The 72,089-nt window shown below is 35.6% G+C and overlaps 1 protein-coding gene across 2 annotated transcripts; it reads right to left on the bottom strand.

The window, feature by feature from the left end:
- Window positions 1-30,332: 30,332 nt before the first annotated feature.
- LOC128636177 (peptidoglycan-recognition protein SC2) lies at window positions 30,333-69,204 on the bottom strand. Of its 2 annotated transcripts, none has more exons than XM_053689227.1 (5): window positions 69,101-69,204; window positions 63,265-63,332; window positions 62,926-63,127; window positions 30,923-31,041; window positions 30,333-30,597 (listed from the first exon to the last, which is right to left on the bottom strand). In XM_053689227.1, the coding sequence occupies exons 2-5, from the start codon at window positions 63,311-63,313 to the stop codon at window positions 30,419-30,421; spliced, it is 549 nt and encodes a 182-aa protein (XP_053545202.1). In that variant the 5' UTR covers window positions 63,314-63,332; window positions 69,101-69,204; the 3' UTR covers window positions 30,333-30,418. The 2 variants fall into 2 exon arrangements, with proteins under 2 accessions (XP_053545202.1, XP_053545203.1); XM_053689228.1 differs by lacking the exon at window positions 69,101-69,204 and adding an exon at window positions 67,942-67,949.
- Between the last annotated feature and the right edge of the window lie 2,885 nt (window positions 69,205-72,089).

Genomic DNA, 72,089 nt, shown 5'->3' with positions numbered 1-72,089 from the left:
CGCTATACACACTCTTTACCTCTCTAGACCAAGGTAATGTTTTTTCCCAACCTCTATTAGAAGTAATACAGTTATTCCGAAACCAGATAGACCAAGTAACCAAGTAGGGAACTACAGACCTATTTCGCTCATAAACATTGACATAAAGATTTACGCCAAAATACTTGCAAACCGTATGAATACAATATTACCAAAAATTATACATCCGGATCAGGTGGGATTTGTCAGAGGAAGAGAAGCGAAGGACAATACAATTAGAGTTTTACATTCCTTGCAAACCGAACATGAAAATAAGACTCCTCTCACCCTCCTATACACTGACGCAGAGAAGGCCTTCAACAGGGTCGACTGGCACTTTATGTGGGGGGCCCTGTCAAAGTTTGGCTTTTCAAACACATTCCTCTCTAGAATTCAAGCACTATACCAAGGCCCTAGAGATAGAATTAAAATAAATGGCAATATTTCACAATCCTTTCCCATATCGAATGGCACTCGTCAGGGTTGCCCGCTGTCACCGCTATTATTTGCCATTACGGTTGAAATACTGGCTATACAGATTAGATACAACCCGGATATTCTTGGCATACAGTACAAAAATATTACTCAAAAGTGCCTCTTGTTTGCGGATGATGTGATCCTCACCCTTCAATCTCCTTCTACTACCCTGCCTGTTTTGATACAAACATTAGAAGCTTACAAAAAAGTGTCCAACTTTTCCATTAATATGGGGAAATTGGGGATACTGTTACTAAATACACCTCTGCAGGATGTAGAATTTATAACGCATAACACTGAATTCACTATCACAGATAAGATTAAATACCTAGGGCTAATAAACCCCCAAAAATCCCCAAGACTTATTTCAGGATAATTTTATCTCTCTCCAACATAAGGTAATGAGTCCCCTAAAGGCCTGGCATAAACAGGTCCATCTGTCATGGTTGGGAAGAATAAATACTACTAAAATGATGATAGTACCAAAATACTTGTATCTCTTCCAGACACTACCGATGGCCTTGTCTAATGCATAACTCATTTATATGGTCCTATAAAAAACCTAGGGTGACTCAAAGCACTCTTTATCTAAGTAAAAAGGATGGGGGACTTAATGTCCCCAACCTCATGAACTACTATAGGGCAGTACACTTAGCAAGAGTAATTTCTTGGAATCATGCACACCCCTTTACTCTATGGGTCCAAATTGAGAGCTCCCTGCTAGAAGTTAAGCATATGAGAGACATTGCCTGGTTACCTAAAGCCAACAGGCCACCATTATCGTATCAGAACAGTTATGTTAAAGCCACTCTTGATGTTTGGGACTATGTAATTACACATATAAAAGGAATGTCCACTCAAGTTTCCCCCCTAACCCCGTTGTTAAACAGTCAGCTTTTTCTAAAACATACCTCATTCACTCATACTAGTACAATGGAAAATCTCCAGAATCTTCCCATTTATCTAATATTGGACACTAAAGTGGTTAAAGACAGAGTACTATTAAATGATGAACTGGGCTCTCCATTTCACAACCTGTACCCATATCTGCAGATTAGACAGGCACTAAACAACAGTATACATAAGCAAGACATCCTGAGGCCATTAACGGCATTTGAGCAATTATGCATTAGTCCTAACATTAAGAGGGCTCATCTCTCTATAATATATAAAATGCTCAGAGGATCTTTTCCTGTACAGTGCCCTGCATACCTGTGAAATGGAACAGGGAACTAATGTTTCAAATCAACTCATTCCGCCCCTGTTTCATTAACTCATTAATTCCAAACTGAATTATAAAATACTTGCCCGTTGGCATCTAACGCCTCACCGTCTCCGACATATCTATCCGGCTGCCTCCTCGAGTTCCTGGAGAAGGTGTGGAGGCATAGGTACTATGACCCATATTTGGTGGGCCTGTCCACACATTACTGTTTTTTAGTCACAATTAGAACAGAGTATAAATCAAATTTTAGGTACGATTATTTCTCTCAACCCTCATATTATCCTCCTTAACCATATCCCGCCCCTTCACTGTGCATATCGTAAAAAAATATTTCAGATAATGTTGGCCTGTGCAAACAAACTATTCCCAAGATTATGGAAGACTCAACAAATCCCCACTTTCGCACAATGGGTCTCAGAAGTAGATCACAATCTTACCCTTGAAAAAATGCACTATTGCTACATAGGCAAACGCAACTTTATCACTGGCATTCTCTTTTTGTGGGAACAAAGGGTATATAGCGATATATAATACAACTGTGGACTTTTGCTAGACAGTGAACTAGTGGTTTCATTCTCCATTTTTTTTATTGTACCTTCTACTTTTACATGTTAAGATGTATATGGATGTTTCTAGGAGCAATATAACTGTAACACGATGCGAATAATATGGGATGTTCCTTTTCCTTTTCCCTTTCCATGTCCCTCCTCCTCACCTCCTCCACTCCTTTTTCCCTTTCCTCGTATTCCTTTCCCAGTATCTACTCCCTACTTATTCCCCAAGTAGGATCTCTCTCTATTTTCTTTCTTTTATTGTCGAAGCCTATTTGTTTATATAAATAAACAAAACCATGGGTTTCTTTACCAGTACATTTGTGAATTTCTATTGCATATTTTTATGTTTACAAGTATTTTATGTTGCATTATTGTGAAATCTGTCAACCCAATAAAAAATACATATTTAAAAAAAAAAATACTGAAGTACAAAAAATAACAAACAAAATTATTCAAAATAAAAACAATTACACCTAATCTAATAGCCTTATCAAAATAAAAAAAGCCCCCCAAAATAAAAAAACCTAGCCTACAATAAACTACCAATAGCCCTTAAAAGGTCTTTTTGTAGGGCATTGCCCTAAAGAAATCAGCTCTTTTCTCTGTAAAAAAATAAAAAGACCCCCCCCAACAGTAAAACCCACCACCCAACTAACCCCCCAAAATAAAAAACCTAACTCTAAAAAAACCTTAGCTCTTGTCAAAGTCAATAGATGGGACTTCAACACAATTAGAACATTTTTGTAGACTAAGCAAGAGGCCAAAAAAAGCAATATCACAACTCTATTTAATTATTTGAAGGGCAAATAGAATTGATCCATCATTGTATAATAAATGGGAATTGGACTTAGAAATGGAAATAAATGGAGAGGAGTGGAACCAATTATTATATAACTCATGTAGGGGACTCTTAAGTGCTGACATGATCGAAAATTGCTACAAAACTATATCAAGATGGTACCTAACACCGGTTATTACATCACATACAGTAATCAATGGCTCCAGCCTTTGCTATAGAGGTTGTGGAGCAGTAGGTACATATAAACATATGTGGTGGGACTGTCCTCACTCTAGGGAGGTTTGGGAAGATCTCTCTAGCCTTCTTAGCTCCATCTTAGAGGAACCAATACGACTGACACTACCTCAGGCACTACTCCATGAATATAACAAGAAATGTAATAAACACATAAATCCATTTATAAGAATAGTTTGTACAGCAGCGAGAATATGAAAAGTAGGATCACCCACAAAAGAAGAGATTGTTAATAAGATCAGATACTTTTATAACATGTATGAACAAGCAGCTCACATACAGGACACACAGGCAACTTTTCAAAAAACATGGTTTTATTTGATAATGTACAAGAGAAACGAGTGACGGTGGAACATTGGGATCTAGAGTTGAGGGGGGGAAAGGGGAAGCTTGTTTGACAGCGACAGAGATAAGGAAGAGGGTCCGGTGGTCTGGCAGAAGAACCCTAAAGACAAAAGAAACAATAAGATAAGCATCTATCTTAATCTTATCTATTTCTTACCCACCTTTTATTTAAAATTTCTTTTTTTTCCCCTCTTACTCTATTTCTTTCTCACTATTTTATTTTTTCTTATTAAATTTGGAGAGGAATCTGAACACAGTGAAACTATTCTTCAGATTTTTGGTCAGGTAATGTTGTGTTACAATGTTTGTATAGGAGATTACGAATAATTAGTATAGAATTTGTACATGACATACCTGTGTAATTATTGATTCAGTGTGATCGTATTCTTCCGTAATAAAAATTATTTCAACATAAAAAAAACCTTAGCTACCCATTGCCCTGAAAAGGGCATTTGTATGGTCATTGCCCTTAAAAGGGCATTTAGCTTTTTTCATCGCCCTTAAAAGGGCATTTAGCTCTTTTAAGAATGCCCAAAACCCTAATCTAAAAAAAAAAACACCCAAAAAAGAAAAGTTAAACAAAAACCTAACACTAACCCCCAACTATCCACTTTTTTGAAGTCCGGACATCCATCCTCATCCAGGCGGCGAAGTCTTCATCCAGGCGGAGAGGTCTTCATCCACCCAGGCGGCGTATTCTATCTTCATCCAGGTAGCATCTTCTAGCTTCATCCCGGCAGTGCGGAGCGGATTCATCCTGAAGACATCCGGCGCCTCTTCATACAGTCGCCACCATATACTGAATCTTCAATGCAAGGGAGCCTTTTTAAAATGATTTAAATAGCCAATAGAATTTCAGTAGCTCTCATCCTATTGGCTGATTTGAACTGCCAATAGCATTTCAGTAGCTCTTATTCTATTGGCTGATTTGAATTTCCAAAATCAAATCAGCCAATAGGAATGCAAGGGACGCCATTTTGAAAAGGTTTCCTTGCATTGAAGATTCAGTATACGGCGGCAACCGTATGAAGAGGATGCTCCGCACCAGATGTCTTCAGGATGGATCCGCTCCACACAGCTGGGATGAAGATAGAAGATGCCATCTGGATGAAGATAGAAGATGCCGCCTGGATGAAGATGGATGTCTGGACTTCAAAAACTGTAAGTGGATCGTCGGGGGTTAGTGCTAGGTTTTTTAAAACTTTTTTGGGTGGGGTTTCTTTTTAGATTAGGGTTTTGGGCATTCTTAAAAGAGCTAAATGCCCTGTTAAGGGCAATGCCCATACAAATGCCCTTTTCAGGGCAATGGGTAGCTTAGGTTTTCTTTGGAGTTAGGTTTTTTTATTTTGGGGGGTTTGTTGGGTGGTGGGTTTTACTGTTGGAGGGGGTCTTTCTATTTTTTTTTACAGGGAAAAGAGCTGATTTCTTTAGGGCAATGCCCTGCAAAAGGCCCTTTTAAAGGCTGTTGGTAGTTTATTGTATGCTAGGGTTTTTTATTTTAATTTTGGGGGGGCTTTATTATTTTAATAGGGCTATTAGATTAGGCGTAATTGTTTTTATTTTGGATCATTTTGTTTGTTATTTTTCGTAATTTAGTGTTTGTTATTTTTTATTTAGTATTTTTTATTTTTTGTAATTGTAGATTTAATTTTTTAGTAGGGTTAGGTTTTTTTAATATGTAATTTAATAATTTTAATTTGTAGTTATTTTAATTTTAGTATAATAGTAATGTTAGTTTAATTTATAGTTTAAATATATATTTTTTTAATTTCCCAGGTAAATTTTTATTTATTTTAAGGTAGGGATCTTTTAATTTTAAAGGGACAGTCAAGTCCAAAAAAACTTTCATGATTTAAATAGGGCATGTAATTTTAAACAACTTTCCAATTTACTTTTATCACCAATTTTGCTTTGTTCTCTTGGTATTCAATAGTATAGTTGGAATAGTTGAAAGCTAAACCTAGGAGGTTCATATGCTAATTTCTTAGACCTTGAAGACTGCCTCTATCTGAAAGTGATGTCGCGAACATAAAATTTTCAGTTTGCGAACGGCGAAAGCGAACTTCCGCAAATGTTTGCGAACGGGCGAACCGGGCGAACCGCCATAGACTTCAATAGGCAGGCGAATTTTAAAACCCACAGGGACTCTTTCTGGCCACAATAGTGATGGAAAAGTTGTTTCAAGGGGACTAACACCTGGACTGTGGCATGCCGGAGGGGGATCCATGGCAAAACTCCCACGGAAAATTACATAGTTGATGCAGAGTCTGCTTTTAACCCATAAAGGGCATAAATCACCTAACATTCCTAAATTGTTTGGAATAACATGCTTTAAAACATCAGGTATGATGTTGTATCGATCAGGTAGTGTAAGGGTTACGCCCGCTTCACAGTGACAGACCAAACTCCCCGTTTAACGCACTGCACTGCATTATTCTAGGGCCAAAGGGAATCACAGCACCACGACCATGACGGCCCCTGTGGGGTGGCCTGCCTCTGCCTGTCATTTTTTTTTCAATTAGTGGTACTATGCGTGCAAGCTACTGTGACAACAGATATGAGTGGCACTGTGCACTGGCAGAAGTTGGCAGAGTAGACGCTGTAGGCCTGACACACACGCTTGCAGACAACTAACTGCTATTCAATCTATTACAGTCAAAATTGTATTTTTTTTTTTTTTAAATCTACACTACTGTTACACCAGATATGAGTTGCACTGGTGTGACACTGCCCTGGCAGGCCCTGAAACGCACACGTGTGAAGGAAAATGACTGCTATTATTTCACAGTCAAATTTCTAGTTTTTTTTTTAATGTACACTAGATATGTGCATGGCGAAAAAATTCGGTTCGGTTCGGATTGATTCGGATTTTTCTAATTTCGTTTCGGATCGATTCAAATTCGGCAAAATTTGAATGAATTCGTTTCGGATTTATTCGGATTCAAATAAATTCGGCTGAATTCGGTTCGATTCGGTTCGGTTCCGAAATTCGGAATTTCGGTATGTGTTAGGTGGGATATGCTGTGTATTAGACTAGTATTATGTACTGTATATTAGGTGTAACCCATAGCAGAGTGATATCAACTAAAACCTAATATACTGTACAATACTAGTGTAATACACGGCCATCCGAATCTACCGAATAAAGTCAGTAGCTAAGAGCTTTATAGGCTAACACCGGAATATAAAGCTCTTAACTACAGTGCTACAAAGTACACTAACACCCATAAACTACCTATGAACCACTAAACTGAGGCCCCCCCACATCGCAAACACTATCATAAAATTATTTAACCCCTAATCTGCCGACCTGACACCGCCGTCACCTACATTATAGCTATGAAACCCTAATCTGCTGTCCCTAACATCGCTGACACCTACATTATAGTTATTAACCCCTAATCTGCCCCCCCCAACGTCGCCGCAACCTAACTACAAGTATTAACCCCTAATCTGTGTACTTGTGTAAGAAGACTATAATAAATGTATTAACCCCTAAACCGCTGCACTCCCGCCTCGCAAACACTATAATAAATTTCATTAACCCCTAATCTGCCCCCCCAACGTCGCCGCAACCTAACTAAAAGTATTAACCCCTAATCTGCCAACCGGACATCGCCGCCACGATTAATAAATGTATTAACCCCTAAACCGCCGCACTCCCGCCTCGCAAACACTATAATAAATTTTATTAACCCCTAATCTGCCCTCCCTAACATCGCCGCCACCTACCTACAATTATTAACCCCTAATCTCCCGCCCCCAACGTCGCCACTATTATAATAAAGTTATTAACCCCTAAACCTAAGTCTAACCCTAACCCTAACACCCCCCTAACTTAAATATAATTTAAATAAAACGAAATAAATGTACTATAAATAAATAAATTAATCCTATTTAAAACTAAATACTTACCTGTAAAATAAACCCTAATATAGCTGCAATATAACTAATAGTTACATTGTAGCTATTTTAGGATTTATATTTATTTTACAGGCAACTTTGTATTTATTTTAACTAGGTACAATAGTTATTAAATAGTTAATAACTATTTAATAACTACCTAGCTAAAATAAATACAAATTTACCTGTAAAATAAATCCTAACCTAAGTTACAATTACACCTAACACTACACTATCATTAAATTAATTAAATAAATTAATCCTATTTAAAACTAAATACTTACCTGTAAAATAAACCCTAATATAGCTACAATATAACTAATAGTTACATTGTAGCTATTTTAGGATTTATATTTATTTTACAGGCAACTTTGTATTTATTTTAACTAGGTACACTACAATAGTTATTAAATAGTTATTTACTATTTAATAGCTACCTAGTTAAAATAATTACAAAATTACCTGTAAAATAAATCCTAACCTAAGTTACAATTAAACCTAACACTACACTATCATTAAATTAATTAAATAAATTAACTACAAGTACCTACAATTAAATACAATTAAATAAACTAAACTAAGTACAAAAAAAACCAAACACTAAATTACAAAAAATAAAAAAATATTACAAGAATTTTAAACTAATTACACCTAATCTAAGCCCCCTAATAAAATAACAAAGCCCCCCAAAATAAAAAATGCCCTACTCTATACTAAATTACAAAAGTTAACAGCTCTATTACCTTACCAGCCCTCAGTGGCGACTCTAGGAACAAAATATAGGGGGGGCACATAAGATACTATAGTCAAAACTGGGGGGGGGGGGGGGGCACTAATTTTCACTACTAAATCATACCACTGAAAAAAAAAAAATAATAATAATAATAATAAAATAAATATATATATATATATATATATATATATATATATATATAAGATTCCAAAATACCAGAGTAATGTGGTATGCAATTATACCTTTTTATTGCACTAACCTAATCCTTAAAACCTTTCAAGAGTTTTCCTTTTTCCCTCAGGTATTGCTTCAGACCTGAAAAAGAGAGGAAAACTCAAAAGCTTTTCTTTAGTTTAAAGCAATTTCAGCAAACACCAGGGCTCTGTAAATAATAATCCCCATGTTAAATATGTCCCTAATGAAGACCAATGAACAGAAAGATAATGCCTTTACTACCCATTCCCCAGCTTTACACAACCAACATTGTTACATTAAAATACTTTATAACATTTAAACCTCTAAACTTCTGTCTGTTTCTAAGCTACTACAGACATCCTCTTATCACATGCTTTTTTATTAGCGTTTCACAACAGGGGACTGCTAGTTCATGTGAGCCGTATAGATAACATGGTGCTAATGCCATGGGTTGTGCCCCTTCCCCCCCAATAAAATGTTATATCCTCACACATACGTATTACATACTCTTTCATTCTCTCACACACACAGTCACAGATACACTGTCTGTCTCTCACACACACCCATATATTGTCTCACACAAACACATAGAAACACTCTCTCTCACACACACAGTCACAGATACACTGTCTCTCTCTCTCTTTATCTCTGTCTCTCACACACACCCATATATTGTCTCACACAAACACATAGAAACACACACTCTCTCTCTCTCACACACACACTCTTCTTACACAAGTACACAGAGCTAAACTCTCACACATACATACTCTCACACACATCCATATATTGTCTCACACAAACACATAGAAACACACACACTCTCTCTCTCTCACACACACACACTCTTCTTACACAAGTACACAGAGATAAACTCTCACACATACATACTCTCACTCACACACACACATATATACACACATACGTATTACATACTCTCACACACACACACACAGTCACAGATACACTGTCTCTCTCTCTCTCTCTTTATCTCTGTCTCTCACACACATCCATATATTGTCTCACACAAACACATAGAAACACACACACTCTCTCTCTCTCACACACACACACTCTTCTTACACAAGTACACAGAGATAAACTCTCACACATACATACTCTCACACACATCCATATATTGTCTCACACAAACACATAGAAACACACACTCTCTCTCTCTCACACACACTCTTCTTACACAAGTACACAGAGCTAAACTCTCACACATACATACTCTCACACACATCCATATATTGTCTCACACAAACACATAGAAACACACACACTCTCTCTCACACACACACACACACTCTTCTTACACAAGTACACAGAGATAAACTCTCACACATACATACTCTCACACACACACTCTTCTTACACAAGTACACAGAGCTAAACTCTCACACATACATACTCTCACACACATCCATATATTGTCTCACACAAACACATAGAAACACACACACTCTCTCTCTCTCACACACACACACACACTCTTCTTACACAAGTACACAGAGATAAACTCTCACACATACATACTCTCACACACATCCATATATTGGGGGGTAGTTATCAAGCCGTCTACTTTTCTGGCTTCGCCGGCCCAATACGTCCGCCTAAGCTCGCCTACCTTCGCCGCCGCGGACCTTGAATACGTTCGCCTAAGTTATCAAATAAAGCTGTCAAAAAGCCGCGGGGCGATGAGCAGCGGACTGTGACAGTTATCACTCATCCGATCTCGCTGCCCTTCGGCTTTTTCCCAGCTTTATTGCTAGCCTGTCACTAAGCACTCACACTAAACTGCACTGTTCTACCCCCTATACCGGCGCCCCCGGAGCCCCCCGCAACTAAATAAAGTTACTAACCCCTAAACCGCCGCTCCTAGACCCCGCCGCAACTATTAAAAATGTAGTAACCCCTAAACCGCCGCTCCCGGACACAGCCGCCACCTACATTATACCTAGTAACCCCTATCCTGCCCCCCCTATACCGCCGCCCTCTATAATAAAGTTATTAACCCCTATCCTGCTGATCCCGCACCTCTCCGCAACTAAATAAATAGTTTAACCCCTAAACCGCCGCTCCATGAACCCGCCGCAACCTATAATAAATTTATTAACCCCTATCCTGCCCCCCACTACGCCGCCGCCACTGTAATAAAATGATTAACCTCTAAACCTAAGTCTAACCCTAACCATAACGCCCCCCTAACTTAAATATTAATTAAATACATCTAAATAAATTAACTCTTATTAACTAAATGAATCCTATTTAAAACTAAATACTTACTTATAAAATAAACCCTAATATAGCTACAATATAAATAATAATTATATTGTAGCTATCTTAGGATTTATATTTATTTTACAGGTACCTTTCAATTTATTTTAACCATGTACAATAACTATTAAATAGTTATTAACTATTTAATAGCTTACCTAGCTAAAATAAAGAGAAATTTACCTGTAAAATAAAAACTAACCTAAGTTACAATTACACCTAACACTACACTATACTTTAATAAATTATTCCTATTTAAAACTAAATACTTACCTGTAAAATAAACCCTAAGATAGCTACAATGTAATTAATAATTACATTGTAGCTATTTTAGGATTTATATTTATTTTACAGGTAACTTTGTATTTATTTTAGCTAGTTAGAATAGTTATTAAATAGTTATTAACTATTTAATAACTACCTAGCTAAAAGAAATACAAAATTACCTGTAAAATAAATCCTAACTTAAGTTACAATTAAACCTAATACTACACTATCATTAAATTAACTAAATAAACTACCTACAAAGAACTACAATGAAATACAATTACATAAACTAACTAAAGTACAAAAAATAAAAAAAGCTAAGTTACAAAAAATAAAAAATTAAGTTACAAACATGTTAAAAATATTACAACAATTTTAAGCTACTTACACCTAATCTAAGCCCCCTAATAAAATAACAAACCCCCCCAAAATAAAAAAAATCCCTACCCTATTCTAAATTACATAAATTTCAAAGCTCTTTTACCTTACCAGCCCTTAAAAGGGCCATTTGTGGGGGCATGCCCCAAAAAGTTCAGCTCTTTTGCCTGTAAAAGAAAAATACAACCCCCCCCCCAACATTAAAACCCACCACCCACATACCCCTAATCTAACCCAAACCCCCCTTACAAAAACCTAACACTAATCCCCTGAAGATCATCCTACCTTGAGTCGTCTTCACTCAACCGAGCCACCGATGGAACTGAAGAGGACATCCGGAGCGGAAGAAGTTAATCCTCCAAGCGGCGCTGAAGAAATCTTCCATCCGATGAAGTCATCATCCAGGCGGCGCTGAAGAAGTCTTCGATCCGGCCGATGTCATCTTCAAAGAGGCGCTGAAGAGGTCTTCTATCCGGGCGAAGTCATCTTCCAAGCCGGGTCTTGAATCTTCCTTCCGCCGACGCGGAACCACCTTCTTCACCGACGGACTACGACGAATGACGGCTCCTTTAAGGGACGTCATCCAAGATGGCGTCCCCTCAATTCCGATTGGCTGATAGGATTCTATCAGCCAATCGGAATTAAGGTAGGAAAATCTGATTGGCTGATGGAATCAGCCAATCAGATTGAGCTCGCATTCTATTGGCTGTTCCGATCAGCCAATAGAATGCGAGCTCAATCTGATTGGCTGATTGGATCAGCCAATCGGATTGAACTTGAATCTGATTGGCTGATTCCATCAGCCAATCAGATTTTCCTACCTTAATTCCGATTGGCTGATAGAATCCTATCAGCCAATCGGAATTGAGGGGACGCCATCTTGGATGACGTCCCTTAAAGGAGCCGTCATTCGTCGTAGTCCGTCGGTGAAGAAGGTGGTTCCGCGTCGGCGGAAGGAAGATTCAAGACCCGGCTTGGAAGATGACTTCGCCCGGATAGAAGACCTCTTCAGCGCCTCTTTGAAGATGACATCGGCCGGATCGAAGACTTCTTCAGCGCCGCCTGGATGATGACTTCATCGGATGGAAGATTTCTTCAGCGCCGCTTGGAGGATTAACTTCTTCCGCTCCGGATGTCCTCTTCAGTTCCATCGGTGGCTCGGTTGAGTGAAGACGACTCAAGGTAGGATGATCTTCAGGGGATTAGTGTTAGGTTTTTGTAAGGGGGGTTTGGGTTAGATTAGGGGTATGTGGGTGGTGGGTTTTAATGTTGGGGGGGGGTTGTATTTTTCTTTTACAGGCAAAAGAGCTGAACTTTTTGGGGCATGCCCCCACAAATGGCCCTTTTAAGGGCTGGTAAGGTAAAAGAGCTTTGAAATTTATGTAATTTAGAATAGGGTAGGGATTTTTTTTATTTTGGGGGGGTTTGTTATTTTATTAGGGGGCTTAGATTAGGTGTAAGTAGCTTAAAATTGTTGTAATATTTTTAACATGTTTGTAACTTAATTTTTTATTTTTTGTAACTTAGCTTTTTTTATTTTTTGTACTTTAGTTAGTTTATGTAATTGTATTTCATTGTAGTTCTTTGTAGGTAGTTTATTTAGTTAATTTAATGATAGTGTAGTATTAGGTTTAATTGTAACTTAAGTTAGGATTTATTTTACAGGTAATTTTGTATTTCTTTTAGCTAGGTAGTTATTAAATAGTTAATAACTATTTAATAACTATTCTAACTAGCTAAAATAAATACAAAGTTACCTGTAAAATAAATATAAATCCTAAAATAGCTACAATGTAATTATTAATTACATTGTAGCTATCTTAGGGTTTATTTTACAGGTAAGTATTTAGTTTTAAATAGGAATAATTTATTAAAGTATAGTGTAGTGTTAGGTGTAATTGTAACTTAGGTTAGTTTTTATTTTACAGGTAAATTTCTCTTTATTTTAGCTAGGTAAGCTATTAAATAGTTAATAACTATTTAATAGTTATTGTACATGGTTAAAATAAATTGAAAGGTACCTGTAAAATAAATATAAATCCTAAGATAGCTACAATATAATTATTATTTATATTGTAGCTATATTAGGGTTTATTTTATAAGTAAGTATTTAGTTTTAAATAGGATTCATTTAGTTAATAAGAGTTAATTTATTTAGATGTATTTAATTAATATTTAAGTTAGGGGGGCGTTATGGTTAGGGTTAGACTTAGGTTTAGGGGTTAATCATTTTATTACAGTGGCGGCGGCGTAGTGGGGGGCAGGATAGGGGTTAATAAATTTATTATAGGTGGCGACGGTGTAGGGGGGGCAGGATAGGGGTTAATACATTTAATATAGGTTGCGGCGGGTTCAGGGAGCGGCGGTTTAGGGGTTAATACATTTATTATAGTTGCGGTGGGCTCCGGGAGCGGCGGTTTAGGGGTTAATAGGTATAGAGTAGCTTGCGGTGGGCTCCGGGAGCGGCGGTTTAGGGGGTAATAACTTTATTTAGTTGCGGCGGTGTAGGGGGGGTCAGATTAGTGGTGTTTAGACTCGGGGTACATGTTAGGGTGTTAGGTGTAGACAGCTCCCATAGAAATCAATGGGATGTCTGTCAGCAGCGAACTTGTACTTTCGCTATGGTCAGACTCCCATTGATTCCTATGGGATCCGCCGCCTCCAGGCTGGCGGATTGAAAACCAGGTACGCTGGGCCGTAAAAGTGCCGAGCGTACCTGCTAGTTTTTTGATAGCTAGCAAAAGTAGTGAGAATGTGCCGCACTTGTGTGCGGAACATCTGGAGTGACGTAAGAATCGATCTGTGTCGGACTGAGTCCGGCGGATCGAAGCTTACGTCACAAAATTCTACTTTTGCCGGTCTCGAGCCTTTGATAACTAAGGCGTATCAGCCTCGCCACAAATACGCTGCGGAATTCCAGCGTATTTGAGGTTGACGGCTTGATAACTACCCCCCATTGTCTCACACAAACACATAGAAAAACACACTCTCTCTCACACACACACACTCTTCTTACACAAGTACACAGAGATAAACTCTCACACATACATACTCTCTCACACACACACACAGTCACAGATACACTGTCTCTCTCTCTTTATCTCTGTCTCTTACACACACCCATATATTGTCTCACACAAACACATAGAAACACACACTCTCTCTCTCACACACACACACTCTTCTTACACAAGTACACAGCGATAAACTCTCACACATACATACTCTCACACACATCCATATATTGTCTCACACAAACACATAGAAACACACACTCTCTCTCACACACACACACTCTTCTTACACAAGTACACAGAGATAAACTCTCACACACACACACACAGTCACAGATACACTGTCTCTCTCTCTTTATCTCTGTCTCTTACACACACCCATATATTGTCTCACACAAACACATAGAAACACACACTCTCTCTCTCACACACACACACTCTTCTTACACAAGTACACAGAGATAAACTCTCACACATACATACTCTCTCACACACACACACAGTCACAGATACACTGTTTCTCTCTCTCTTTATCTCTGTCTCTTACACACACCCATATATTGTCTCACACAAACACATAGAAACACACACTCTCTCTCTCACACACACACACTCTTCTTACACAAGTACACAGAGATAAACTCTCACACATACATACTCTCACACACACACACACAGTCACAGATACACTGTCTCTCTCTCTCTTTATCTCTGTCTCTTACACACACCCATATATTGTCTCACACAAACACATAGAAACACACACTCTCTCTCACACACACACTCTTCTTACACAAGTACACAGGGATAAACTCTCACACATACATACTCTCTCTCACACACACACAGTCACAGATACACACTGTCACACACAGATACTTTCTCACTCACACACACAGAGACACAGATATACACACATACATACATACACGCACACACACACACACACACAGAGATACATATACACACATCCATACACACACACACATATATACACACATACATACAGACATTAATACATACATATACATAAACATACATACATACAGTTACACATATACATACATATGCACACACATATAGATACATATAAATACAAACACACAGTTACACACACACACACACACACACACACGTGCACACACATACATACATACATACATACATACACACACACACACACACAGAGATACATACACACACATCCATACACACACACACATATATACACACATACATACAGACATTAATACATACATATACATAAACATACATACATACAGTTACACATATACATACATATGCACACACATATACATACATATAAATACAAACACACAGTTACACACACACACACACACACACACGTGCACACACATACATACACATACACACAAACAGAAACATGACAAAACAATTACAACAGTCCATATTTTTTTCATAAGAAGATATATAGAAAATAGAAGTCTGTTAAATTAAATATTAGAGCAGTATGGAAAAAAGCACACTGGCTAGTGGGACATACGTATTATGAGACATTACCAGAAATGTAAAGCCATGCATTACAAATACTATTGGAAGCATTTTTTTTTTTAAATATGGCAGATATTAATATTTAAACTAAATTATTGTCCCCACTGGCTGATCTAACCTCATTGAGGATGACTCTCAGTGTCGGACCTAATGAAAAGTGGGCCCTGGTGCAAGAAATGTTTTAGGGCCCCCCAAGCCCAAGACATCTTGCATTTCCATAAAAGCATATAAACAATTTAGGGATATGCCCTTCATATATATGCAGCAATATATTATATATATATATATATATATATATATATATATATATATATATATATATACTGTATGTGTATATATATATATATATATATTTATATTTATATATAAACAGTGTGTGTATGTATGTATATATATAAAACAGAAAATAGGTCAGCATATACATTCTCTATACTCAGTATGTCCACCCATGCCAGAAATCAGAATCAAAAGACATGGCTTCTGTACACCATTGGATTTTTGGTTATACATATTACTTTTTTATTGAAATATGAGAAAAAAAAGTGTTACACACTGGCACATATAGCAAGGAAATAAAATGGAGACTTAAATAAGCATTCACACTATTTCCTTATAGTTTATAGAGACATTAATGGGCAGCAGTAAAGCCAAATCACTGACATGGAGGATTTGTAAAGTCAAGTGAGAGAAGTTCACAGAGACGTTAGAATGCCACCAGTGCAGCAATATATCCTGTCATGTATTTTGCTGAAGGGTTAATCCTACCTGCCACCTGTTTGCATGGATGGAAAAATGAACTTTCCACTAACTTTCTAAAAAGATACTTACAAAAGGGCACTAGGACCATGTTTTTACTTACATTCCATGGAGCAGACTGATCTCTGGCAGACAGCAGCAGGACCCCGTAAATCTGACTATGAGAGGTGACACCGTCTGTGTCTTCTGCTTCACTGATCAGAGCTGAAGCATTCAGAGCAGCTTTACATTTTCTGTATACATCTACATTGTACAGGCGTTTTATAGGTGCTCTGTCTGTTTCACTCGTGATCAGGAATCTCAGGGAAGTGCCATGCATTGCATACGGCTGAACCTGCAGTGACACCTGTCAGCCCCTGGGAAATCTACCAGTCCCGTAAGTGCCTAAATACAAACTAAACAAGTCTGTTTAAGTCTCTTAATTAAGCTCTGCTTTTTTTTTCCTGGGCGCAGTGTGGACTGCAGGTGGATGAAAAACAGAGCACAATTCAGGGACCTAAGCAGACTTTTTGTGCTGCAGCCGGCCCTAATTCCTCCACTGATGGAGCAATTCTGAGGAAAAGTTAGATTTAAAAAATGGTAGGAATATAAAGCAGGGCCCCCTCCACTCAGACCCCGTGGCACCGGCTGCTAGATGTTCCGCCCCTCGGCCCCTGATTACTCTGATTTACTGCAGGATTTCTGAGCACTATATATATATCACCCAGCAGTGATTCTAACCTACTCCCAGCTGATGAGTGGCAAAAACCACGAAACAGTCTGTCCTGGGATGGTTATGAATCACTACACTAACCCTAGCTAAGTTTATAAGCTGTGTGAACAGTGATACTTTGGCATAAAGGGAACCTGCTGAAAAGCAGACTGAAGTAAAAAGATGTGTCATTGTGTACTTAATTTGCATATTTTACCCAGAATCCGTTGCTGCATTGGAAACAGTGTAATTCAGAGGTTTTCTGTGGGAAAACAAGCCTCTGGGCCTGTCTAGATTTGTTAATGAACTACACAATGAGTTATTTTTTCTATATTTTGTGCGTAGTGCAGGATTTTAAACTCGCCTTTTTCTCACCCTAATTTAAAATGTTGTTGTATTCTGCCTGGAATCAACTTCACCCAGCAGTGATTCTAACCTTCTCCCAGCTGATGAGTGGCAAAAACCACGAAACAGTCTGTCCTGGGATGGTTATGAATCACTGCACTAACCCTAGCTAAGTTTATAAGCTGTGTGAATAGCGATACTTTGGCGTAAAGGGAACCTGCTGAAAAGCAGGCTGAAGTAAAAAGGTGTGTCATTGTGTACTTAAATTGCATATCTTACCCAGAATCCTTTGCTGCATTGGAAACAATGTAATTCAGAGGTTTTCTGTGGGAAAGCAAGCCTCTGGTCCTGTCTAGATTTGTTAATGAACTACACAATGAGTTATTTTTATATATATATATATATATATATATATATATATATATATATATATATATATATATATATATTAAAGTAACCACTGTCTTTTGTACTTGACTGTCAGCCCAGATCTTCGTCTTTGACTTTCTGCCTGCTGATGCCGCTTCTTCTTCCTGCTCTATAGCGCAGTCTTCTGTCCTGTCCTGCACAGCACTTGGCTGTCTCCTCCCTCTTCCCCATGTCATGATTGCCATTACATGTCATGGGGTAAAATTGGAGTCAGTGCTGCCACCAGCCTGTGCTGGTGTTGAGGCGGCATGAGGCGTGTGCTGTGTGTGCGATACCAAATAATTGCAATGTCAACTCAATTAATTGAATAATTTAAAGAGTCGCCGGTCGGTCAGCACTGCAGGCCAGGACTTCACTGGGAGGCGCGCTGCCTTTATCCTTAGGCTGCCGCTTAGCCACATGATCATCATCATCGTATCTCTCAGTGTGTCAGCAAAGGATTTAAAAAATAAAAATCGAACAGACAGTAAATATATACACAAACACAATTTAAAAGTAATAAATGCTCTCACAGATACTCCTGACTCTCACTCATCCCAGACAGTCCCTCCTGGTCCTCCAGAATTATAAAAGTGCCGGGGCTTGCGGGGGGGCAGGCGGGGGCAAGCCATTTTTATGGGGGGGGCAAAAGCCCCCCCTAGCCTCCCTGTAGTGACGCCACTGCTGCTGTATACTATTTATTGTGTTACATTTAGCTGTATACACTCTTTATATATATATATATATATATATATATATGTGTATATTTATATATGTGTCACAATGAAACTGCTGTGTACTATTTATTGTATTACATTTAGCTGTATACACTCCTTATACATATATGTGTATATTTATATATGTGTCACAGTGATACTGCTGTGTACTATTTATTGTGTTACATTTAGCTGTATACGCTCTTTATACATATATGTGTATATTTATATATGTGTCACAGTGATACTGCTGTGTACTATTTATTGTGTTACATTTAGCTGTATACGCTCTTTATACATATATGTGTATATTTATATATGTGTCACAGTGATACTGCTGTGTACTATTTATTGTGTTACATTTAGCTGTATATGCTCTTTATACATATATGTGTATATTTATATATGTGTCACAGTGATACTGCTGTATACTATTTATTGTGTTACATTTAGCTGTATATTCTCTTTATACATATATGTGTATTATTATATATGTGTCACAGTGATACTGCTGTGTACTATTTATTGTGTTACATTTAGCTGTATACACTCTTTATACATATATGTGTTTTATTATATATGTGTCACAGTGATACTGCTGTATACTATTTATTGTGTTACATTTAGCTGTGTACGCTCTTTATACATATATGTGTATATTTATATTTGTCTCACAAAGATACTGCTGTATACTATTTATTGTGTTAGATTTAGCTGTATACACTCCTTATACATATATGTGTATATTTATATATGTGTCACAGTGATACTGCTGTGTACTATTTATTGTGTTACATTTAGCTGTATACGCTCTTTATACATATATGTATATTTATATATGTGTCACAGTGATACTGCTGTATACTATTTATTGTGTTACATTTAGCTGTATACACTCTTTATACATATATGTGTATATTTATATATGTGTCACAGTGATACTGCTGTATACTATTTATTGTGTTACATTTAGCTGTATACACTTTTTATACACATATATGTGTATATTTATATATGTGTCACAGTGATGCTGCTGTGTACTATTTATTGTGTTACATTTAGCTGTATACGCTCTTTATACATATATGTGTATATTTATATATATGTCACAGTGATACTGCTGTATACTATTTATTGTGTTACATTTAGCTGTATACACTCTTTATACATATATGTGTATATTTATATATGTGTCACAGTGATACTGCTGTGTACTATTTATTGTGTTACATTTAGCTGTATACGCTCTTTATACATATATGTGTATATTTATATATTTGTCACAGTGATACTGCTGTATACTATTTATTGTGTTACATTTAGCTGTATACACTCTTTATACATATATGTGTATTATTATATGTGTCACAGTGATACTGCTGTATACTATTTATTGTGTTACATTTAGCTGTATACACTCTTTATACATATATGTGTATATTTATATATGTGTCACAGTGATACTGCTGTGTACTATTTATTGTGTTACATTTAGCTGTATACGCTCTTTATAAATATATGTGTATATTTATATATGTGTCACAGTGATACTGCTGTGTACTATTTATTGTGTTACATTTAGCTGTATACACTCTTTATACATATATGTGTATAATATATATGTGTCACAGTGATACTGCTGTGTACTATTTATTGTTTTAAATTTAGCTGTATACGCTCTTTATACATATATGTGTATATTTATATATGTGTCACAGTGATACTGCTGTGTACTATTTATTGTGTTACATTTAGCTGTATACGCACTTTATACATATATGTGTACATTTATATATTTCTCACAGTGATACTGCTGTATACTATTTATTGTGTTACATTTAGCTGTATATGCTCTTTATACATATATGTGTATTATTATATATGTGTCACAGTGATACTGCTGCGTACTATTATTTATTGTGTTACATTTAGCTGTATACACTCTTTATACATATATGTGTATATTTATATTTGTCTCACAGTGATACTGCTGTGTACTATTTATTGTGTTACATTTAGCTGTATACAGTCTTTATACATATATGTGTATATTTATATGTGTGTCACAGTGATACTGCTGTGTACTATTTATTGTGTTACATTTAGCTGTATACAGTCTTTATACATATATGTGTATATTTATATATGTGTCACAGTGATACTGCTGTGTACTATTTATTGTGTTACATTTAGCTGTATACGCTCTTTATACATATATGTTTATATTTATATATGTGTCACAGTGATACTGCTGTGTACTATTTATTGTGTTACATTTAGCTGTATACGCTCTTTATACATATATGTGTATATTTATATATGTGTCACAGTGATACTACTGTGTACTATTTATTGTGTTACATTTAGCTGTATACGCTCTTTATACATATATGTTTATATTTATATATGTGTCACAGTGATACTGCTGTGTACTATTTATTGTGTTACATTTAGCTGTATACACTCTTTATACATATATGTGTATTATTATATATGTGTCACAGTGATACTGCTGTATACTATTTATTGTGTTACATTTAGCTGTATACACTCTTTATACATATATGTGTATTATTATATATGTGTCACAGTGATACTGCTGTATACTATTTATTGTGTTACATTTAGCTGTATACACTCTTTATACATATATGTGTATATTTATATATGTGTCACAGTGATACTGCTGTATACTATTTATTGTGTTACATTTAGCTGTATACGCTCTTTATACATACATGTGTATTATTATATATGTGTCACAGTGATACTGCTTTATACTATTTATTGTGTTACATTTAGCTGTGTACGCTCTTTATACATATATGTGTATATTTATATTTGTCTCACAAAGATACTGCTGTATACTATTTATTGTGTTAGATTTAGCTGTATACGCTCTTTATACATATATGTGTATATTTATATATGTGTCACAGTGATACTGCTGTGTACTATTTATTGTGTTACATTTAGCTGTATACGCTCTTTATACATATATGTGTATATTTATATATGTGTCACAGTGATACTGCTGTATACTATTTATTGTGTTACATTTAGCTGTATACAGTCTTTATACATATATGTGTATATTTATATATGTGTCACAGTGATACTGCTGTATACTATTTATTGTGTTACATTTAGCTGTATACACTTTTTATACACATATATGTGTATATTTATATATGTGTCACAGTGATACTGCTGTGTACTATTTATTGTGTTACATTTAGCTGTATACGCTCTTTATAAATATATGTGTATATTTATATATGTGTCACAGTGATACTGCTGTGTACTATTTATTGTGTTACATTTAGCTGTATACACTCTTTATACATATATGTGTATAATATATATGTGTCACAGTGATACTGCTGTGTACTATTTATTGTGTTAAATTTAGCTGTATACGCTCTTTATACATATATGTGTATATTTATATATGTGTCACAGTGATACTGCTGTGTACTATTTATTGTGTTACATTTAGCTGTATACGCTCTTTATACATATATGTGTACATTTATATATTTCTCACAGTGATACTGCTGTATACTATTTATTGTGTTACATTTAGCTGTATATGCTCTTTATACATATATGTGTATATTTATATATGTGTCACAGTGATACTGCTGTATACTATTTATTGTGTTACATTTAGCTGTATACACTCTTTATACATATATGTGTATATTTATATATGTGTCACAGTGACACTGCTGTATACTATTTATTGTGTTACATTTAGCTGTATATGCTCTTTATACATATATGTGTATTATTATATATGTGTCACAGTGATACTGCTGCGTACTATTATTTATTGTGTTACATTTAGCTGTATACACTCTTTATACATATATGTGTATATTTATATATGTGTCACAGTGATACTGCTGTGTACTATTTATTGTGTTACATTTAGCTGTATACAGTCTTTATACATATATGTGTATATTTATATGTGTGTCACAGTGATACTGCTGTGTACTATTTATTGTGTTACATTTAGCTGTATACACTCTTTATACATATATGTGTATATTTATATATGTGTCACAGTGATACTGCTGTGTACTATTTATTGTGTTACATTTAGCTGTATACAGTCTTTATACATATATGTGTATATTTATATGTGTGTCACAGTGATACTGCTGTGTACTATTTATTGTGTTACATTTAGCTGTATACAGTCTTTATACATATATGTGTATATTTATATATGTGTCACAGTGATACTGCTGTGTACTATTTATTGTGTTACATTTAGCTGTATACACTTTTTATACATATATGTGTATATTTATATATGTGTCACAGTGACACTGCTGTGTACTATTAATTGTGTTACATTTAGCTGTGTACGCTCTTTATACATATATGTTTATATTTATATATGTGTCACAGTGATACTGCTGTGTACTATTTATTGTGTTACATTTAGCTGTATACGCTCTTTATACATATATGTGTATATTTATATAAGTGTCACAGTGATACTGCTGTATACTATTTATTGTGTTACATTTAGCTGTGTACGCTCTTTATACATATATGTGTATATTTATATTTGTCTCACAAAGATACTGCTGTATACTATTTATTGTGTTAGATTTAGCTGTATACACTCCTTATACATATATGTGTATTATTATATATGTGTCACAGTGATACTGCTGTATACTATTTATTGTGTTACATTTAGCTGTGTATGCTCTTTATACATATATGTGTATATTTATATTTGTCTCACAAAGATACTGCTGTATACTATTTATTGTGTTAGATTTAGCTGTATACACTACTTATACATATATGTGTATATTTATATATGTGTCACAGTGATACTGCTGTGTACTATTTATTGTGTTACATTTAGCTGTATACACTCTTTATACATATATGTGTATATTTATATATGTGTCACAGTGATACTGCTGTGTACTATTTATTGTGTTACATTTAGCTGTATACACTCTTTATACATATATGTGTATATTTATATATGTGTCACAGTGATACTGCTGTATACTATTTATTGTGTTACATTTAGCTGTATACGCTCTTTATACATATATGTGTATATTTATATATGTGTCACAGTGATACTGCTGTGTACTATTTATTGTGTTACATTTAGCTGTGTACGCTCTTTATACATATATTTGTATATTTATATATGTGTCACAGTAATACTGCTGTGTACTATTTATTGTGTTACATTTAGCTGTATACACTCTTTATACATATATGTGTATATTTATATATGTTTCACAGTAATACTGCTGTGTACTATTTATTGTGTTACATTTAGCTGTATACGCTCTTTATACATATATGTGTATATTTATATATGTGTCACAGTGATACTGCTGTGTACTATTTATTGTGTTACATTTAGCTGTATACACTCTTTATACATATATGTGTATATTTATATATGTTTCACAGTAATACTGCTGTGTACTATTTATTGTGTTACATTTAGCTGTATACGCTCTTTATACATATATGTGTATATTTATATATGTGTCACAGTGATACTGCTGTGTACTATTTATTGTGTTACCTTTAGCTGTATACACTCTTTATACATATATGTGTATTATTATATATGTGTCACAGTGATACTGCTGTATACTATTTATTGTGTTACATTTAGCTGTGTACGCTCTTTATACATATATGTGTATATTTATATATGTGTCACAGTGATACTACTGTGTACTATTTATTGTGTTACATTTAGCTGTATACGCTCTTTATACATATATGTGTATATTTATATATGTGTCACAGTGATACTGCTGTATACTATTTATTGTGTTACATTTAGCTGTATACAGTCTTTATACATGTATGTGTATATTTATATATGTGTCACAGTGATACTGCTTTGTACTATTTATTGTGTTACATTTAGCTGTATACGCTCTTTATACATATATGTGTATATTTATATATGTGTCACAGTGATACTGCTGTGTACTATTTATTGTGTTACATTTAGCTGTATACACTCTTTATACATATATGTGTATATTTATATATGTGTCACAGTGATACTGCTGTGTACTATTTATTGTGTTACATTTAGCTGTATACGCTCTTTATACATATATGTGTATATTTATATATGTGTCACAGTGATACTGCTGTGTACTATTTATTGTGTTACATTTAGCTGTATATGCTCTTTATACATATATGTGTATATTTATATATGTGTCACAGTGATACTGCTGTATACTATTTATTGTGTTACATTTAGCTGTATACACTCTTTATATATATATATATATATATATATATATATATACATATATGTGTATATTTATATATGTGTCACAGTGCTACTGCTGTATTCTATTTATTGTGTTACATTTAGCTGTATACGCTCATTATACATATATGTGTATATTTATATATGTGTCACAGTGATACTGCTGTGTACTATTTATTGTGTTAAATTTAGTTGTATACACTCTTTATACATATATGTGTATATTTATATATGTGTCACAGTGATACTGCTGTGTACTATTTATTGTGTTACATTTAGCTGTATACACTTTTTTATACATATATGTGTATATTTATATATGTGTCAGTGATACTGCTGTGTACTATTTATTGTGTTACATTTAGCTGTATATGCTCTTTATACATATATGTGTATATTTATATATGTGTCACAGTGATACTGCTGTGTACTATTTATTGTGTTACATTTAGCTGTATACACTCTTTATACATATATGTGTATTATTATATGTGTCACAGTGATACTGCTGTATACTATTTATTGTGTTACATTTAGCTGTGTACGCTCTTTATACATATATGTGTATATTTATATATGTGTCACAGTGATACTGCTGTGTACTATTTATTGTGTTACATTTAGCTGTATACACTCTTTATACATATATGTGTATATTTATATATGTCTCACAGTGATACTGCTGTGTACTATTTATTGTGTTACATTTAGCTGTATACACTCTTTATACAAATATGTGTATTATTATATGTGTCACAGTGATACTGCTGTATACTATTTATTGTGTTACATTTAGCTGTGTATGCTCTTTATACATATATGTGTATATTTATATATGTGTCACAGTGATACTGCTGTCTACTATTTATTGTGTTACATTTAGCTGTATACACTCTTTATACATATATGTGTATATTTATATATGTGTCACAGTGATACTGCTGTGTACTATTTATTGTGTTACATTTAGCTGTATACACTCTTTATACATATATGTGTATATTTATATATGTGTCACAGTAATACTGCTGTGTACTATTTATTGTGTTACATTTAGCTGTATACACTCTTTATACATATATGTGTATATTTATATATGTGTCACAGTGATACTGCTGTGTACTATTTATTGTGTTACATTTAGCTGTATACGCTCTTTATACATATATGTGTATATTTATATATGTGTCACAGTGATACTGCTGTGTACTATTTATTGTGTTACATTTAGCTGTATACGCTCTTTATACATATATGTGTATATTTATATATGTGTCACAGTGATACTGCTGTGTACTATTTATTGTGTTACATTTAGCTGTATACGCACTTTATACATATATGTGTATATTTATATATGTCTCACAGTGATACTGCTGTGTACTATTTATTGTGTTACATTTAGCTGTATACACTCTTTATACATATATGTGTATTATTATATATGTGTCACAGTGATACTGCTGTGTACTATTTATTGTGTTACATTTAGTTGTATACACTCTTTATACATATATGTGTATATTTATATATGTCTCACACTTATACTGCTGTATACTATTTATTGTGTTACATTTAGCTGTATACACTCTTTATACATATATGTGTATATTTATATATGTGTCACAGTGATACTGCTGTATACTATTTATTGTGTTACATTTAGCTGTATACACTCTTTATACATATATGTGTATATTTATATATGTGTCACAGTGATACTGCTGTGTACCATTTATTGTGTTAAATTTAGTTGTATACACTCTTTATACATATATGTGTATATTTATATATGTTTCACAGTAATACTGCTGTGTACTATTTATTGTGTTACATTTAGCTGTATACACTCCTTATACATATATGTGTATATTTATATATGTGTCACAGTGATACTGCTGTATACTATTTATTGTGTTACATTTAGCTGTATACACTCTTTATACATATATGTGTATTATTATATATGTGTCACAGTGATACTGCTGTATACTATTTATTGTGTTACATTTAGCTGTATACGCTCTTTATACATATATGTGTATATTTATATATGTGTCACAGTGATACTACTGTGTACTATTTATTGTGTTACATTTAGCTGTATACGCTCTTTATACATATATGTGTATATTTATATATTTCTCACAGTGATACTGCTGTATACTATTTATTGTGTTACATTTAGCTGTATACGCTCCTTATACATATATGTGTATATTTATATATGTGTCACAGTGATACTGCTGTGTACTATTTATTGTGTTACATTTAGCTGTATACACTCTTTATACATATATGTGTATATTTATATATGTGTCACAGTGATACTGCTGTATACTATTTATTGTGTTACATTTAGCTGTATACACTCTTTATACATATATGTGTATAATATATATGTGTCACAGTGATACTGCTGTGTACTATTTATTGTGTTACATTTAGCTGTATACGCTCTTTATACATATATGTGTATATTTATATATTTGTCACAGTGATACTGCTGTATACTATTTATTGTGTTACATTTAGCTGTATACACTCTTTATACATGTATGTGTATATTTATATATGTGTCACAGTGATACTGCTGTGTACTATTTATTGTGTTACATTTAGCTGTATACAGTCTTTATACATATATGTGTATATTTATATATCTCACACTTATACTGCTGTATACTATTTATTGTGTTACATTTAGCTGTATACACTCTTTATACATATATGTGTATATTTATATATGTGTCACAGTGACACTGCTGTGTACTATTTATTGTGTTACATTTAGCTGTATACGCTCTTTATACATATATGTGTATATTTATATATGTGTCACAGTGATACTGCTGTGTACTATTTATTGTGTTACATTTAGCTGTATACACTCTTTATACATATATGTGTATATTTATATATGTGTCACAGTGATACTGCTGTGTACTATTTATTGTGTTACATTTAGCTGTATACACTCTTTATACATATATGTGTATATTTATATATGTGTCACAGTGATACTGCTGTGTACTATTTATTGTGTTACATTTAGCTGTATACGCTCTTTATACATATATGTGTATATTTATATATGTGTCACAGTGATACTGCTGTGTACTATTTATTGTGTTACATTTAGCTGTATACGCTCTTTATACATATATGTGTATATTTATATATGTGTCACAGTGATACTGCTGTGTACTATTTATTGTGTTACATTTAGCTGTATACACTCTTTATACATATATGTGTATATTTATATATGTGTCACAGTGATACTGCTGTGTACTATTTATTGTGTTACATTTAGCTGTATACGCTCTTTATACATATATGTGTATATTTATATATGTGTCACAGTGATACTGCTGTGTACTATTTATTGTGTTACATTTAGCTGTATATGCTCTTTATACATATATGTGTATATTTATATATGTGTCACAGTGATACTGCTGTATACTATTTATTGTGTTACATTTAGCTGTATACGCTCTTTATACATATATTTGTATATTTATATATGTGTCACAGTGATACTGCTGTGTACTATTTATTGTGTTACATTTAGCTGTATACACTCTTTATACATATATGTGTATATTTATACATGTGTCACAGTGATACTGCTGTATACTATTTATTGTGTTACATTTAGCTGTATACACTTTTTATACATATATGTGTATATTTATATATGTGTCACAGTGATACTGCTGTGTACTATTTATTGTGTTAGATTTAGCTGTATACGCTCTTTATACATATATGTGTATATTTATATATGTGTCACAGTGATACTGCTGTGTACTATTTATTGTGTTACATTTAGCTGTATACACTCTTTATACATATATGTGTATATTTATATATGTGTCACAGTGATACTGCTGTGTACTATTTATTGTGTTACATTTAGCTGTATACACTTTTTATACACATATATGTGTATATTTATATATGTGTCACAGTGATACTGCTGTATACTATTTATTGTGTTACATTTAGCTGTATACACTCTTTATACATATATGTGTATATTTATATATGTGTCACAGTGATACTGCTGTGTACTATTTATTGTGTTACATTTAGCTGTATACACTCTTTATACATATATGTGTATATTTATATATGTGTCACAGTGATACTGCTGTGTACTATTTATTGTGTTACATTTAGCTGTATACACTTTTTATACACATATATGTGTATATTTATATATGTGTCACAGTGATACTGCTGTATACTATTTATTGTGTTACATTTAGCTGTATACACTCTTTATACATATATGTGTATATTTATATATGTGTCACAGTGATACTGCTGTATACTATTTATTGTGTTACATTTATCTGTATACGCTCTTTATACATATATGTGTATATTTATATATGTGTCACAGTTATACTGCTGTATACTATTTATTGTATTACATTTAGCTGTATACACTCTTTATACATATATGTGTATATTTATATATGTGTCACAGTGATACTGCTGTGTACTATTTATTGTGTTACATTTAGCTGTATACGCTCTTTATACATATATGTGTATATTTATATATGTGTCACAGTGATACTGCTGTGTACTATTTATTGTGTTACATTTAGCTGTATACACTCCTTATACATATATGTGTATATTTATATATGTCTCCCTGTGATACTGCTGTGTACTATTTATTATGTTACATTTAGCTGTATACAATATTTATACATATATGTGTATATTTATATATGTCTCACAGTGATACTGCTGTGTGCTATTTATTGGGGTCACATTGTGTGACTAACGCTCTTTAAGACATAATAAGATTTCCCGTTTGTCATCTTCTTTTTTATTTTTTAAATCTTTGCTGTGATTTATAAATACTGTCAGGCTTCATATCTAGAACTGTATGGAATTATATATACAAATCTGACATTACTTTACAAAGTGCATCACTTAGGATTTTGACCACTATTTTTATAAATATTTTTTTCATTACTATCTTCAGAATTTTCTGCAGAAAATGATTAGGACATTCATAGAGCTCTCATATTAAAGTTAAGGGAACGTCCCAGATCTATTTTGTTGAATGTGCACCTCTATCTCATCTTTAGGTCTGGTGTGTATTATCCTTTTACATATTAAACACAAACACAGAAGTTTTATACACACTTATGTTTACTTGTCTACATGTGACAGCGAGAACACAATATTCTTATTGGCTGCTATAGTATGAGACCTGGGGCTCAGGCCTGGAAACGGGGCCAGGTTTTAATGGTGTTGTAGAAGGTGTTCCCAGGACAGTCAGTGGCGGTGACATTGCGGTGTCCCTTCAGGATGTAGGCAGATTTAATGTAACCTTTGGAGACCCCACAGCTGATCAGGGCTTTAACTGCGTTCTGGGCTGCAGTGTTGGGGTTATGGTCTTGAGAATGCAAAAGAAAATACAAGAATTTAGTGTTCGGTCTCTCTTCCTAGTGTAGTCAGTAATCTTATAAACACAAGGGAATACAGTGCAGGGGAGAGGCCTATCTTATGGGCAAAAGTATAGGAGGAAACATTCTAGGGTTGGTTACAGATGGAAGTGTGGTGTGTATATTCTTTGTACAGATAGTTATGTTCTACAGATGGTAAGAACTCACAAAATCAGTGTAGTGACCATGTTATGTGTTTATGGAGATATAGACAGAATGAGAGACACTTATATATAAATATAAATACTCTGTCATCATCAGATGCCCTCTACTTACTAATGAAAGATCCAAAAACGCTGATTCCAATAGAGTTTGAGTTGTAATTTGGGGCATGAGCTCCAACTGATGTCCAACCGCGACCTTCATATACATTTCCGTCCTCACCAACCAGGAAGCTGTTTATATAAGAGCATAAAAAGACAGATAATCAGCCTTTGGCTAGGAGACAAGGAGTGTATATAAATTATAGATATATAGATAATCAGTATTTGGCTAGGAGACAAGGAGTGTATATAAATGATAGATAAACACATAGAGAACCAGCCTTTGGCTAGGAGACAAGGAGTGTATATAAATGATAGATATATAGATAGAGAATCAGCCTTTGACTAGGAGACAAGGAGTGTATATAAATGATAGATAGATATATAGATACATAATCAGTTTTTGGCTAGGAAACAAGGAGTGTATATAAATGATAGATATATAGATAGAGAATCAGCCTTTGACTAGGAGACAAGGAGTGTATATAAATGATAGATATATAGATAGAGAATCAGCCTTTGACTAGGAGACAAGGAGTGTATATAAATGATAGATAGATATATAGATACATAATCAGTTTTTGGCTAGGAAACAAGGAGTGTATATAAATGATAGATATATAGATAGAGAATCAGCCTTTGGCTAGGAGACAAGGAGTGTATATAAATGATAGATAGATAGATAGAGAATCAGCCTTTGGCTAGGAGACAAGGAGTGTATATAAATGATAGATAGATAGATAGATAGATAGATAGATAGATAGATAGATAGATAGATAGAGAATCAGCCTTTGGCTAGGAGACAAGGAGTGTATATAAATGATAGATAGATAGATAGATAGATAGATAGATAGAGAATCAGCCTTTGGCTAGGAGACAAGGAGTGTATATAAATGATAGATACATAGATAGAGAATCAGCCTTTGGCTAGGAGACAAGGAGTGTATATAAATGATAGATATATAGACCGAGAATCAGCCGTTGGCTAGGAGACAAGGAGTGTATATAAATGATAGATTTATAGATAGAGAATCAGCCTTTGGCTAGGAGAGTAGGAGACAAGGAGTGTATATAAATGATAGATAGATAGATAGATAGATAGATAGAGAATCAGCCTTTGGCTAGGAGACAAGGAGTGTATATAAATGATAAATATATAGATAGAGAATCAGCCTTTGGCTAGGAGACAAAGAGTGTATATAAATGATAGATATATAGATAGAGAATCAGCCTTTGGCTAGGCGACAAGGAGTGTATATAAATGATAGATATATAGATAGAGAATCAGCCTTTGGCTAGGAGACAAAGAGTGTATATAAATGATAGATATATAGATAGAGAATCAGCCTTTGGCTAGGCGACAAGGAGTGTATATAAATGATAGATATATATATAGATAGAGAATCAGCCTTTGGCTAGGAGACAAGGAGTGTATATAAATGATAGATATATAGATAGAGAATTAGCCTTTGGCTATGAGACAAGGAGTGTATATAAATGATAGATATATAGATAGAGAATCAGCCTTTGGCTAGGAGACAAGGAGTGTATATAAATGATAGATATATAGACAGAGAATCAGCCGTTGGCTAAGAGACAAGGAGTGTATATAAATGATAGATATATAGATAGAGAATCAGCCTTTGGCTAGGAGAGTAGGAGACAAGGAGTGTATATAAATGATAGATAGATAGATAGATAGATAGATGATAGAGAATCAGCCTTTGGCTAGGAGACAAGGAGTGTATATAAATGATAAATATATAGATAGAGAATCAGCCTTTGGCTAGGAGAAAAGGAGTGTATATAAATGATAGATATATAGATAGAGAATCAGCCTTTGGCTAGGAGACAAGGAGTGTATATAAATGATAGATATATAGATAGAGAATCAGCCTTTGGCTAGGCGACAAGGAGTGTATATAAATGATAGATAGATAGAGAATCAGCCTTTGGCTAAGAGACAAGGGGGGTAGTTATCAAGCCGTCAACCTCAAATACGCTGGAATTCCGCAGCGTATTTGTGGTGAGGCTGATTCGCCTTAGTTATCAAAGGCTAAAGACCGGCAAAAGTAGAATTTTGTGACGTAAACTTCGATCCGCCGGACTCAGTCCGACACAGATCGATTCTTACGTCACTCCAGATGTTCCGCACACAAGTGCGGCACAATCTCACTACTTTTGCTAGTTATCAAAAAACTAGCAGGTACGCTCGGCACTTTTACGGCCCAGCGTACCTGGTTTTCAAACCGCCACCCTGGAGGTGGCGGATCCCATAGGAATCAATGGGAGTCTGACCATAGCGAAAGTACAAGTTCGCTGCTGACAGACATCCCATTGATTCCTATGGGAGCTGTCTACACCTAACACCCTAACATGTACCCCGAGTCTAAACACCGCTAATCTGACCCCCCCTACACCGCCGCAACTAAAAAAAGTTATTACCCCCTAAACCGCCGCTCCCGGAGCCCACCGCAAGCTACTCTATACATATTAACCCTTAAACCTCCGCTCCCGGAGCCCACCGCAACTATAATAAGTGTATTAACCCCTAAACCGCCGCTCCCGGAGCCCACCGCAAGCTACTCTATACCTACTAACCCCTAAACCGCCGCTCCCGGAGCCCACCGCCACCTACATGATACCTAGTAACCCCTTATCCTGCCCCCCCTATAATAAAGTTATTAACCCCTATCCTGCTGATCCCGCACCTCGCCGCAAATAAATAAATAGTTTAACCCCTAAACCGCCGCTCCCTGAACCCGCCGCAACCTATATTAAATTTATTAACCCCTATCCTGCCCCCCCTACACCGTCGCCACCTATAATAAATTTATTAACCCCTATCCTGCCCCCCACTACACCGCCGCCACTGTAATAAAATTATTAACCCCTAAACCTAAGTCTAACACTAACCCTAACACCCCCCTAACTTAAATATTAATTAAATAAATCTAAATAATATTTCTATTATTAACTAAGTTAATCCTATTTAAAACTAAATACTTACCTATAAAATAAACCCTAATATAGCTACAATATAAATAATAATTATATTGTAGCTATTTTAGGATTTATTTTTATTTTACAGGTAACTTTCAATTTATTTTAACTAGGTACAATAGCTATTAAATAGTTATTAACTATTTAATAGCTTACCTAGCTAAAATAAAGAGAAATTTACCTGTAAAATAAAAACTAACCTAAGTTACAATTACACCTAACACTACACTATACTTTAATAAATTATTCCTATTTAAAACTAAATACTTACCTGTAAAATAAACCCTAAGATAGCTACAATGTAATTCATAATTACATTGTAGCTATTTTAGGATTTATATTTATTTTACAGGTAACTTTGTATTTATTTTAGCTAGTTAGAATAGTTATTAAATAGTTATTAACTATTTAATAACTACCTAGCTAAAAGAAATACAAAATTACCTGTAAAATAAATCCTAACCTAAGTTACAATTAAACCTAACACTACACTATCATTAAATTAATTAAATAAACTACCTACAAATAACTACAATTAAATACAATTACATAAACTAACTAAAGTACAAAAAATAAAAAAAGCTAAGTTACAAAAAATAAAAAAAATAAGTTACAAACATTTAAAAAAATATTACAACAATTTTAAGCTACTTACACCTAATCTAAGCCCCCTAATAAAATAACAAACCCCCCCAAAATAAAAAAATGCCCTACCCTATTCTACATTAAAAAAGTTCAAAGCTCTTTTACCTTACCAGCCCTTAAAAGGGCCTTTTGTGGGGGCATGCCCCAAAGAGTTCAGCTCTTTTGCCTGTAAAAGAAAAATACAACTCCCCCCCAACATTAAAACCCACCACCCACATACCCCTAATCTAACCCAAACCCCCCTTAAAATAACCTAACACTAATCCCCTGAAGATCATCCTACCTTGTCTTCACTCAGCCGAGCCACCGATGGAACTGAAGAGGACATCCGGACCGGCAGAAATGATCATCCAAGGGGCGCTGAAGAAATCTTCCATCCGATGAAGTGATCCTCCAAGCGGCGCTGAAGAAATCTTCCATCCGGGCGAGGTCATCTTCCAAGAGGCGCTGAAGAAGTCTTCTATCTGGGCGAGGTCATCTTCGAAGCCGGGTCTTGAATCTTCATCCCGCCGACGCGGAACATCCTTCTTTCCCGACGGACTACCGACGAATGAAGGCTCCTTTAAGGGACGTCATCCAAGATGGCGTCCCTTCAATTCCGATTGGCTGATAGGATTCTATCAGCCAATCGGAATTAAGGTAGGAAAAATCTGATTGGCTGATGGAATCAGCCAATCAGATTCAAGTTCAATCCGATTGGCTGATCCAATCAGCCAATCAGATTGAGCTCGCATTCTATTGGCTGATCAGAACAGCCAATAGAATGCGAGCTCAATGTAGAATAGGGTAGGGCATTTTTTTATTTTGGGGGGGTTTGTTATTTTATTAGGGGGCTTAGATTAGGTGTAAGTAGCTTAAAATTGTTGTAATATTTTTTTCAATGTTTGTAACTTATTTTTTTTATTTTTTGTAACTTAGCTTTTTTTATTTTTTGTACTTTAGTTAGTTTATGTAATTGTATTTAATTGTAGTTATTTGTAGTTAATTTATTTAATTAATTAAATGATAGTGTAGTGTTAGGTTTAATTGTAACTTAGGTTAGGATTTATTTTACAGGTAATTTTGTATTTCTTTTAGCTAGGTAGTTATTAATAGTTAATTACTATTTAATAACTATTCTAACTAGCTAAAATAAATACAAAGTTACCTGTAAAATAAATATAAATCCTAAAATAGCTACAATGTAATTATGAATTACATTGTAGCTATCTTAGGGTTTATTTTACAGGTAAGTATTTAGTTTTAAATAGGAATAATTTATTTAAGTATAGTGTAGTGTTAGGTGTAATTGTAACTTAGGTTAGTTTTTATTTTACAGGTAAATTTCTCTTTATTTTACTAGGTAGCTATTAAATAGTTAATAACTATTTAATAGCTATTGTACCTAGTTAAAATAAATTGAAAGTTAGCTGTAAAATAAAAATAAATCCTAAGATAGCTACAATATAATTATTATTTATATTGTAGCTATATTAGGGTTTATTTTATAGGTAAGTATTTAGTTTTAAATAGGATTAACTTAGTTAATAATAGAAATATTATTTAGATTTATTTAATTAATATTTAAGTTAGGGGGGTGTTAGGGTTAGTGTTAGACTTAGGTTTAGGGGTTAATAATTTTATTACAGTGGCGGCGGTGTAGTGGGGGGCAGGATAGGGGTTAATAAATTTATTATAGGTGGCGACGGTGTAGGGGGGGCAGGATAGGGGTTAATAAATTTAATATAGGTTGCGGCGGGTTCAGGGAGTGGCGGTTTAGGGGTTAATACATTTAGCAGAGTTGCGGCAGGGTCTAGGAGCGGCGGTTTAGGGGTTAATACATTTAGCAGAGTTGCGGCAGGGTCTAGGAGCGGCGGTTTAGTGGTTAATACATTTTTAATAGTTGCGGCAGGGTCTAGGAGCGGCGGTTTAGGGGTTAAGACTTTTATTATAGTTGCGGTGGGCTCCGGGAGCGGCGGTCTAGGGGTTAGTAACTTTATTTAGTTGCGGGGGGCTCCGGGGGCGCCGGTATAGGGGGTAGAACAGTGTAGTTTAGTGTGAGTGCTTAGTGACAGGCTAGCAATAAAGCTGTGAAAAAGCCGAAGAGCAGCGAGATCGGATGAGTGATAACTCTCACAGTCCGCTGCTCATCGCCCCGCGGCTTTTTGACAGCTTTATTTGATAACTTAGGCGTATTTTTTCAGGTCCGCGGCGGCGAAGGTAGGCGAGCTTAGGCGGGCGTATTGGGCCGGCGAAGGCAGAAAAGTTGACGGCTTGATAACTACCCCCCAAGGAGTGTATATAAATGATAGATATATAGATAGATAATCAGCCTTTGGCTAGGAGACAAGGAGTGTATATAAATGATAGATAGATAGATAGATAGATAGATAGATAGATAGATAGAGAATCAGCCTTTGGCTAGGAGACAAGGAGTGTATATAAATGATAGATAGATAGATAGAGAATCAGCCTTTGGCTAGGCGACAAGGAGTGTATATAAATGATAGATAGATATATAGATAGAGAATCAGCCTTTGTCTAAGAGACAAGGAGTGTATATAAATGATAGATATATAGATAGATAATCAGCCTTTGGCTAGGAGACAAGGAGTGTATATAAATGATAGATAGATAGATAGATAGATAGATAGATAGATAGATAGATAGATAGATAGATAGAGAATCAGCCTTTGGCTAGGAGACAAGGAGTGTAAATAAATAATAGATAGATAGATAGATAGATAGATGATAGATAGATAGATAGATAGATAGTATACCAACATAAGATTGCAATAGCACTACACAAATAGCATGGGGATGCCTTATATGGATTTTATTGTAATTTACCTTCAGGCGAGAGTGCTAGTGCATATACAGAATTTGCAGAATTGAGTAAAAATTAATTGGATTAAAAAGAAGCACTGGGATAGCATTTCTGTCTCCCCTTATGTTAAAGGGACAGTCTAGGCCAAAATAAACTTTTATGATTCAGATAGAGCATGTAATTTTAAACAATTTTCCAATTTACTTTTATCACCTATTTTGCTTTGTTCTCTTGGTATTCTTAGTTGAAAGCTTAACCTAGGAGGTTCATATGCTAATTTCTTAGACCTTGAAGGCCACCTCTTTTCAGAATGCATTTTAACAGTTTTTCACCACTAGAGGGTGTTAGTTCATGTATTTCATATAGATAACACTGTGCTTGTGCATGTGAAGTTATCTGGGAGCAGGCACTGATTGGCTAGACTACAAGTCTGTCAAAAGAACTGAAAAAAGGGGCAGTTTGAAGAGGCTTAGATACAAGATAATCACAGAGGTTAAAAGTATATTAATATAACTGTGTTGGTTATGCAAAACTGGGAAATGGGTAATAAAGGGATTATCTATCTTTTAAAACAATAACAATTCTGGTGTAGACTGTCCCTTTAAGGACATCATGTTATAAGGGGTAATGAACTAGGTATTCATTTAAAACATAACTTTTAATACAAATATAAATGTTAAAACAAAATGTGTAAAATTAAAAACACAAACAAGATTCAGTGATGCATTATCACAATACTCGTTTTGCACTGCAGTAGGTCAGGTGGTAACTATAGAAAGCTATATAGTGTAATTAGCCAAAACCCAATACATTTAGGAATAGTGCTAGTCAGCATAGGACCTTTCAGAGTTTAATATCACTACTCTGTCCTTTAGATAGTGTTGTATAGTAATCTGGTTGCCACAATAGGATGGTCCTAATAGGGCACTGAATTCATTTTCTGTTATTAAGGGATTTCTATATACACTTGTGCAGCATAAACCTGTTGGATCTAAATATTGGAATTGGAATATCTTCTAGACCTTACTATGGAAATGTGGTGCAGACCACAGACAAACCAAGTAAGTATCGTTATAGGTTAATGTGAAGCACTATATACGCCCATGGAGTATTCAGAACTATGTAATAGGTTACTGAGGTATTGCTCTTGCATGTCTTTATCGATATTACCAAGTGTCTTCGGGTTAATTCTAGTTCTATTTCTATGGAAATTGGAGTTGCATTGATATAACCAAAGACTTATAAGGTTAGCTAGCTCTGGGACTCACGGTGTATCCTAATTGTGTTTTTGTTAAATGGTTACACACTAAATGTGGACACAAAGGAATAATAAGTGTTGCACTAGATTAATATGCAACATAGTATACGCTCACAGCATGACAAAAGCAGGTGAAGTAAATAAATACGGCAATCTGAAATTGCTCCACTATTGCTATTGTGCGCTTCTCCAGTTGTTAGCTATAAATGTTTGCATATATGTCAGCAGGCACTAACCCGTTAACAGTTTAGGTTATTTTGTGTTCACACAATAAAAATACAAACTCGGGTATGATTAAATCATTATGTATACTTTGCCCTAAGCATCAGTTATTTTCACCATTACGTGGTTTAATACAGCGTAAATGTCTTAATTGCTTTGGCTATGTAGTGACATATATTGGTATACAGTTCACCATATATTTATAGTTTCACCTTTAAATAGTTGGATGTGGCTAAAAGAAGAGCCAGAACAACTCAAAGATCCGAACTGCTGAAAGTCCAAAATAAAAGCTCTGACAATAAGACCGACTGGTATTAACCTACAACCAACAAACCAAACAAATTGTAAACATAAACAGAATTGGCACATACTGCAAGCTGATCCCCTATTAAGAGATCTAATTGGGGAGAGAGTAGAAATTAGCTATAGGAGAGCGAGGAACTTAAAAGAGATCCTAAGTCCCAGTCACTATGTAAAGAAGACCAAGAAATCAAAACCAGTGGAACAAGGATCGTTCTCTTGTGGCAATTGCTGCTCTTCATTTAGCCATATGATAAAGAAAAAAATGATTACAAATAGGTTTGGTAAACAACATACAATTAAAACTTACATCAGTTGTAATACCACTGAGTCATTTATGCTCATCAATGTAAATGTCCACGAACTTATATTGGTATGACAACAAGGAAACTGCATACCAGAATCATGGAACACCTTCAAAATAGACGTAATGCCCCCAAAGATCTTTCTAAAGACAAAAAAATCACATCCGTAGCTTCTCATTTTTTTTAGACTTCATCAATCCAAAACAGCAGAACTAAAATATTATGGTATACAAAAAATGTCATTGGGGATAAGAGGAGGTGACCTTGAAAAGGCCAGATGGATATACCTAATGGATAGTGTACATCCCAAAGGTCTAAACGAACAGAACAGAAATTATTGGGGAAAGGATTCAAATTTGCCCCACAAAGCCAACCAAACAGCTTTGAAATATTTATTGATTTGCAGAAGAATTTAAGGAAATTAACCTTACAGCGTTATTTTTTGAAAAACAACTTTAGGAATAATAAGGAAAATACATCCCATGTAACCTTAAAAGAGATTGATTATAAATCATTAAGTACTCTTGTTAGCCTGGGAGAAGAAGCAAATCAGAACACACAGTATACTGAGGGATGTGCTGATGATCAGGAACTATTACGCATGAAAACGATATCTCCATCAAACATAGTCATTTTAAACGTCCATCTTCTTTTAACCCTATTTTTGCACAGGGTAAGTACATTCCAGTGTTCAATGAAATAGTGAAGGAGGAGTTCAGGAATTACTTTAAGACCCAATCTAAGAATGGTAAATTCAAAAATAAAGATAATCTCAACCACCAAGAAAGGAAAGCACTTGATTCATTGAAACTTGACACAGAACTAACCATCAGGCAAGCTGACAAGGGGGGTGGGATTGTTATCCAGGATCGTGATATATATTTGATGGAAGCCTACAGGTTACTAAGCTGTAGTGATACATACACAAAACTTGATAAAGAGCCCACTCATCAGTACAGTCAAGAGTTGAATACTTTTATATCTAAGGGAAGAGAGGATGACATTTTGAATACGGAGGAGGCCAACTTCATTTTGATTTCTTGTCCTGTTGCACCTTTATTTTACCATCTACCAAAGGTGCATAAGATTTTACAGAACCCACCGGGGAGACCTATCATCTCTGGGGTGGGTTCTTTGATGAGTAATCTATCCTGCTACCTTGATTGGTTTTTACAACCAACTGTTAAACTCATTAAATCATATCTGAAGGCCACTACAGAGACTATAAAAATATTTGAAGGACTGAACTGGGATGATAATTATTTTTTTCATCTCATGCGATGTTACATTCCTGTACACGAACATTCCGCATGTGCAGGGTGTAAAAGCATTTGAGGAATTTTACCATCTGCCCAAGTCCAGTTTCTAGCCAGGGGGATTGAATTCATACTATTCCACAACTTCTCTTTTGAAGGTAAATATCAACAAATTCAGGGAACTGCCATGGGGACATCCATGGCCCCCTCTTATGCCAACATTTATATGGCAGCCTTTGAGGAGGAGTATGTGTGGAACAATAACCCCTTTGAGAAGAATGTCTTGATGTACCATAGATATATCGACAACATAATTATGATTTGGAAGGGAGAGGAGAAGTAAGCCCTAGATTTTATGATATATAAAAAATATGAATAGAAACAGCTTTAATCTAGAGTTTACAGGTAAAGTAAATTATAAACAGATGGAATTTGCTCTTGTATGTAAATGGAACTACAAATAAAATAGCAGTAAAGAACTATAGAAAAACTACAGACAGTAACGGATTCTTAAATGCAGAAAGTGGACATTTGCCCCAATGGAAAAACAGCATACCATTGGGTCAATTTTTAAGAATCTAGAAATTGCACTGCTTTAGATAACTTTGAAAAAGAAGCTGATATTCTTGAACAGAAGTTCCTGCAGAAAGGGTATGAAAGTGAGTTAATTCAAAGAGCAAGAGAAGACAGTAGGAGTAGGAAAATAGAAGACCTATTAGTAAACAAAGATAAAAATAATTTTAATAGAACTAGAACAGGAGTAAATTGTATCACTACATATAATTCGGGGGCTGGTTTCATTAAATCAACCCTGAAGAAGCACTGGAATATTCTGATAACGGATCCCATTTTGGGGCCCCATCTGGATAAAAACCCTGTTACAATTTTTAAGAAAAACAAGAATATTAAGAATATATTGGCCCCCTCCAAATTAAGGTCTAAGAAATCAACCAATAAAGGGAACCTCTCAGCGTGGGGTACCAACAAAGGTGGAACATTTAAATGCGGCAGATTGAACTGCTGTATGTGTGGGCTAATCAGAAAAGGAGATTCTATCAGTAATTGGGACCAGACGAAGGAATTCAAAATTAAAGACAAGGCCTCCTGTGTGTCCATATACGCGGTGTATTGCCTAACCTGCGAGTGCAATAAGATCTATGTGGGCAGGACCAAGAGAAAGGTAAAGCGCAGCATATATGAACACATAGATAATATAAAAAGAGTCTATGAGAATCACAGTATCTCTGAGCATTTTAAAATCACACATGGGCAGAATCCTAATAACCTTTCAGTTAGAGTCTTAGAGATAATACCAGCTTCTGTGGTCAATGAACAGCAAAGACTTATGAGACTTAGACAATGTGAAACAAAATGGATCCATTTATTAGATTGTATGACACCTAAAGGGCTTAATATAGACCTGGACTTACAGGCCTTTATGACATGAATATACTGTAAATAAATTATACAGGAAACCCTCCTAGGTGCATACTAAAATGTGAAAAATAGTCATATTTATTTATTAACTTTTAAGTCATTTTAATGAACTATGGTATACCATGTTTTATTATGTAATTCACAAGAAGGTATATGTATTTTAATTGTTTTTTTAAAAATATAGGGACGGTATCTTTGTAATCCTTTGTATTATTATCTAAAATTGCTTAAGCAGTATATATGTATTAGATATGATAAGGTATGAATCCTATTGTTTCTTTCTGAAAAAGATGGTTTCATAAAGATGTTACCTTGTAAATGCTCGTTTAATATCTGACTTAGTTGTATAAGTATAGTTTAACATATGATGTTACTTCTTTAAGATGCTCGTTTAACATTTGTCTATGTGTATAAGCTTGCTGATATTAGAATAGGTGTTATACAGTCCGGTCCGAGAGAAAGGATTGGACAACGTCATGATGACGATGGTTATTTGCTTACCCTGGTTTAGAGGCCGGTCCGGATTGTCTAAATGGATTGGCCGGTGGTATAATGCAGTGTTGGTCTAAAGGGGGACCTAATTGGACAACGTCATGATGATGTCAGTATTACCACGCCCTCAACAAGAAGCTGGTCCAGATTGATGTACCAGATTGGCTAAATATTAACGAATAGGGAACTGGCATCAAGGATTTAAGGACATGCTGTATTACACAGATTATTGCAACCAATTCCTCTTGAAAAAGTTTGCATAGGGCGAACGAAACGCGTTGGTGCGGAGCTTGACGAGGCTCCTAAGGACAGATTGGTATCAGAGAAGGATCAAGGCGTCTATACACTGGAGTGTGACAGAGACACTCTTTTTGAATTAGACCTAGACCCTCTCTCTTTCCCTATATCGGAATCCAGGCTTGTTACTATTTTTATCCTGTAAGTGTTTTTAACCGTTGTGTGTAAAATAAACTTAAAACGTCTACCTTGAGGTGGGTTTGCGCTCTGTTCTTCTTGCTATAGAACAGAACAATTAATCTATGTTCATATGAGAATGATAACTCAATAGATACTACCTGAGATAAATCACAAATAATATCCAACTGATGACCATTCTCCTTTGTCAGATATATAATTAAGTTCAACAAGAAGTGTGGATTAAATCCAAGAGAATACTGTACAAACTCAATCCCTTTTCTCAATACCTTACATCAATACTGTGAACCATTAAAAAAGGAAACCCAAGATCCAGTAGATCACTTTGACAATATTATAAATAGAAAGAGAGAAGCGCTCCACCTGGGAACGATCAATCGCATAATAGCTTGATTTTTACATTTGTATCACAACATGTTTTTCAAAATAATCAAACACATATTACTCATTACTACAAATAGTAGTGTAACTTACACAGCGCATGTCTTATTATTCTTAGTGTAATTATCTAATGTACCTTCCTCACACCGTCTTCAACTCAGATGAAATCACTTTATTATCACTTAGATGATTTCTATATATATATATAGATATGTCTTTACCATTCAGCACGTGTCATTCACTTTTATCTTTCACGTTTTACACCTGGCACAACCTTGTTCTTTGGCATAATTTATAATAATAATTTTGTCTTTGAACATATATTTTTTCTCTTTTTTGTGCACACATTTTTCCTTATTTTTGTATGATCACTTTAAGAACCTAGCTCTTTGTTTTAATCAAATCATTTTGAATGAAGGAGAGTTAATATCTCTTAGAGTATACCCATAATTTACCATTCATACATCCCCTGATCTCTACATTAAAATCAGGTTGGCAGAAAATATTTAAGGGTATATTTCTATTATTCCCCATGACATTTGCAATAGTAGTTCATGCATATTGTAATAACATAATCATTATAAGCATATTAAGTTCATTGACCCAATAATGAAAACTCAATATCACAATTTGGCAATAGATCCATTCATACACATTAAACTTTTTATGTTGACAATGATGTATCTTGACAAAGTGTTGAAATTCAGGTAAATAACATTTCAACGATCATAACATCATACACCCGAAGAAATAGGAAATACACAATGTGAATATTCTGCAACTTAAATAAATACCTAACCCATTAAAGCATTTAACTACATGCTATTAGCATTGTTTTTGTTTAATTCACTTTAGGTTACGAATGAAAACATTTTTATTTAAAATACAGACCTTTGATAGGTCCTCCGGTCACCCTATGACATGACCACAAGTCATGTGTCAGTCTAACCACGGATGGTACTGATTGGGTTAGGATTGAAGAAGGGCGGGGCTTAAGTAATATATACCCGCGGACGCCGGCGCGTGTCACCTTTTGAGAAAGCCGTAATTTACACGGTGAAACATGTCAAGGGAGGGTTGTTGAATGTCCAACACCTTATCGTTTTAAATTTAGCAATAACATTTGATGCTAACAATTATTTAAAAACATTTCTTTCAAATCAGCACTCGGTGAACCTGTATGTGAAAATATTTCACTTTATAGACAAATACAATTATGGCAGTTACCCTGCATTAAATTATTTAAAGGTGGAATTACAAAAACAAGGTGGACTATATACGAAAATATATCATTATATAACCATAAGAAGTCTTTGGTTGTATCAATGCAACTCCAATTTCCATAGAAATAGAACTAGAATTAACCCGAAGACACTTGGTAATATCGATAAAGACATACAAGAGCAATACCTCAGTAACCTATAACATAGTTCTGAATACTCCATGGGCGTATATAGTGCTTCACATTAACCTATAACGATACTTACTTGGTTTGTCTGTGGTCTGCACCACATTTCCATAGTAATGTCTAGAAGATATTCCAATTCCAATATTTAGATCCAACAGGTTTATGCTGCACAAGTGTATATAGAAATCCCTTAATAACAGAAAATGAATTCAGTGCCCTATTAGGACCATCCTATTGTGGCAACCAGATTACTATACAACACTATCTAAAGGACAGAGTAGTGATATTAAACTCTGAAAGGTCCTATGCTGACTAGCACTATTCCTAAATGTATTGGGTTTTGGCTAATTACACTATATAGCTTTCTATAGTTACCCCCTGACCTACTGCAGTGCAAAACGAGTATTGTGATAATGCATCACTGAATCTTGTTTGTGTTTTTAATTTTACACATTTTGTTTTAACATTTATATTTGTATTAAAAGTTATGTTTTAAATGAATACCTAGTTCATTACCCCTTATAACATGATGTCCTTAACATAAGGGGAGACAGAAGTGCTTTCCCAGTGCTGCTTTTTAATCAAATTCCTTTTTGACTCAATTCTGCAAATATCGATAGATAGATAGATAGATAGATAGATAGATAGAGAACCAGCCTTTGACTAGGAGACAAGGAGTGTATATAAATTATAGATAGATATATAGATAGATAATCAGCCTTTAGCTATGAGACAAGGAGTGTATATAAATCATAGATAGATAGATAGATATATAGATAGATAGAGAATCAGCCTTTGACTAGGACACAAAGAGTGTATATAAATGATAGATAGATAGATAGAGAATCAGCCTTTGTCTAGGAGACAAGGAGTGTATATAAATTATAGATAGATAGATAGATAGATAGATAGATAGATAGATAGATAGATAGATAGATAGATAGAGAATCAGCCTTTGTCTAGGAGACAAGGAGTGTATATAAATTATAGATAGATAGATAGATAGATAGATAGATAGATAGATAGATAGATAGAGAATCAGCCTTTGTCTAGGAGACAAGGAGTGTATATAAATGATAGATATATAGATAGATAGAGAATCAGCCTTTGTCTAGGAGACAATGAGTGTATATAAATGATAGATAGATAGATAGAGAATCAGCCTTTAGCTATGAGACAAGGTGTGTATATAAATGATAGATATATAGATAGAGAATCAGCCTTTGGCTAGGACACTAAGGGGGGTAGTTATCATCGTGTCAACTTTCCTGCCTTCGCCGGCCCAATACGCCCGCCTAAGCTCGCCTACCTTCGCCGCTGCGGACCTGAAAAAATACGCCTAAGTTATCAAATAAAGCTGTCAAAAAGCCGCGGGGCGATGAGCAGCGGACTGTGATAGTTATCACTCATCCGATCTCGCTGCTCTTCGGCTTTTTCCCAGCTTTATTGCTAGCCTGTCACTAAGCACTCACACTAAACTGCACTGTTCTACCCCCTATACCGGCGCCCCCGGAGCCCCCCGCAACTAAATAAAGTTACTAACCCCTAAACCGCCGCTCCTAGACCCTTCCGAAACTCTTATAAATGTATTAACCCCTAAACCGCCGCTCCTAGACCCTGCCGCAACTCTGATAAATGTATTAACCCCTAAACCGCCGCCCCCGGAGCCCACCTCCACCTACATTATACCTAGTAACCCCTATCCTGCCCCCCCTATACCGTCGCCCTCTATAATAAAGTTATTAACCCCTATCCTGCCGATCCCGCACCTCGCTGCAACTAAATAAATAGTTTAACCCCTAAACCGCCGCTCCCTGACCCCGCCGCAACCTATATTAAATTTATTAACCCCTATCCTGCCCCCCCTACACCGTTGCCACCTATAATAAATTTATTAACCCCTATCCTGCCCCCCACTACACCGCCGCCACTGTAATAAAATTATTAACCCCTAAACCTAAGTCTAACACTAACCCTAACATAATATTTCTATTATTTCTATTATTTCTATTATGAACTAAATTAATCCTATTTAAAACTAAATACTTACCTGTAAAATAAACCCTAAGATAGCTACAATGTAATTAATAATTACATTGTAGCTATTTTAGGAATTATATTTATTTTACAGGTAACTTTGTATTTATTTTAGCTAGTTAGAATAGTTATTAAATAGTTATTAACTATTTAATAACTACCTAGCTAAAAGAAATACAAAATTACCTGTAAAATAAATCCTAACCTAAGTTACAATTAAACCTAACACTACACTATCATTTAATTAATTAAATAAATTAACTACAAATAACTACAATTAAATACAATTACATAAACTAACTAAAGTACAAAAAATAAAAAAAGCTAAGTTACAAAAAATAAAAAACATAAGTTACAAACATTTTAAAAATATTACAATTTTAAACTAATTACACCTAATCTAAGCCCCCTAATAAAATAACAAAGCCCCCCAAAATAAAAAAATGCCCTACCCTATTCTACATTAAAAAAGTTCAAAGCTCTTTTACCTTACCAGCCCTTAAAAGGGCCATTTGTGGGGCATGCCCCAAAGAATTCAGCTCTTTTGCCTGTAAAAGAAAAATACAACCCCCCCCAACATTAAAACCCACCACCCACATACCCCTAATCTAACCCAAACCCCCCTTAAAATAACCTAACACTAATCCCCTGAAGATCATCCCACCTTGAGTCGTATTCACTCAGCCGAGCAGCGATGGAACCGAAGTGGACATCCGGAGCGGAAGAAGTTATCCTCCAAGCGGCGCTGAAGAAATCTTCCATCCGATGAAGTGATCCTCCAAGCGGCGCTGAAGAAGTCTTCGATCCGGGCGATGTCATCTTCCAAGAGGCGCTGAAGAAGTCTTCTATCCGGGCGATGTCATCTTCCAAGCCGGGTCTTTAATCTTCATCCCGCCGACGCGGAACATCCTTCTTTACCGACGGACTACCGATGAATGAAGGCTCCTTTAAGGGACGTCATCTAAGATGGCGTCCCTTCAATTCCGATTGGCTGATAACTTCTTCCGCTCCGGATGTCCACTTCGGTTCCATCGCTGCTCGGCTGAGTGAAGACGACTCAAGGTAGGATGATCTTCAGGGGATTAGTGTTAGGTTATTTTAAGGGGGGTTTGGGTTAGATTAGGGGTATGTGGGTGGTGGGTTTTAATGTTGGGGGGTTGTATTTTTCTTTTACAGGCAAAAGAGCTGAATTCTTTGGGGCATGCCCCCTCAAAAGGCCCTTTTAAGGGCTGGTAAGGTAAAAGAGCTTTGAACTTTTTTTAATTTAGAATAGGGTAGGGCATTTTTTTATTTTGGGGGGCTTTTTTATTTTATTAGGGGGCTTAGATTAGGTGTAATTAGTTTAAAATTGTTGTAATATTTTTAAAATGTTTGTAACTTCTGTTTTTTATTTTTTGTAACTTAGCTTTTTTTATTTTTTGTACTTTAGTTAGTTTATTTAATTGTATTTAATTGTAGTTATTTGTAGCTAATTTATTTAATTAATTTAATGATAGTGTAGTGTTAGGTTTAATTGTAAATTAGGTTAGTTTTTATTTTACAGGTAAATTTCTCTTTATTTTAGCTAGGTAGCTATTAAATAGTTAATAACTATTTAATAGCTATTGTACCTAGTTAAAATAAATTGAAAGTTGCCTGTAAAATAAAAATAAATCCTAAGATAGCTACAATATAATTATTATTTATATTGTAGCTATATTAGGGTTTATTTTAAAGGTAAGTATTTAGTTTTAAATAGGATTAACTTAGGCCTAGATTTAGAGTTTGGCGGTAGCCGTGAAAACCAGCGTTAGAGGCTCCTAACGCTGGTTTTAGGCTACCGCCGGTATTTGGAGTCATTCAAAAAAGGGTCTAACGCTCACTTTTCAGCCGCGAATTTTCCATACCGCAGATCCCCTTACGTCATTTGCGTATCCTATCTTTTCAATGGGATCTTTCTAACTCCGGTATTTAGAGTCGTGTCTGAAGTGAGCGTTAGAAATCTAACGACAAAACTCCAGCCGCAGAAAAAAGTCAGTAGTTAAGAGCTTTCTGGGCTAACGCCGGTTCATAAAGCTCTTAACTACTGTGCCCTAAAGTACACTAACACCCATAAACTACCTATGTACCCCTAAACCGAGGTCCCTCCACATCGCCGCCACTCGATTAATTTTTTTTAACCCCTAATCTGCCGACCGCCACCTACGTTATACTTATGTACCCCTAATCTGCTGCCCCTAACACCGCTGACCCCTATATTATATTTATTAACCCCTAATCTGCCCCCCACAACGTCGCCGCCAACTACCTACAATAATTAACCCCTAATCTGCCGACCGCAAAGCGCCGCTACTTAAGTTATCCTTCTGTACCCCTAATCTGCTGCCCCTAACACCGCCGACCCCTATATTATATTTATTAACCCCTAATCTGCCCCCCTCAACGTCGCCTCCACCTGCCTACACTTATTAACCCCTAATCTGCCGAGCGGACCGCACCGCTACTATAATAAAGTAATTAACCCCTAATCCGCCTCACTAACCCTAAAATAAATAGTATTAACCCCTAATCTGCCCTCCCTAACATCGCCGACACCTAACTTCAATTATTAACCCCTAATCTGCCGACCGGAGCTCACCGCTATTCTAATAAATGTATTAACCCCTAAAGCTAAGTCTAACCCTAACACTAACACCCCCCTAAGTTAAATATAATTTTAATCTAACGAAATTAATTAACTCTTATTAAATAAATTATTCCTATTTAAAGCTAAATACTTACCTGTAAAATAAATCCTAATATAGCTACAATATAAATTATAATTATATTATAGCTATTTTAGGATTAATATTTATTTTACAGGTAACTTTGTATTTATTTTAACCAGGTACAATAGCTATTAAATAGTTAAGAACTATTTAATAGTTACCTAGTTAAAATAATAACAAAATTACCGGTAAAATAAATCCTAACCTAAGTTATAATTAAACCTAACACTACACTATCATTAAATTAATTAAATACAATATCTACAATTATCTACAATTAAACCTAACACTACACTATCAATAAATTAATTAAACACAATTGCTACAAATAACTACAATGAAATAAACTAACTAAAGTACAAAAAATAAAAAAGAACTAAGTTACAAAAAATAAAAAAATATTTACAAACATAAGAAAAATCTTACAACAATTTTAAACTAATTACACCTACTCTAAGCCCCCTAATAAAATAACAAAGCCCCCCAAAATAAAAAAATGCCCTACCCTATTCTAAATTACTAAAGTTCAAAGCTCTTTTACCTTACCAGCCCTGAACAGGGCCCTTTGCGGGGCATGCCCCAAGAAGTTCAGCTCTTTTGCCTGTAAAAAAAAACATGCAATACCCCCCCCCAACATTACAACCCACCACCCACATACCCCTAATCTAACCCAAACCCCCCTTAAATAAACCTAACACTAAGCCCCTGAAGATCTTCCTACCTTATCTTCACCATACCAGGTTCACCGATCGGTCCAGAAGAGCTCCTCCGATGTCCTGATCCAAGCCCAAGCGGGGGGCTGAAGATGTCCATGATCCGGTAGAAGTCTTCATCCAAGCGGGGCAGAAGAGGTCTTCCATACGATTGAAGTCTTCATCCAAGCGGCATCTTCTATCGTCATCCATCCGGAGCGGAGCGGCAGCATCCTGAAGACCTCCGACGCGGAACATCCATCCTGGCCGACGACTGAACGACGAATGACGGTTCCTTTAAATGACGTCATCCAAGATGGCGTCCCTTGAATTCCAATTGGCTGATAGGATTCTATCAGCCAATCGGAATTAAGGTAGGAATATTCTGATTGGCTGATGGAATCAGCCAATCAGAATCAAATTCAATCCGATTGGCTGATCCAATCAGCCAATCAGATTGAGCTTGCATTCTATTGGCTGATCGGAACAGCCAATAGAATGCGAGCTCAATCTGATTGGCTGATTGGATCAGCCAATCGGATTGAACTTGATTCTGATTGGCTGATTCCATCAGCCAATCAGAATATTCCTACCTTAATTCCGATTGGCTGATAGAATCCTATCAGCCAATCGGAATTCGAGGGACGCCATCTTGGATGACGTCATTTAAAGGAACCGTCATTCGTCGTTCAGTCGTCGGCCAGGATGGATGTTCCGCGTCGGAGGTCTTCAGGATGCTGCCGCTCCGCTCCGGATGGATGACGATAGAAGATGCCGCTTGGATGAAGACTTCAATCGGATGGAAGACCTCTTCTGCCCCACTTGGATGAAGACTTCTACCGGATCATGGACATCTTCAGCCCCCCGCTTGGGCTTGGATCAGGACATCGGAGGAGCTCTTCTGGACCGATCGGTGAACCTGGTATGGTGAAGATAAGGTAGGAAGATCTTCAGGGGCTTAGTGTTAGGTTTATTTAAGGGGGTTTTGGGTTAGATTAGGGGTATGTGGGTGGTGGGTTGTAATGTTGGGGGGGGGTATTGTATGGTTTTTTTTACAGGCAAAAGAGCTGAACTTCTTGGGGCATGCCCCGCAAAGGGCCCTGTTCAGGGCTGGTAAGGTAAAAGAGCTTTGAACTTTAGTAATTTAGAATAGGGTAGGGCATTTTTTTATTTTGGGGGGCTTTGTTATTTTATTAGGGGGCTTAGAGTAGGTGTAATTAGTTTAAAATTGTTGTAAGATTTTTCTTATGTTTGTAAATATTTTTTTATTTTTTGTAACTTAGTTCTTTTTTATTTTTTGTACTTTAGTTAGTTTATTTCATTGTAGTTATTTGTACATATTGTATTTAATTAATGTATTGATAGTGTAGTGTTAGGTTTAATTGTAGATAATTGTAGATATTGTATTTAATTAATTTAATGATAGTGTAGTGTTAGGTTTAATTATAACTTAGGTTAGGATTTATTTTACCGGTAATTTTGTTATTATTTTAACTAGGTAACTATTAAATAGTTCTTAACTATTTAATAGCTATTGTACCTGGTTAAAATAAATACCAAGTTGCCTGTAAAATAAATATTAATCCTAAAATAGCTACAATGTAATTATAATTTATATTGTAGCTATATTAGTGTTTATTTTACAGGTAAGTATTTAGCTTTAAATAGGATTAAGTTATTTAATAAGAGTTAATTAATTTCGTTAGATTAAAATTATATTTAATTTAGGGGGGTGTTAGTGTTAGGGTTAGACTTAGCTTTAGGGGTTAATCCATTTATTAGAATAGCGGTGAGCTCCGGTCGGCAGATTAGGGGTTAATGTTTGAAGTTAGGTGTCGGCGATGTTAGGGAGGGCAGATTAGGGGTTAATACTATTTATTATAGGGTTAGTGAGGCGGATTAGGGGTTAATTACTTTATTATAGTAGCGGTGCGGTCCGCTCGGCAGATTAGGGGTTAATAAGTGTAGGCAGGTGGAGGCGACGTTGTGGGGAGCAGATTAGGGGTTAATAAATATAATATAGAGGTCGGCGGTGTTAGGGGCAGCAGATTAGGGGTACATAGGGATAATGTAAGTAGCGGTGGTTTACGGAGCGGCAGATTAGGGGTTAATAATAATATGCAGGGGTCAGCGATAGCGGGGGCGGCAGATTAGGGGTTAATAAGTGTAAGGTTAGGGGTGTTTAGACTCGGGGTACATGTTAGGGTGTTAGGTGCAGACGTAGGAAGTGTTTCCCCATAGCAAACAATGGGGCTGCGTTAGGAGCTGAACGCGGCTTTTTTGCAGGTGTTAGGTTTTTTTTCAGCTCAAACAGCCCCATTGTTTCCTATGGGGGAATCATGCACGAGCACGTTTTTGAGGCTGGCCGCGTCCGTAAGCAACTCTGGTATCGAGAGTTGCAGTTGCGTTAAAAATGCTCTACGCTCCTTTTTTGGAGCCTAACGCAGCCATTCTGTGGACTCTCAATACCAGAGTTATTTTAAAGGTGCGGCCAGAAAAAAGCTAGCGTTAGCTACGCGGGTCGTTACCGACAAAACTCTAAATCTAGCCGTATGTTAATAAGAGAAATATTATTTAGATTTATTTAATTAATATTTAAGTTAGGGGGGTGTTAGGGTTAGTGTTAGACTTAGGTTTAGGGGTTAATAAATTTATTACAGTGGCGGCGGTGTAGTGGGGGGCAGGATAGGGGTTAATAAATTTATTATAGGTGGCGACGGTATAGGGGGGGCAGATTAGGGGTTAATAAATTTAATATAGGTTGCGGCAGGGTCAGGGAGCGGCGGTTTAGGGGTTAATAGGTATAGAGTAGCTTGCGGTGGGCTCCGGGAGCGACGGTTTAGGGGTTAATAGGTATAGAGTAGCTTGCGGTGGGCTCCGGGAGCGGCGGTTTAGGGGTTAATAGGTATAGAGTAGCTTGCGGTGGGCTCCGGGAGCGACGGTTTAGGGGTTAATAGGTATAGAGTAGCTTGCGGTGGGCTCCGGGAGCGGCGGTTTAGGGGTTAATATGTATAGAGTAGCTTGCGGTGGGCTCCGGGAGCGGCGGTTTAGGGGTTAATAGGTATAGAGTAGCTTGCGGTGGGCTCCGGGAGCGGCGGTTTAGGGGCTAACATATTTATTATAGTTGCGGTGGGCTCCGGGAGCGGCGGTTTAGGGGGTAATACATTTATTTAGTTGCGGCGGTGTAGGGGGGACAGATTAGTGGTATTTAGACTCGGGGTACATGTTAGGGTGTTAGGTGTAGACAGCTCCCATAGGAATGAATGGGATGTCTGTCAGCAGCGAACTTGTACTTTCGCTATGGTCAGACTCCCATTGATTCCTATGGGATCCGCCACCTCCAGGGCGGCGGATTGAAAACAAGGTACGCTTGGCCGTAAAAGTGCCGAGCGTACTTGCTAGTTTTTTTATAACTAGCAAAAGTAGTCAGATTGTGCCGCACTTGTGTGCGGAACATCTGGAGTGACGTAAGAATCGATCTGTGTCGGACTGAGTCCGGCGGATCGAAGTTTACGTCACAAAATTCTACTTTTGCCGGTCTCTAGCCTTTGATAACTAAGGCGAATCAGCCTCGCCACAAATACGCTGCGGAATTCCAGCGTATTTGAGGTTGACGGCTTGATAACTACCCCCCAAAGAGTGTATATAAATGATAGATAGATAGATAGATAGATAGATAGAGAATCAGCCTTTGACTAGGACACAAAGAGTGTATATAAATGATAGATAGATGATAGATAGATAGATAGATAGATTGATAGAGAGTCAGCCTTTGTCTAGGAGACAAGGAGTGTATATAAATTATAGATAGATAAATAGATAGATAGATAGATAGATAGATAGATAGAGAATCAGCCTTTGTCTAGGAGACAAGGAGTGTATATAAATGATAGATATATAGATAGATAGATAGATAGATAGATAGATAGATAGATAGATAGATAGAGAATCAGCCTTTAGCTATGAGACAAGGTGTGTATATAAAAGATAGATAGATAGATAGATAGATAGATAGATAGAGAAGCAGCCTTTGGTTAGGAGACAAGGAGTGTATATAAATGATAGATAGATAGATAGATAGATAGATAGATAGATAGAGAATCAGCCTTTGTCTAGGAAACAAGGAGTGTATATAAATGATAGATAGATAGATATATAGATAGAGAATCAGCCTTTAGCTATGAGACAAGGTGTGTATATAAAAGATAGATAGATAGATAGATAGATAGAGAATCAGCCTTTGTCTAGGAGACAAGGAGTGTATATAAATTTAGATAGATAGATAGATAGATAGATAGATAGAGAATCAGCCTTTGTCTAGGAGACAAGGAGTGTATATAAATGATAGATATATAGATAGATAGATGGATAGATAGATAGATAGATAGATAGATAGATAGATAGATAGATAGATAGAGAATCAGCCTTTAGCTATGAGACAAGGTGTGTATATAAAAGATAGATAGATAGATAGATAGATAGATAGATAGATAGATAGATAGATAGAGAAGCAGCATTTGGTTAGGAGACAAGGAGTGTATATAAATGATAGATAGATAGATAGATAGATAGATAGATAGAGAATCAGCCTTTGTCTAGGAAACAAGGAGTGTATATAAATGATAGATAGATAGATAGATAGATAGATAGATAGATAGATAGATATATAGATAGAGAAGCAGCCTTTGGTTAGGAGACAAGGAGTGTATATAAATGATAGATAGATGATAGATAGATAGATAGATAGATAGATAGATAGATATATAGATAGAGAAGCAGCCTTTGGTTAGGAGACAAGGAATGTATATAAATGATAGATAGATAGATAGATAGATAATCAGCCTTTGGCTAGGAGACAAGGAGTGTATATAAGTGATAGATAGATAGATAGATAGATAGATAGATAGATAGATAGATAGATAGAGAATCAGCCTTTGTCTAGGAAACAAGGTGTGTATATAAATGATTGATAGATAGATAGATAGATAGATAGATAGATAGATAGATAGATAGATATATAGATAGATAGATAGATATATAGATAGAGAATCAGCCTTTGGCTAGGAGACAAGGAGTGTATATAAATGATAGATAGATATATAGATAGATAGAGAATCAGCCTTTGGCTAGGAGACAAGGAGTGTGTATAAATGATAGATATATAGATAGATAGATAGATAGATAGATAGATAGAGAAGCAGCCTTTAGCTAGGAGACAAGGTGTGTATATAAATGATAGATAGATAGATAGATAGATAGATAGATAGATAGATAGATAGATAGAGAAGCAGCCTTTAGCTATGAGACAAGGTGTGTATATAAATGATAGATAGATAGATAGATATATAGATAAAGAAGCAGCCTTTGGCTAGGAGACAAGGAATGTATATAAATGATAGATAGATAGATAGATAGATAGATAGATAGATAGATAGATAGATAGATAGATAGAGAATCAGCCTTTGACTAGGAGACAAGGAGTGTATATAAATGATAGATAAACACATAGAGAACCAGCCTTTGGCTAGGAGACAAGGAGTGTATATAAATGATAGATATATAGATAGATAGAGAATCAGCCTTTGACTAGGAGACAAGGAGTGTATATAAATGATAGATATATAGATAGATAATCAGCCTTTGGCTAGGAGACAAGGAGTGTATATAAATGATAGATAAACACATAGAGAACCAGCCTTTGGCTAGGAGACAAGGAGTGTATATAAATGATAGATATATAGATAGATAGAGAATCAGCCTTTGACTAGGAGACAAGGAGTGTATATAAATGATAGATATATAGATAGATAATCAGCCTTTGGCTAGGAGACAAGGTGTGTATATAAATGATAGATATACAGGGAGTGCAGAATTATTAGGCAAATGAGTATTTTGACCACATCATCCTCTTTATGCATGTTGTCTTACTCCAAGCTGTATAGGCTCGAAAGCCTACTACCAATTAAGCATATTAGGTGATGTGCATCTCTGTAATGAGAAGGGGTGTGGTCTAATGACATCAACACCCTATATCAGGTGTGCATAATTATTAGGCAACTTCCTTTCCTTTGGCAAAATGGGTCAAAAGAAGGACTTGACAGGCTCAGAAAAGTGAAAAATAGTGAGATATCTTGCAGAGGGATGCAGCACTCTTAAAATTGCAAAGCTTCTGAAGCGTGATCATCGAACAATCAAGCGTTTCATTCAAAATAGTCAACAGGGTCGCAAGAAGCGTGTGGAAAAACCAAGGCGCAAAATAACTGCCCATGAACTGAGAAAAGTCAAGCGTGCAGCTGCCAAGATGCCACTTGCCACCAGTTTGGCCATATTTCAGAGCTGCAACATCACTGGAGTGCCCAAAAGCACAAGGTGTGCAATACTCAGAGACATGGCCAAGGTAAGAAAGGCTGAAAGACGACCACCACTGAACAAGACACACAAGCTGAAACGTCAAGACTGGGCCAAGAAATATCTCAAGACTGATTTTTCTAAGGTTTTATGGACTGATGAAATGAGAGTGAGTCTTGATGGGCCAGATGGATGGGCCCGTGGCTGGATTGGTAAAGGGCAGAGAGCTCCAGTCCGACTCAGACGCCAGCAAGGTGGAGGTGGAGTACTGGTTTGGGCTGGTATCATCAAAGATGAGCTTGTGGGGCCTTTTCGGGTTGAGGATGGAGTCAAGCTCAACTCCCAGTCCTACTGCCAGTTTCTGGAAGACACCTTCTTCAAGCAGTGGTACAGGAAGAAGTCTGCATCCTTCAAGAAAAACATGATTTTCATGCAGGACAATGCTCCATCACACGCGTCCAAGTACTCCACAGCGTGGCTGGCAAGAAAGGGTATAAAAGAAGAAAATCTAATGACATGGCCTCCTTGTTCACCTGATCTGAACCCCATTGAGAACCTGTGGTCCATCATCAAATGTGAGATTTACAAGGAGGGAAAACAGTACACCTCTCTGAACAGTGTCTGGGAGGCTGTGGTTGCTGCTGCACGCAATGTTGATGGTGAACAGATCAAAACACTAACAGAATCCATGGATGGCAGGCTTTTGAGTGTCCTTGCAAAGAAAGGTGGCTATATTGGTCACTGATTTGTTTTTGTTTTGTTTTTGAATGTCAGAAATGTATATTTGTGAATGTTGAGATGTTATATTGGTTTCACTGGTAAAAATAAATAATTGAAATGGGTATATATTTGTTTTTTGTTAAGTTGCCTAATAATTATGCACAGTAATAGTCACCTGCACACACAGATATCCCCCTAAAATAGCTAAAACTAAAAACAAACTAAAAACTACTTCCAAAAATATTCAGCTTTGATATTAATGAGTTTTTTGGGTTCATTGAGAACATGGTTGTTGTTCAATAATAAAATTAATCCTCAAAAATACAACTTGCCTAATAATTCTGCACTCCCTGTATAGATAGAGAATCAGCCTTTGGCTAGGAGACAAGGAGTGTATATAAATGATAGATATATAGATAGATAGATAGATAGATAGATAGATAGATAGATAGATAGATAGATAGATAGATATATAGATAGATAGAGAATCAGCCTTTGACTAGGAAACAAGGAGTGTATATAAATGATAGATAGATATATAGATAGAGAATCAGCCTTTGGCTAAGAGACAAGGAGAGTATATACATTATAGATAGATAGATAGATAGATAGATAGATAGATAGATAGATAGATAGAGAATCAGCCTTTGGCTAAGAGACAAGGAGAGTATATAAATTATAGATAGATATATAGATAGAGAATCAGCCTTTGGCTAGGAGTCAAGGAGTGTATATAAATTATAGATAGATATATAGATAGAGAATCAGCCTTTGGCTAAGAGACAAGAAGAGTATATAAATGATAGATAGATAGATAGATAGATAGATGGATAGATAGAGAATCAGTCTTTGACTAGGAGACAAGGAGAGTATATAAATTATAGATAGATAGATAGATAGATAGATAGATAGATAGATAGATAGATAGATAGATAGATAGATAGAGAATCAGTCTTTGGCTAGGAGACAAGGAGTGTATATAAATGATAGATAGATAGATAGATAGATAGATAGATAGATAGATAGATAGATAGAGAATCAGCCTTTGGCTAGGAGACAAGGAGTGTATATAAATGATAGATAGATAGATAGATAGATAGATAGATAGATAGATAGATAGAGAGATAGAGAATCAGCCTTTGACTAGGAGACAAGGAGTGTATATAAATGATAGATAGATATATAGATAGAGAATCAGTCTTTGGCTAGGAGACAAAGAGTGTATATAAATGATAGATATATAGATAGAAAATCAGCCTTTGGCTAGGAGACAAGGAGTGTATATAAATGATAGATATATAGATAGATAGAGAATCAGCCTTTGACTAGGAGACAAGGAGTGTATATAAATGATAGATATATAGATAGATAGAGAATCAGCCTTTGGCTAGGAGACAAGGAGTGTATATAAATGATAGATATATAGATAGAGAATTAGCCTTTGGCTATGAGACAAGGAGTGTATATAAATGATAGATATATATATAGAGAATCAGCCTTTGGCTAGGAGACAAGGAGTGTATATAAATGATAGATATATAGATAGAGAATCAGCCTTTGGCTAGGAGACAAGGAGTGTATATAAATGATAGATATATAGATAGAGAATCAGCCTTTGGCTAGGAGACAAGGAGTGTATATAAATGATAGATATATAGATAGATAGAGAATCAGCCTTTGACTAGGAGACAAGGAGTGTATATAAATGATAGATATATAGATAGATAGAGAATCAGCCTTTGGCTAGGAGACAAGGAGTGTATATAAATGATAGATATATAGATAGAGAATTAGCCTTTGGCTATGAGACAAGGAGTGTATATAAATGATAGATATATATATAGAGAATCAGCCTTTGGCTAGGAGACAAGGAGTGTATATAAATGATAGATATATAGATAGAGAATCAGCCTTTGGCTAGGAGACAAGGAGTGTATATAAATTATAGATAGATATATAGATAGAGAATTAGCCTTTGGCTAGGAGACAAGGTGTGTATATAAATGATAGATAGATATATAGATAGAGAACCAGCCTTTGGCTAGGAGACAAGGTGTGTATATAAATGATAGATAGATAGATAGATAGATAGATAGATAGATGATAGAGAATCAGCCTTTGACTAGGAGACAAGGAGTGTATATAAATGATAGATATATAGATAGAGAATTAGCCTTTGGCTAGGAGACAAGGAGTGTATATAAATGATAGATATATAGATAGATAATCAGCCTTTGGCTAGGAGACAAGGAGTGTATATAAATGGTAGATAGATATATAGATAGAGAATCAGCCTTTGACTAGGACACAAAGAGTGTATATAAATTATAGATAGATAGATAGATAGATATAGAAGCAGCCTTTGGCTAGGAGACAAGGAGTGTATATAAATGATAGATAGATAGAGAATCAGCCTTTGGCTAGGAGACAAGGAGTGTATATAAATGATAGATAGATAGATAGATAGATAGATAGATAGATAGATAGATAGAGAATCAGCCTTTGGCTAGGAGACAAGGAGTGTATATAAATCATAGATATATAGATAGAGAATCAGCCTTTCACTAGGACACAAAGAGTGTATATAAATTATATATAGATATATAGATAGATAATCAGCCTTTGGGTAAGAGACAAGGAGTGTATATAAATGATATATAGATAGAGAATCAGCCTTTGACTAGGACACAAAGAGTGTATATAAATTATAGATAGATAGATAGATAGATAGATAGATAGATAGATAGATAGATAGAGAATCAGCCTTTGGCTAGGGGACAAGGAGTGTATATAAATGATAGATATATAGATAGATAATCAGCCTTTGACTAGGACACAAAGAGTGTATATAAATAGATAGATAGATAGATAGATAGATAGATATATAGATAGAGAATCAGCCTTTGGCTAGGAGACAAGGAGTGTATATAAATGATAGATAGATAGAGAATCAGCCTTTGGCTAGGAGACAAGGAGTGTATATAAATGATAGATATATAGATAGAGAATCAGCCTTTGACTAGGACACAAAGAGTGTATATAAATTATAGATAGATATATAGATAGAGAACCAGCCTTTGGCTAGGAGACAAGGAGTGTATATAAATGATAGATATATAGATAAATAATCAGCCTTTGGCTAGGAGACAAGGAGTGTATATAAATTATATATAGATAGAGAATCAGCCATTGGCTAGGAGACAAGGAGTGTATATAAATGATAGATATATAGATAGATAATCAGCCTTTGGCTAGGAGACAAGGAGTGTATATAAATGATAGATAGATATATAGATAGAGAATCAGCCTTTGACTAGGACACAAAGAGTGTATATAAATTATAGATAGATATATAGATAGGGAATCAGCCTTTGGCTAGGAGACAAGGAGTGTATATAAATGATAGATAGATAGATAGATAGATAGATAGATAGAGAATCAGCCTTTAGCTAGGAGACAAGGAGTGTATATAAATGATAGATATATAGATAGAGAATCAGCCATTGGCTAGGAGACAAGGTGTGTATATAAATGATAGATAGATAGAGAATCAGCCTTAGGCTAGGAGACAAGGTGTGTATATAAATGATAGATATATAGATAGAGAATTAGCCTTTGGCTAGGAGACAAGGAGTGTATATAAATGATAGATATATAGATAGAGAATTAGCCTTTGGCTAGGAGACGAGGAGTGTGTATAAATGATATCTATATAGATAGAGAATCAGCCTTAGGCTAAGAGACAAGGAGTGTATATAAATGATAGATATATAGATAGAAAATCAGCCTTTGTCTAAGAGACAAGGAGTGTATATAAATGATAGATATATAGATAGAAAATCAGCCTTTGGCTAGGAGACAAGGAGTGTATATAAATGATAGATATATATATAGATAGAGAATCAGCCTTTGGCTAGGAGACAAGGAGTGTATATAAATGATAGATATATAGATAGATAGAGAATCAGCCTTTGGCTAAGAGACAAGGAGTGTATATAAATGATAGATATATAGATAGAGAATCAGCCTTTGACTAGGACACAAAGAGTGTATATAAATGATAGATAGATATATAGATAGATAATCAGCCTTTGGCTAGGAGACAAGGAGTGTATATAAATCATAGATAGATATAAAGATAGAGAACCAGCCTTTGGCTAGGAGACAAGGAGTGTATATAAATGATAGATATATAGATAGAGAAGCAGCCTTTGGCTAGGAGACAAGGAGTGTATATAAATGATAGATAGATATATAGATAGAGAATCAGCCTTTGACTAGGACATAAAGAGTGTATATAAATGATAGATAGATAGATATATAGATAGAGAACCAGCCTTTGGCTAGGAGACAAGGAGTGTATATAAATCATAGATAGATATATAGATAGAGAAGTAGCCTTTGGCTAGGAGACAAGGAGTGTATATATAAATGATAGATAGACAGAGAGAGAATCTGCTTTGCACATGAAACTATATATACAGGTGAATCTAGAGAACTAGGTATTTATTTAGTATCTTCCCTAAATTAAGTGATTGCTCAGAAGTTCCTTCATAGCTATTGTATGCATTGCACACACCACTATATAGTATCTCATTCATAGTCTTACCTGTTGCCTATATCGCACCAGGCATTGGAGTTCCCTAAAGTATGTGCTTGCTCAGCACCATAGCTATTGTATGCATTGCACACACCACAATATAGTATCTCATTCATAGCCTCACCTGTAGCCTATATCACACCAGGCATTGGAGTTCCCTAAAGTAAGTGCTTGCTCAGCACCATAGCTATTGTATGCATTGCACACACCACAATATAGTATCTCATTCATAGCCTCACCTGTAGCCTATATCACACCAGGCATTGGAGTTCCCTAAAGTAAGTGCTTGCTCAGCACCATAGCTAGTGTATGCATTGCACACATCACAATATAGTATCTCATTCACGGAGTCTCACCTGCAGCCTATATCACACCAGGCATTGGAGTTCCCTAAAGTAAGTGCTTGCTCAGCACCCTAGCTATTGTTTGCATTGCACACACCACAATATAGTATCTCATTCATAGTCTCACCTGAAGCCTATATCACACCAGGCATTGGAGTTCCCTAAAGTAGGTGCTTGCTCAGCATCATAGCTATTGTTTGCATTGCACACACCACAATATAATATCTCATTCATAGTCTCACCTGTAGCCTATATCACACCAGGCATTGTAGTTCCCTAATGTAAGTGCTTGCTCAGCACCATAGCTATTTTATGCATTGCACACACAACAATATAGTATCTCATTCAGAGAGTCTCAGCTGTAGTCTATATCACACCAGGCATTGGAGTTCCCTAATGTAAGTGATTGCTCAGCACCATAGCTATTGTATGCATTGCACACACCACAATATAGTATCTCATTCAAAGTCTCACCTGTAGCCTGAGGCATTGGAGTTCCCTAAAGTAAGTGGTTGCTCAGCACCATAGCTATTGTATGCATTGCACACACCACAATATAGTATCTCATTCATAGTCTCACCTGTAGCCTATATCACACCAGGCATTGGAGTTCATATGATAATTCTGAATGTTCTTGGCTTGTGTGATGCATGCAGACTGGGTGGTGCAAGCACTGGCCTCTGTGTGGTGAATGACCACGTATGTGACTGGGGTCGCCATGGCTGTACGGCATGTGGGGGCACGTGCACCCCACTGGGACTTGGTGATGATAGTTGGGCATCCTGTGGACACAGATAAAGTTAGAGCGGCTCCTTCTATATTTTTATTTCCTCATCATCTTTCCCACATGCATTACTGTAATCTGCTTCACTCACTGTTTTATTATCTGTATCTGGTCAGGTCCATCTCTTATACTTACCATGAGCGATTGCACCGAGGGCAGCGAGAAGAGCAATGATACGCAACATGGTAAAGGGAAACAGTGACCTGGGAGAGACAGATATATATATATAAGTCCCAGACAAATTTAGAGGGAACGATCTATAGACGATGTCCTGCTGATACGCTATGCAAGCAACACTCTCTATGTCACTGTGTGTAGGATAGTGTAGTAGTATCTGTATAGTGGCAAAGCTCCAATGACATCACTGTAGAGGGTTAGTGTTCTGCTAACCTAAGATAGCTATATAATACTCTGCTAGAATTAGTTAGCTGTGCACTACTCTGCCAGTATAAAACAGCTCTGTAATGCTCTGCTCGTATAGAATAACTGTATTATGCTTTGCTAGTATAATATAGCTCTGTAATACTCTGCTAGTATAGAATATATTCGTTATGCTCTGCTAGTATAGTGTAGCTCTGTAATGCTCTGCTAGTATAGAATATATTAGTAATGTTCTGCAATTAGTATAGCTCTGTAATGCTCTGCAAGTATAGTAAAGCTCTGTAATGCTCTGCTAGTATAGTATAGCTCTGTAATGCTCTGCTAGTATAGAATTCATTCGTAATGCTCTGCAAGTATAGTATAGCTCTGTAATGCTCTGCTAGTATAGAATATATTTGTAATACTGTGCAAGTATAGTATAGCTCTGTAATGCTCTGCTAGTAAAGAATATATTGGTAATGCTCTGCAAGTATAGTATAGCTCTGTAATGCTCTGCTAGTATATAATATATTCGTAATGCTCTGCTAGTATAGTATAGCTCTGTAATGTTCTGCTAGTATAGAATATATTCTAAATGTTCTGCTAGTATAGTATAGCTCTGTAATGCTCTGCTAGTATAGAATATATTTGTAATGTTCTGCTAGTATAGTATAGCTCTGTAATGTTCTGCTAGTATAGTATAGCTCTGTAATGCTCTGATAGTATAGTATAGCTCTATAATGCTCTGCAAGTATAGTAAAGCTCTGTAATGTTCTGCTAGTATAGTATAGCTCTGTAATGCTCTGCTAGTATAGTATAGCTCTATAATGCTCTGCAAGTATAGTAAAGCTCTGTAATGCTCTGCTAGTATAGAATACATTCGTAATGCTCTGCAAGTATAGTATAGCTCTGTAATGCTCTGCAAGTATAGTAAAGCTCTGTAATGCTCTGCAAGTATAGTATAGCTCTGTAATGCTCTGCTAGTATAGTAAAGCTCTGTAATGCTCTGCTAGTATAGTAAAGCTCTGTAATGCTCTGCTAGTATAGTATAGCTCTGTAATGCTCTGCTAGTATAGAATATATTCGTAATACTGTGCAAGTATAGTATAGCTCTGTAATGCTCTGCTAGTATAGAATATATTTGTAATGCTCTGCAAGTATAGTATAGCTCTGTAATGCTCTTCTAGTATAGAATATATTCGTAATACTGTGCAAGTATAGTATAGCTCTGTAATACTCTGCTAGTATAGAATATATTTGTAATATTCTGCTAGTATAGTATAGCTCTGTAATGTTCTGCTAGTATAGTATAGCTCTGTAATGCTCTGCTAGTATAGTATAGCTCTATAATGCTCTGCAAGTATAGTAAAGCTCTGTAATGCTCTGCTAGTATAGTAAAGCTCTGTAATGCTCTGCAAGTATAGTATAGATGTGCAATTTCCTGCTGGTATAGAATAGCTGTATAATGCTCTGCTGGTATAGAATAGCTGTATAATGCTCTGCTAGTATAGAATATATTTGTAATGCTCTGCAAGTATAGTATAGCTCTGTAATGCTCTTCTAGTATAGAATATATTTGTAATACTGTGCAAGTATAGTATAGCTCTGTAATACTCTGCTAGTATAGAATATATTTGTAATATTCTGCTAGTATAGTATAGCTCTGTAATGTTCTGCTAGTATAGTATAGCTCTGTAATGCTCTGCTAGTATAGTATAGCTCTATAATGCTCTGCAAGTATAGTAAAGCTCTGTAATGCTCTGCTAGTATAGTAAAGCTCTGTAATGCTCTGCAAGTATAGTATAGATGTGCAATTTCCTGCTGGTATAGAATAGCTGTATAATGCTCTGCTGGTATAGAATAGCTGTATAATGCTCTGCTAGTATAGAATAGCTATATAATGCTCTGCTAGTATAGAATAGCTGTATAATGCTCTGCTGGTATAGAATAGCTGTATAATGCTCTGCTGGTATAGAATAGCTGTATAATGCTCTGCTGGTATAGAATAGCTGTATAATGCTCTGCTGGTATATAATAGCTGTATAATGCTCTGCTGGTATAGAATAGCTGTATAATGCTCTGCTGGTATAGAATAGCTGTATAATGCTCTGCTGGTATATAATAGCTGTAGAATGCTCTGCTAGTATAGAATAGCTGTATAATGCTCTGCTAGTATAGAATAGCTGTATAATGCTCTGCTGGTATAGAATAGCTGTATAATGCTCTGCTGGTATAGAATAGCTGTATAATGCTCTGCTAGTATAGTAAAGCTCTGTAATGCTCTGCAAGTATAGTATAGATGTGCAATTTCCTGCTGGTATAGAATAGCTGTATAATGTTCTGCTAGTATAAAATAGCTGTATAATGCTCTGCTAGTATAGAATAGCTGTATAATGCTCTGCTAGTATATAATAGCTGTATAATGCTCTGCTAGTATAGAATAGCTGTATAATGCTCTGCTAGTATAGAATAGCTGTATAATACTCTGCTAGTATAGAATAGCTGTATAATGCTCTGCTGGTATAGAATAGCTGTATAATGCTCTGCTAGTATAGAATAGCTGTATAATGCTCTGCTAGTATAGAATAGCTGTATAATACTCTGCTAGTATAGAATAGCTGTATAATGCTCTGCTGGTATAGAATAGCTGTATAATACTCTGCTGGTATAGAATAGCTGTATAATGCTCTGCTGGTATAGAATAGCTGTATAATGCTCTGCTAGTATAGAATAGCTGTATAATGCTCTGCTAGTATAGAATAGCTGTATAATGCTCTGCTACTATAGAATAGCTGTATAATGCTCTGCTAGTATAGAATAGCTGTATAATGCTCTGCTAGTATAGAATAGCTGTATAATGCTCTGCTAGTATAGAATAGCTGTATAATGCTCTGCTAGTATAGAATAGCTGTATAATGCTCTGCTGGTATATAATAGCTGTATAATGCTCTGCTAGTATAGAATAGCTGTATAATGCTCTGCTAGTATAGAATAGCTGTATAATGCTCTGCTGGTATATAATAGCTGTATAATGCTCTGCTAGTATAGAATAGCTGTATAATGTTCTGCTGGTATAGAATAGCTGTATAATGCTCTGCTGGTATAGAATAGCTGTATAATGCTCTGCTGGTATAGAATAGCTGTATAATGCTCTGCTGGTATATAATAGCTGTATAATGCTCTGCTGGTATAGAATAGCTGTATAATGCTCTGCTGGTATATAATAGCTGTATAATGCTCTGCTGGTATAGAATAGCTGTAGAATGCTCTGCTAGTATAGAATAGCTGTATAATGCTCTGCTGGTATAGAATAGCTGTATAATGCTCTGCTAGTATAGAATAGCTGTATAATGCTCTGCTGGTATAGCATAGCTGTATAATGCTCTGCTAGTATAGTAAAGCTCTGTAATGCTCTGCAAGTATAGTATAGATGTGCAATTTCCTGCGGGTATAGAATAGCTGTATAATGCTCTGCTGGTATAAAATAGCTGTATAATACTCTGCTAGTATAGAATAGCTGTATAATGCTCTGCTGGTATAGAATAGCTGTATAATGTTCTGCTAGTATAAAATAGCTGTATAATACTCTGCTAGTATAGAATAGCTGTATAATGCTCTGCTAGTATATAATAGCTGTATAATGCTCTGCTAGTATAGAATAGCTGTATAATACTCTGCTAGTATAGAATAGCTGTATAATGCTCTGCTAGTATAGAATAGCTGTATAATGCTCTGCTTGTATAGAATAGCTGTAAAATGCTCTGCTAGTATAGAATAGCTGTATAATGCTCTGCTAGTATAGAATAGCTGTATAATGCTCTGCTGGTATATAATAGCTGTATAATGCTCTGCTAGTATAGAATAGCTGTATAATGCTCTGCTAGTATAGAATAGCTGTATAATGCTCTGCTAGTATAGAATAGCTGTATAATGCTCTGCTTGTATAGAATAGCTGTATAATGCTCTGCTAGTATAGAATAGCTGTATAATGCTCTGCTAGTATAGAATAGCTGTATAATGCTCTGCTAGTATAGAATAGCTGTATAATGCTCTGCTAGTATAGAATAGCTGTATAATGCTCTGCTTGTATAGAATAGCTGTATAATGCTCTGCTAGTATAGAATAGCTGTATAATACTTAGCTGGTATAGAATAGCTGTAGAATGCTCTGCTAGTATAGAATAGCTGTATAATACTCTGCTGGTATAGAATAGCTGTATAATGCTCTGCTGGTATAGAATAGCTGTATAATGCTCTGCTAGTATAGAATAGCTGTATAATGCTCTGCACGAGTCACCTTTTCTTTAGTAGACCCTGTGACCACGTATTCCTCACCCCAGTATATATATATATATATATATATATATATATATATACTCACCTTACAGCACCCTGTGTATATATACTGTGTATATATATATATATATATATATATATATATATATATACTTACCCTACAGCACCCTGTGTATATATACTGTATATATATATACACCCTACAGCACCCTGTGTATATATACTGTATATATATATATATACTCACCTTACAGCACCCTGTATGTGTATATATATATATATATATATACTTGGCCTACAGCACCCTGTGCATATATATATATATATATATATATATATATACTCACGCTACAGCACCCCTGTATATATATACTCACCCTACAGCACCCTGTATATATATATATACTCACCCTACAGCACCCTGTGTATATATATATATACTCACCCTACAGCACCCCTGTATATATATATATATATATATATACTCACCCTGCAGCACCCCTGTATATATATACTCACCCTACAGCACCCTGTGTATATATATATATATACTCACCCTAGAGCACCCTGTGTATATATATATATATACTCACCCTACAGCACCCTGCGTATATATATATATATATATATACTCACACTACACCACTCTGTGTATATATATACTCACCCTACAGCACCCCTCTATATATATACTCACCCTACAGAACCCCTGTATATATATACTCACCCTACAGCACCCCTGTATATATATACTCACCCTACAGCACCCCTGTATATATATATATACTCACCCTACAGCACCCCTGCATATATATACTCACCCTACAGCACCCCTGTATATATATACTCACCCTACAGCACCCCTGTATATATATACTCACCCTACAGCACCCCTGCATATATATACTCACCCTACAGCACCCCTGTATATATATATACTCACCCTACAGCACCCCTGTATATATATATACTCACCCTACAGCACCCCTGTATATATATATACTCACCCTACAGCACCCCTATATATATATACTCACCCTACAGCACCCTGTATATATATATATATATATATATATATATACTCACCCTACAGCACCCTGTATATATATATATATATACTCACCCTACAGCACCCCTATATATATATACTCACCCTACAGCACCCTGTATATATATATATATATATATATATATATATATATACTCACCCTACAGCACCTTGTATATATATATATATATATACTCACCCTACAGCACCCCTATATATATATACTCACCCTACAGCACCCTGTATATATATATATATATATACTCACCCTACAGCAGAGTTGTGTAACAGGTGATGGGTTCCTGTGTATCCTGCAGGTTAAGGCACTCAGTTCCCATCATCTGTAGCACACGACTCCTTCTCTCTGCACTCAGCTCACTGTCCCTGAGTTTGTGATAAGGAACTAAAATAAATTGTGTTGTCAAGTCGCAGGTGGAAAATCCAATGAGAAAAACAAGTCTGATTTGCACAGGGAAAATTAACTTTTACTACAGGCTCAGTGAGAGAAAACACTTGAGGTTACCAATATATAGAAATAAAGTGTCAGCAGTGTGTAAATAGTATATAGAGTATATATATATAATAGAGTAATTCAGACTGTCAAATAGAAACCGTACTGTACGATTTCTACATTAAAGGTACGCGATTACTAGACGTGCACATATATACAAATCATTTTCAATAAGTCCATCATGAAAAATAATTCTCAATATTCACTATTGGGGTTCTTTAGATTTTGTTGGTTAACAAAAATCAATTTATCCACTATTTCCGATAAGGAACATCTTCAGGACAGAGGAGCAGCCAGTGCTAATGATATACGCTAGCAGCAGCCCACAAAAAAGGGACCTTTTTTCTTTCATGTAATTGGCAAGAGTCCATGAGCTAGTGACGTATGGGGTATACAATCCTACCAGGAGGGGCAAAGTTTCCCAAACCTCAAAATGCCTATAAATACACCCCTCACCACACCCACAATTAAGTTTTACAAACTTTGCCTCCTATGGAGGTGGTGAAGTAAGTTTGTGCTAGATTTCTACGTTGATATACGCTTCTCAGCATTTTGAAGCCTGATCCCTCTCAGAGTACAGTGAATGTCAGAGGCATGTGAAGGGAGTATCACCTATTGAATGCAGTGGTTTTCCTCACGGGAGATCTATTTCATAGGTTCTCTGTTATCGGTCGTAGAGATTCATCTCCTACCTCCCTTTTCAGATCGACGATATACTCTTATATACCATTACCTCTACTGATAACCGTTTTAGTACTGGTTTGGCTATCTGCTATATGTGGATGGGTGTCTTCAGGTAAGTATGTTTTCATTACTTAAGACACTCTCAGCTATGGTTTGGCACTTTATGTATTTTATAAAGTTCTAAATATATGTATTGTACTTATATTTGCCATGAGTCAGGTTCATGTATTTCCTTGTGCAGACTGTCAGTTTCATATCTGGGAAATGCATTTTTTAGGAACAATTTATTTCTTACCTGCGGTATAGTCTTTTTTCAATTGACTGTCATTTTAAAATTTTGCGTGCAGAATTAGGCTCGCAAGGGCGCAAAATGCCAAAGTATATTGCGTTATTTTTGGCGCAAAGTTACGATCGATGACGCAAATTCGTCATTTCTAGCGTCTTAGTCGATGCTGAGTCCTTTTACAGGGTTGCGTCTTCAATGACGCGAGTGTATCATTTCCGGATGTTGTTAGCGCCAAAAATGTTTTTTCTGTTTGTGTTGTGCGTCATACTTGGCGCCAAATATTTTCATTTTTTAAAACCCCATTCCTATGTGCCTCTTGCCTTTTCCTCTATTAGAGGGCTATGCTGTTTGCATTTTTTTTCCCATTCCTGAAACTGCCATATAAGGAAATTGATCATTTTGCTTTATATGTTGTTTTTCCTCTTACATTTCCAAGATATCTCTATCTGATCCTGTCTCAGAAATCACTGTTGGAACCCTGCTGCCTGATAACAGTTCTACCAAAGCTAAGTGCATTTGTTGTAAACTTGTGGAGATTATATCTCCAGATGTGGTTTGTAATAAATTGTCCTGATAAACTTTTACATGCAGAAAATGGCCTCTAGTTATCAACGTGTCTACTTACCTGCCTTCACCGGCCCAATACGCCCGCCTAAGCTCGCCTACCATTGCTGCCGCGGACCTGAAAAATCTCGCCAAAGTTATCAATAAATCTGTCAAAAAGCCGCGCACCAAGTACGGGGCGATGAGCAGCGGACTGTGATAGTTATCACTCATCCGATCTCGCTGCTCTTCGGCTTTTTGACAGCTTTATTGACAAGCTGTCACTAAGCACCCACACTAACTATACTGTTCTACCCCCTATACCGGCGCCCCCGGAGCCCCCCGCAACTAAATAAAGTTATTAACCCCTAAACCGCCGCTCCCGGAGCCCACCGCCACCTACATTATACCTAGTAACCCCTATCCTGCCCCCCTATACTGCCGCCACCTATAATAAATGTATTAACCCCTATCCTGCCGATCCCGGACCCCGCCGCAACTAAATAAATTGTTTAACCCCTAAACCGCCGCTACCGGACCCCGCCACCACCTATGTTAAACTTATTAACCCCTAATCTGCCCCCCCTACACCGTCGCCACCTATAATAAATTTATAAACCCCTATCCTGCCCCCCCTATACCGCCGCAACTATAATAAAATTATTAACCCCTAAACCTAAGTCTAACCCTAACCCTAACACCCCCTAACTTAAATATTAATTAAATAAAGCTAAATATTATAACTCTTATTAACTAAATTATTCATATTTAAAACTAAATACTTACCTTTAAAATAAACCCTAATATAGCTACAATATAAATAATAATTATATTGTAGCTATCTTAGGATTTATATTTATTTTACAGGTAACTTTGTATTTATTTTAACTAGGTACAATAGCTATTAAATAGTTATTAACTATTTAATAACTACCTAGCTAAAAGAAATACAAAATTACCTGTAAAATAAATCCTAACCTAAGTTACAATTAAACCTAACACTACACTATCATTAAATAAATTAAATAAATTACCTACAAATAACTACAATTAAATACAATTACATAAACTAACTAAAGAACAAAAAATTAAAAAAACTAACGGCTAGATTTAGAGTTTTGTCGGTAACGACCCGAAAAGCTAACGCTGGCTTTTTTCTGGCCGCACCTTTAAAATAACTCTGGTATTGAGAGTCCACAGAATGTCTGCGTTAGGCTCCAAAAAAGGAGCGTA

This window comes from Bombina bombina, chromosome 7, assembly GCF_027579735.1.
Source record: "Bombina bombina isolate aBomBom1 chromosome 7, aBomBom1.pri, whole genome shotgun sequence".
In the NCBI taxonomy this organism is placed as follows: Eukaryota; Metazoa; Chordata; class Amphibia; order Anura; family Bombinatoridae; genus Bombina; species Bombina bombina.
This window is presented reverse-complemented; position numbering and strand designations above follow the sequence as displayed.

Excerpts from the sequence above, each read along its gene's own strand:
- LOC128636177 (XM_053689227.1), bottom strand. The coding sequence starts at position 63,313 with ATGTTGCGTATCATTGCTCTTCTCGCTGCCCTCGGTGCAATCGCTCAT. Across the intron at positions 31,042-62,925 it reads TGGTGTGATATAGGCTACAG|CTTCCTGGTTGGTGAGGACG; the intron begins GTGAGACTATGA and ends TTATATAAACAG. Across the intron at positions 30,598-30,922 it reads CGTTTTTGGATCTTTCATTA|ACCATAACCCCAACACTGCA; the intron begins GTAAGTAGAGGG and ends TGCATTCTCAAG.